Here is a 72,089-nt window from a genome sequence, read left to right on the forward strand (position 1 = left end):
CTATGCCACTGCATTTAAAGTGGCTTAAAAACAAACGGTGTCATTTAGTAAACTTTGATTTTTTTATTTTTTTTATTTTTAAAATTTATTAATGAAAATTTGATTTATTTAAATTAGTTTATAATTGAAGATTTATTATTATCCAAAAGGTTGTTAATAATAATGTGTTAAAATTTATTTGTTGATAAATAATTTAGATTTTGGGGTGTTAATTATTAACTATTTTATTTAAAATATATTTCTGTCAGTTATAATTTAGAATTTGTACTATTTTTTTAATAGTTGTAATGGCTTAGATCTTATCTTAAATTAATTTGTATATTTGACATTTAAAATTTAATTGGAATAAATAAATTTATTAGTCGAAAGTTATTATTTAATTATAATTGAAATTTATTAAATTAACGTTAAAAGCGATTGACCCCTTCGTATATAGTAATTAAGTTTTAAATGAAGTGGTAATTAACCCTTTAGGGAAATTTATAAAGAACCTAGCTCATGTTAAGGGACCCTCATTGGAATTTTAAATAAGGGATTAAGTCATAAATTCTTCAATCAATACCTTTACTTATTTTATTTTATTTGAAATTATTATCTTCCTAACATTGGGTAAAAGAGCCCTTTGGGTTTCAAAAGAGTAAATTTTGCAACAGGCAAATAGTCCACTAATGCACCCTTTTACCATAATATTGTAGTAAAACCTCTATTGAATAAAATATTTTGAATTATGAAAGCATTTGTGATGCACCTTGGGAAGCTTTGCCCTAGTTAATGGAATTGATTTCTCTTCATTAAGAATCACTAGCTAACCTCGAATAAATTTTGATAAATAGATTCCTTCAAGATAATCAATATATGTCAATTTAAGTCTCTTACTTATGAGTTAAAAATAAAAATAAAAAAATATAAAAAATATAAAATGGCTTGTATATTTCAAATTGATGGAAACATCAAAGGTTAAAGATTTACCTACCATGTAAGTGTGTTTGGACTAATAATTACCCTTTTATTTGCATAGTCTAAAAATAGAAAATAATGTTTAGTTAATAGTTCTTCCTCAATTCATGTAGTTGACTATTTGACTGTTCTTTATTATATTTTAAAATATAGTATACAAGGCTAAGACAGTACCTTCTAGCTACAAAGAACCTTAGGACTAGAAAAAGAGAAGGCACAATTATATTATAAGTAACTATAGATGAATTTAATTAAAGTTTAGAAAATTTACGTGAATTTCTTCATACAACTTAAGAGGGGTAAAATCTATTTTAGATGAACTTTGTATTAATTAGGATGTAAAGAAAAAATAAATAAATAAATAAATAATTTAGCAATGAAAAATAAAAATAAAAAATTGTATATCTTTTCACGAGATGTTATCTTGAGTAATCTTAATCTTAGTACTCATCCTTTGTGAATGTTTAATGAAACTTATCCTTGATGATGAAGTAAGTTATAATTGGATTCCCACCTTAATATGAGTTTCAAGAAATCTATCCTATGACCACTTAGAGAATTAAATTGAAGTAAAGAAATTGAAAATTATAAGGTTATTATTTTTGTAGAAAATATCTAAGGGTAAAACGTTACTTCAAGTGGAATAATTAGTTAGTTATCTCTTATAATATTGCAAAGGAATTGACACTGGTTGTAAAACAACTAGAAGAAGATTGATTCGAATTTTCTCAGGGTCTCTATTTTTATGTTAGTTGATTAGCAAGTATTAGACTCTCTTCTAATCTTATTTTCAAACAATTAGTGATTAAAACATTGCGGTTATTAAAGCTTATCATTAATAGTTCTTTTCCTTTTCCTTCAAGCAAGTGAATATTAAACTTATTATTCAAAGTATTATTATTAGATAATTTAATCTTATTTAAGCAAATTAGTGCCTTTCAAGCATTAAGATTCATATTTAAAGTAAGGTTATCATTTCTGGGAGATAATTAAAGACAAAATTTATGTTGCTTCAAGTGGAAGAATTAGATGGTTATCAATAATGTGGTTACTTTCAATCTTATTAATATTAAGTTTTTTCTTCATTCAAGTAAGTGTTAAAATTCATTTCTAAGGCCTTCTACCTAGGCATTGGATTTTCTTTAAGCAATTTAGTACCTTCCAAGAAGTTTTTCATAAGTTATAATTTTACAAGTTTTCAAGCAAAAATTCTTTGTATACTATAGTTTTTTTTCATGATTGTATTAGTATATTGCTTTACATAAGATTCATGATTTCAAAATTTGAATTCTTAGTTAGACAACTAAACAAGAGGAGAGGAAACCAAAACCTTAGCAGTGTTCAGTATCTATGGTGCCTCTGGGTCACGCTTACAGGTAATGTCGTCATGTTAAACTACTGCACTTAACGCCTAATAAAGTTGCACTAAGAGCGTCTGTGGCATCGTCCCTATAAATCGTCAGGGAGAAATAAAGGGTCATATGGAAGTTAAAAATTCAAGGGGCGGGTAATCCCCCTTGGATCGATAATCTAAAAAGATAATTTTTTAAATGAATTTACATCCGCTTAGTTAAACCTTAGAAAACCCATTAGTGTTTGGTGGTGTGTGATAATTTGGAATTTATCTACCTTGATGATTTTTTTAAAGTATGATAACAGATTAAGGGTGACGTATTTAATAGGAAATAGGACCTAGTTGTTTTAGGCCACAAGCATGAGGCCACCTTGAGCCTTTTGCTATAGAGCTACCATCGTGGGTAGCAACCGCAGAGAAACTATCTGGGACATTGACCCTAGAAAAGGGTTGTGTACCCACCAAAGAGTTTACATTAAACCATAGTTAGAAACCAGAACTACATACTTTACGCCTTGATCCCGTGCCGAAACGGGTATGTAGGCAGTCTAGGGATGGATTTGTCCCTTGTACTCAGGCGTTTGGGGATGGGGATTAGGATTTGGTTATGGGTGAGTAATTGGTTCTTGAAGTTCCGTGGTCTTTTAATCAAATGGTGCAACTAATAATTGAAAGGTTAAAATTAATTCGATGCATACTCAGAAGGAATCTTGTATGGATTCGCTTGACTTCCCGAGGCTTTAGGCCATATTCTGAGGCGGAACTCAAGCTTGTTTATGTAATTATTTTAATACTCCTAAGGACGGTGACCTCAGTGCACTCCTAGTAGGGGAGTGTAGTCTTTATAGAGTGGCTCAGGACCCGGATGGTCCCGATGAGTCTAAAGTCTCTGGCCAGAGCATATCCTATTCTTATGAATAGATGCCTACTCTGTTTGGGTAGATGCCTATCCCGGATGGATTGATGCCTAACCCGTATGGTTAGATGCCCATCCCGGTTGGATGGATGCCTATCTCGTTTGGATAGATGTACCTGAGTATGTTATTGAATAAAAAATAAATAAGAATAAGTAAGAGTAAGAAATCAATATTTTTATGTATAAAAAAAAAATTAGTTGAGTTTTTGGATTAAGTTAAGTAGGTTATTACAAAGTTCTTGTACACTCTCCTTCCTCTAAATACTTATGAGGTTCTTGCAAACCATGAAGAGGACTAGAGGAGGGATAGTATGTTGTAGAACTTATATAAACATCTGTTTTGAACACTGACTTTAACAGTTTCTCCTCAAAACAATCTATATAAAATTACTAATTTTGTTTAAAAGTCAAATAGTTATGAAGTGCCTCTTTATTATTGTTAATGAAATTTATCTCTTGAAATGTCCAAGATCTTATTGGCCTCCTTAGAATATATTTAGTGTGAGATGTTCATCAAAAGTAGTTTGCTTTAAATGTTCTTTATTTATATCAACTCTATATTACTTGGTTTTTTCTTTAAATAGTTTGTCATGTTATTTGGCTACCACTACATGTTTTTTTTTGTGTAAAATCATGATGTTGGTTGTAGTTTTGTTGTCACCTTTCTCTCTCACAAATGACATCTACATGTTTTCACCACTGTATGACACCACTATCCATTTTATTTGGATGTTCTTTAATGAGAGCTATTTATGTTCCATTTTATACCATATTTTAACCTTCACATATGCCTTCATATTCATTTCCATATTCTAGTTCTATACTATTTTCCCATTCTATGTTGCATATGATCCAATATATGTAAGTAATAATGAATTTAGTTATTAGATAAAATATGTAAATAAATAAATATGATTGTATTTATACAACATGTTGATTGTGAGTTTCAGAACTTCCCGTCATAATGTACAAAACCTTCCTGTCACTTTCTGGACAGGAACTTCTATATTTTACCTTTTGACCAACAACTTAATCTTTCCAAAATATGATATCAGCTTGTTCATTACCTACTGACTGTGTACCAGGTTTGAATCAGCATGAGAACCCATGAATGGATATTTTTATTTGTTGTCAGTTTTTACTCATTGTTATAACAAAACAAATTGTGATTGTATGGCTCTCTTTTAATCATCACCTTAGCATTATGATGTTGAATGAATTTGTGGTAACTGATTTGTTTTATGGAGGAAATCAAAATCTATCAACTTCTATTCTTCTCCTTAGTTGTAACTGAAGTTGTTATATTGTGTGATCAACACATACGATTTTGTGTGAGTCATTATATTATTGGTTTGTTGGCCACAAACCAAAACAAGAACCCATATGTAGTTGTTAAGCTGCATATGCATAAGTACCATAATGAGCTATTTGATAGATAGATAGATAGATAGATAGATTGATTTCGATGAGCAAATTATTGTATGCAGACTTCTGTATCATTTTCTGATAATAAAAACCAACGTTTGTTATGATAAAACTAGTGTAGGAAAGCAATTTCATTTTATCACCTTGAAAACAAAGGAGGCAGGGACCACTCTTGGGACCTCGTGTAACTTTTGTTAGTTTAGCAGTGTGTTCATTTATATTCTTTTTCATTATTTGCAAGTGTAGTTTGTAGTTTATTTAAATTTGGTGTAGATGCTATAAGTTTTTGTTGTTCCTCTCACCAGGAAGTGATAGTTCCTATAGCTAGAGTTATTTTTCTTTGTTGTAAGTTTACTACTACAAGTTGCATTCCATCCCCACTCAACTTGCTACCTATAGCCCATGTGAGCCTATGATCCCTAGAGTTACATTTCGACCAAGTTGAACATAGTTTATTTTGTAGCCTAGTGTTGGCCTATTACTGTTAAATATAATTAATCATCATTTGATGTTCTAAATATTTATGGTTTTATTGATACTATTAAGAGATGATTCATTATTTACTAACACTTTGGTTAGTGTGAAGATTCTAATAAGGTGGAAATGGTGTATGATAAATATGGGAAGCTACCCTTATGTTGGATTTTTGTTGAGCTAGAGGCATGACATAATATATGCAATAAATTGGGCCTTTTAAATACCAAATTTGGTCATTTTCATAATCATCCCATTGGCTAATGTTGAATGATATTTACATTAGTTCAAATATAGTCTTAAAATTATTAGATCATTTAACATGATTTATCATAGTCCCTTTCTTCATTTGCTATCCATTTCTTACTCTTGGAGTGCCTTTGCTAGATGCTTGATTGTCAAATAACACTCCCATTAAATTAAAATTTTAATGGAAAGTTATAATACCTTAGATTTGTAGAGCTCAATTTTTTTCATACTTCTATAGTTTTTCATTAGCCCTTGCTAGCCCAAATTGGGGAATGTACATAATATAGAGGCTCAACCGACTCAACCAACTAGCTATATTTCTTGGTAAAACAGAGAAATTAAATCACTTCAAATTTATGATGTCATGCATACAAGGACACAACCTTAGAGATTTGTAGGGATTTTTCAACTCTTGAAGACAACCCATTTTTTCTTGCTTTGTTTCAAGATCATCAATGGTCTTCTTTCCATCTTAAACTTGTTTTCTTCGATAATCAATATATTGTTTTTCTTTCTTGTTCTTTCCTCTAATTTTATCTAGATCAACAAGAGTAACTCTTAATTATCCTTCAAAATTCACAATTTCCTTAGTATCCCAATCGTGTTGTTCCCTAGTATTCAAATTCAAACATTTTGTGTAAATCTTGAATCTACCTCAACTATTAGATTGTTTCCTCAAGAAGTTTTCTTTGATACCTATTGTTGAAAACTTTGAGATGTTGAGAGGGTGGGGTGAATCAAAAAATATTAAAAATTAACCAATTTAACCAATCAATTATCATTCATTTCATTTACCACATGTGTAGAAGTAAAGAATTGAAAAACATAATAGAAATCACACATGAACATAAAGATTTTGCATGAAAAGCCCAATGAGGGGAAAATCATGGTGAGAACTATTCCCCTATATGAGAAATAGTTTATAATATTTTAGGCTCAAGGCCAAGGAGCTCACCCGTCCCTTGATGCGGACTTGCAAGATTGAGGTGCACAACCTCAGGGCAAGATAAAAAAATATTTGTGAACTTTGAAGATCACTCCTTCAGGTCAAGATACATTATATATGAAAGAGGAACATCAATATGATTTAACTATAGGAAACCACATCCACTTATATGCTAATTATAGTTCACTATTAAAATACATACGAAATGGCCTTCATTATTGCTCTACTGTACTTACGAACCTTTTTACAAATTCACATATACTTTGCACAACATACACCACTCATACCTACATCTCTGAAATGATTTCATCATTTATATACCATTCATAGTCAAAATAACATCAATTAGGTTGGTCTAATTACATGTAATACACATACAATCAAAATAGTTGGCCCAAAAATAATCTTAAAGGAAATGTGAGAACCAAAATGAAATGTGTGAGGCATCACACCATGTTGACACACCTTCCAAATCATTAAAAATTATCTCCTATAATTTTGCATGCTACCAAATGGACCAAAAGATCATAGGTCAACTCCAAATGATAAAACAATTAAGGCACACAAACTCAAATCACTCAAATTAGAATGCAAACCATGAAAAGAATGTGTAGATGCTCAACATAGCATCACCCGATATCAAAAAGAATTGTTATCAAACGACATCACCTAAATTGCTAAAGAAAAAGGAATGCAACACATTCGTGTACACTGCCACTCTCTCACTATACAAACCTAAATTTGAATCAACATAATTCCAACTGTAGACCAAATGAGAATTTAAAGACTATAATTTGTACCCACCAACATTGTTCTCAAACCAACTGTAATGGATAGAATTTGACACCTTGGGAAAGACAAATCCCCAAGGACAAATTATGCATCTGATTATCTCTTTGAACAGGTGCGGCGCTGAGCCAGGGGATAAATGAAATGCTCTAGGTCTATCAGAGATCCGAGATGAAATTTTGGCGAGCTCTGTAAGATTCTGTAACCGAGACAATAGTGTGGACCCTAGACTACAGTGTGGAATGCAGACTACAGTGTGACACGCTAGTGTCCTAAGTGAACAAAATACAGAGGTAGGTAAAGATGTCTGGTTCTTACTAATAGGACATAAAACAACGATATAAATAATAAAACTACCAACTATATAACAAACTAACTAATTACAAATAAATAAATGCAGAATGTACAAGATATGAATAAGATGAACTGTGAATTGCTTAAACAAAAATAGAAAACAAAAAAGATAAAGTAGATAAAGAACCTGAGAATCTCTCAGGTTTAGGACACCAATGCATTGCGTTATCGTCCATTCGTCCATAAAACATTGAATCCCAAAATTCAAGCGTTGGGTCGAGCTGTACCTACGCACACTGAGAAGTGGGAAAATGTTGGGGCTGTATAGGGGCCTGCCTCAATTAGACCCCCGTTTAGGTGTTTCCACTGCCACAGACATCCAAATTGGTATAGATTGGAAAAATAGATAACTTAAAATAATATGGTAAATTGGTAAATAGATGCAAAAAGAAATCTAATTCCCATTACATGCAACTAGATATTAGAATATTGGTAAATACACTTATTAATGCAAAGGACTCATTGCATAAAAGTGAAATAGAGAGAGTAAGTTTGGCAATCAAACCCTCCTTGATATTTGGTACCGCGAGCGTGATGAAGCCCACTTGATAGATGAATTGGTAGAAAGCCACAACTAAGTCGGGAAGTTTGATGTTGGTATTGAGAGCTTGTCTTTGATGTTGATGTTGCTTGAGAGAGATTGAGAGAGCTTGAGTGAGCTTGAGTGAGCTTGAGAGAGCACAAAGATCAAGAGCCAAGAACCCAAAGTAGGAAACCCCCCAAATGAGTTGGAAAGGGCTTTTTAATTCAAAACAAGCACAGAGAGCTATTACAGCACAATGTGGGCCAAAGGACATGTGTCGACGCACATTCGAGTCACCAACACTTTAAAAAATCTGATTGTTTTCCAGGACGTTAGCACGACATGCGGATGTCCCCATGTCGTGCTTCCATCTTTTGTGAATAGTCCCCAAAGGGTTGACAGGGTTGAACAAAGATCCTTGGAATGAAATCCCTATGATGACAAATCTTACAATTTCAATCATAGGGTCGTCATAAGTGCCTTAGGTGTCATGCACAAGTGTCATAAATGCATCGGGTTCAATTTAGGACACTACACCAAGTAATGAAAAATATGCACCATAATGTGGACCAAAAAGTAAATGAAATTAGACAAATTGTTCACTGAATCAGTCACACTTAGCCAACACCAACTGGGGGCCATTAAGATAATTTTTAAAGCTCCAATCTAAAATTGCTACATCAATCTCGAACCATCCAAATAATAACTTACTAGCTAAACATGCATTTGGACAAGAGATGCTAACAAGTTTGATACCATCACACACATCTAGAACAAGGCTATCAATAAGTTTGACATTAATGACAACTCGGGCTCATATTTGCAACAAAAGGAAAAAACATAAGAGTACAAAATATAACTAACTCAAATGATTTATATAGAACATCAACTAATTTCATTACACATGGAATATTACTAAATGCAACATAATATACTATAAGAATTTTGCTCTTAATCATAATAGCACTTACAAATGATAAAATTGTTGTTGCTTCTTTCCAAGAGCAAATAGAGCCATTGCTCTTATAATATATAGAGAAATAAAACTAGACCTCCCGTTGCTTAAAAAGAAAAGCTATTGCTTGTTTCTACTTTGTATATCTTTATTGCCCATACACACATATATAATGTTATTCATAAGTGAAAGTCATTATTTGTGTGCATTATTGAGCCTGGGTTGCATATGGGCTTTTTTCAAAAATAAATATGACTCACAAATGGGCGGCTGCAATATATTAATAAGATGAGATGGGGCAGAGAAGATAAGCCTCATAAATAAAAGTCTTCAAATATTTAATGTTGCGGTCGCACCTTGTCTAATTGTAATGAATGCGATAATAACTCTAGTTGGGTATTACTGTTTCCAACACTTTGGATATTAAATCTGTGTTGTAATTTAAAATATGCTTTTGTCATGACTATAAGACCAAGTATATAGAAAAGTAAACAATCATGGTTAATTGGATTGCTTTGTTCTTTCAAAAATTTCTTGACAAGACATATCTAAATGAAAGCAAATAGAGTTTGAGAAACCTCATTGAGATCTAGGGGAAAGGACCCAGTAGTTGTGCACCCTAACTTCGCGCTTTTCAAAAGTCGACATAACAATGTCAAAAATGTCTAAATTTTTTATAGCACCTTCTATGACGAGTTAACTACTTATAACTAAGGTTTCGGGTCGTCATCATCATTTTTGATATCTTTTTTAAACGCATTTATAAAAAGTGTTCAAAATGACCATTTTTGAACCCCCTACCAATCATAGTGAATTAGCACACTCAGTCTTTAGTTACCTTTGACCTAATAGTTGAACATATTGTCACCTAAAAAATTCACCCCCTAACACATATGAAAACAATTAACATTATATAGTTGTACATTATGTTATTAATAATTAAATAAAATTAAATCATATCCATTTTTTACTCATCGAATAGTCAAACAATTTCTATTAAATAAGTGAATGAATAAAAACTAAAAACTAAATAAAACTAACCTAATACCTACTCAACCCTAATCTTTTCTATCCTCCACAGCCTTCCCCAAACGCTGCATCTTCTGCCGCCACAGGAGCTACCATGAACAGAGACGTGGCAACCAGAACGACCAGGCCAGGGCATCCATAGATGTGGCCACCAGAGCGACCAGGGCATGACATTCAGAGACGTGGCCTGGGAAAGACGTGGTATGTTGTTTTACAACCGTATGTCATTTTGACTATTTTTTACATGATATCCTTCTCTGCTTTTTAATTTTGACTGTATTTTACGATTTGCAGCTTTCTCCTCGGCATTCCACATACAATGTCGGCAGCATGGCTCGTATGGTGGTATGGCTCGTATGGTTGTATGGATCCCTATAGTTTGCAACTGTGTCTGTTGACACAAGAAATGAAATGGTTTGCAACCCTTTCGAGCAGGTAAGGTCTTTATAGATCTTACGGGGCAACGACCCATGTTTGAATTCGAACATTTGTGCAATCTTTTTCATCTTTACCTATCATTTTCCTCTGCATAAGGCTATTTACCTAGCAAAAAGCTTTGGCTAGGGTTACAAATTTCTTGATGTTTATTTTTGTCTCCTTTTATGCATTCTTCTTGCTATTTACTTGCCAAAAATCTTTGGCTAGGGTTACAAATTTTCTATTTACCCTGGTCTTGGGTAAGAACTAAGAACAGCTCTGGTCATTAAAAATGAGAAAATTCCGGTCCCTGATTTCTGTTCCCCGTTTTGTATTTTGGGTAGAAAAGTTTTGTTCATTAAGGATACCCAAATCCCGTTTCCCGATTTGTACCCTCCGTTGGGCATCATCAAATTCTTTTTAGTGCCTTGTATATTAAATCTCTTTGTGGATGTTTTCTTCACTTTTAAAGCAAATGGACACTTTTGTATTGTTTTAGTGGTTGCGTGACGTTATGTACAATTGTTTGGACAAATATCTTTCCCCATCTAACATGATATTATAAAGGACTGGACAAGACCGTTTTAAGGTCCACTGCGTCCCACAATTGGAGTAAGTGGATGAAAAAACAAAGTTTGGTAGATAAATAGATGTGTCCACTGTTGAACTACTGAGAGCCATATGTTTTTAAAATGATTGCAGTATCTAACCAAAGTAAGTTCCATCTTACTACTCTGGCAGGGGTCTAACTACATTTGGAAGAAGACAATCATCAACCATTTCAGTCAAAAATTTTATGACTTCCTGCATGTTACCTCCTTCAAAGTTCTGCTCAATCATTACTGTTCGTGAAACAGCATCAGGAGCCAAACACCCTTTTATGACTCCCCGCAAAAGCTGACTTGATTCCTTAATCATTCCCTCATTGCAAAGGCTTTTAATAAGAACATTAATGGTAAGAATGTTAGGTATTAAACCCAGCTGCACCATTTCATTGTACATCCCAAAAGCCTTTTGAATATTTCCATCTTTACAATGTCCATGGATCAGTACACTGTATGCAACATCATTAGGAGTTGAGTTTTTCTCTAGCATTGCTTCAAATACTTTTTCTGCTTCAATCATTTTGCCTTTCATGCATAATCCTTTAATAAGAGCCACATTGCTCTCCAAATTCTCATCCACGCAATATTCCACCAAAGTATCATAAGTGATTTCATCAGGAATCATATCATCATACATCATTCTGAACAAGAGTCGATTTGCTTCCTTTGTCCTAGATTGTTGACGAAGTCCATGAATGAGTGCACTGTAACTGACTACATCTGGTGGCAGGCCTTTCTGTATCATTTCATTATGTAACTGAAATGCCTTCTGTATGTTTCCTTCTCTACAGTGTCCATTGATCAATGTAGTGTAAGTAAACCGATCAGGATTCAAGCCCATTAGTAACATTTTTTCAAATAACATGCAGGCATCTTCTAGTCTTCCTTCCTTACAGAAACCTTGAATGAGAGAAGAGTAGGTAATTACATTTGGAACAAGGCCTTTTCCAACAAGCTCATCTAGTAAACTTTATGCCTCTTGCATATTGCCTCCCTTGCAGTATCCATCAATTAGCATACTATAAGTTACCATGTCAGGAACCAAGCCCTTCTCTAAAATGTCACATAAAACATTTTGTGCTGCCCTTATATTGCGTTCCAAACAGAATCCATTGATAACAGAATTAAATGTCACTTTATCAGGAGTTAAACCCTTCTTTTTCATTTCAACTAGAAGCTGACCTATTTCAATTGAAAATATACCCGAAGTTCAACATGATGTGCTTAATTGAAATATGAACCCTGCAAGAATATGGACATGAATAACATAAGTCCCATTACAATGCCTAAACGTTGTTGCTATTCCCAAAGATTCGTCAGTGCCAGTAGACATAGGGAAATAATTAAGTGCTAAAAGGCCCTCAAAAAATTGAGGATTCCAAAGGAAAGAAGACATCTTCCAATCTGTCTTAAAGTGTATTGGTTTATATTGATATTCTATAATTCATTTGAACTTTTCAGGTATAAAACAGTCAATAACATAAAAGAAGCAAAGCTTCAAAGAAACAATATTGAAATAATGCATGAGTGTTTACACTAAAACAAGTGCTTCTCTGTTACATTCTTAACCATCCTTTAATAGGCTTTTGTTTGCATCAAAACAAAAGCCTACACAGAGGAATTCAGAAACAATGCAATAATCTCAATGGACTGTGGAAATCTATTCTCTTTCATCCTTTAATAAACAAAATAACATGTTTAGGAAAGAAAGGCTGATATGTATCTTTGAATGCCCATCCATGCTGTGATATCTTGCCCATGCTCAATTAAGTGACATGTATGTCATCTACTAGATCTTCACAGGGGTCTTGATCTCAAGAAAAGATGTTGCACTAGCAGTAGGAAATAGAAATCACAGGGTACATAGGGACGATACCAATGTTTGATTCATGTAGAAAAGTTTGTCTCAAGGGTAAGAAACATAACTTGCTTGTAATTAATGTCTCTGCTAATAAGTTTGGCTCTTCTTTGACAAAGCCTTGCCTCTTTTTAATGTAAATTGTGTAGTTTAGAGGCTCTCAACATAGAATTTGTATGTTATTTTAGACCTCTAGTAGTAATTATTACTTTATAATATTTGAAGCATCGAATCAATGATATCGTGGTAAAATATTCTAATTTTTCTCTTTTAAATGGGGAAGCTTTGTCCATCATGGTATTGGGTTCTTTGGCTCTTGTATTTGCTAATGATCAAGTCATTTTTGATAATCGAAGTTTGCTGCTCTTTGTGCTTGCTTATAATTTTGTCAAGGGATCTAAGTGATCTATTTTGGTGCATCAATTTTTCTTTTTTTTTCCTTACTTTGCTCTTTCTTACCCCTTTTTCTTGATATCAAATCACTAGAATAGATAAGTGTTGAGCTCAACAAAAGTACTTCCACAAAACCGTGTTATGTGCTTAAAATTTCTACACTTGTAGCATGTAATGTTACAATCCATTAGATGGGCAAATGATTATAGTTTCTTTTGGATAGACTAGTATTATTGTTTGTACAGATTTTGCAATCTACTACTTTTCGACCAAAATGATTGCATGGAAAACAATAGCCATAAAATGAAAGATGGAACTTGGTTATATGTGGTTGTCTTTGATGAAACGACTTTCTGAAGTTCTCCTTGTTTGCTGTTGGTAGTGGGTTGTTCAAATTTGTAGCAACTTGCTGATATATATATATATATACACACGTACATGTATATATATATGTACTTCTATATATATATGTACATGTATATATATATGTATATAGTTGTAAGTATATATATATATATATATATATATATATATATATATATATATATATATATTTGTATGTATATGTATATGTATATATTTATGTATGCATTTGTATGTATATATCTATCTGAATGCCCTACCCTGGTTGCTTTGGTTGCCACGTCTCTGTTCATGGTGACAAAGGTGACAAAGTAGCTCCTGTGGCGGCAGAGGATGCATGCTCTTGAAATGCAAACAATGGCAACAGCGTTTGGGGAAGGCTATGGAGGATAGAAAAGATTAGGGTTGAGTAGGTATTAGGTTAGTTTTATTTAGTTTTTAGTTTTTATTCATTCACTTATTTAATAGAAATTGTTTGACTATTCGATGAGTAAAAAATGGATATGATTTAATTTTATTTAATTATTAATAACATAATGTACAATCATATAATGTTAATGGTTTTCATATGTGTTAGGGGGTGAATTTTTTAGGTGACAATATGTTCAACTAGGTCAAAGGTAACAAAAGATTGGGTGTGCTAATTCACTATGATTGGTAGGGGGTATGTGCACGTGCATGCGTATGTGTATGTATACACATCCATACATATGTACATACATACACTCATACATACGTAATGCAAATGCTTTCCATAATATTTGTTGCATTGTTAGTATCCATAAACATACACATACACATACATATATACATACATACACTCATGCATACGTAATGCAAATACTTGACATAACATTAGTTGTAGTTTTAGTATCCATAATAGCAATGCACTCATTGCACTGATATGCAGATATTACAAGATGGTGTTGGACCAATTCATTGTATTGATATATAGGTAGATAGATATTACAAAATGGATCCATATCAATTGATATTACAGAATGGCACCAGATATTGCAAAATGTCCCCAGCTTATATGCACTGCAAAATGGCCAGCCTACACACTACACAATGTCTACTTTGACTCCTACACATATTCATTCTATTGATATATAGATAGAAATTACAAAATTACTCCACATCAATAGATATTATAAAGTAGCACCACATTCGCTATATTGACATAAAGATATTGCAGAATCTCCCCAGCTTATATGCACCGCAAAATGGCCAACCTACAAAACAAGACTTGCAATGCAATCCAAAATTCTGAATTCAAGCATGCAGCATTGATTAGTTTCATCAGTTCACCATAAAGCCAGGGAAGGGTTCTGGCTCCTCCACAGGCCTTCTTGTTATCATTTTTTCTACAACAGCTGCATCTGGCTCCTCCATAGGACTCCTTGTCATTGTTTTTTCAGCAATAGCTGCATCAACCTATGGTGTAATAGGACTTATACTACCAAATATATTTTCATCTAGCAGTCCACCAAATTGGAATTGTTTGATAGGAGAGTGAGGGGGGCTATGACTAGTTGGAACATGGATGTTGTTAAGGGCGGCATACGCTGGGGTTAGAATATTGTACATATCTCTCAAAATCTGATGATGGCCAGGTAGGGGAGTTGATGGAGTACTATTGTGCCTTGCCCTGATTGCAGTATGTTCTAAATTGTTATGGTAACCAGCTTGGAGGTTACTAAGAGCAACATATGCAAGTGTTAAGATATTGTACATGTCTTGTAAAATTTGATGATGCTGAGGCAATGGTGTTGATGGAGTACTCCTCTCCCCTACAATAATTGCAACATCCTCGTTCACTTGCTCTTTTGCTGGTTTCTTTTGCTTGCTCATCTGCTTTTGTTTCTTTTTCAACTCCCTCTCCTTTTGTTGTTGTGCCCTTTCTTCTTCCTTCCTCTGCTTTATTATTTGTCTTTCAAGCTTTTCCTCGTCTTTCCTCTTTCTCCTTGCAATTTGTTCAAGTTTCCTTGCCTCTTTTTGTTTTTTCTTCCTTACTTTCAACTCTTCAATTTCAGCTTTTCTTGCTTCTTTTTTCTGTTCCCGAATTATGTATTCATCAGAAGTAAGGATTTGAGATTTACTGCCCAATTTAAGTGCATTATTGTTAGAAAGAAGACTAGACCTATTTCTCACCCTTTCAATGGGTAACTTCAGAAATTTTTTTAAAGAGCCTTGACTGCATAAGATTTCTTCAGCTTCGTCTTCTATCTCAAATGCTGTAGTTCTCTTCAAAGAACCTTGATTGTGTCCATCTTGCTCATCTTCTGCAACTTCATTTTTTTCTAAATTTGAATTCTCCCAATCCATTGTATCAGCATAATAATGAATGACCTCAGAGCTAAGCATTGGAGGTGAAGGCATGGATAAAGAAACTTCTTCATTTTCCATGTCAATCTGTATTCCTAAATGTTCTGCTCCTTCTTTAATCCAATTAGGTTGTTCAAACTGTGATGGTAAACTGAAGTCTTCATGTATGCCATTTTCATATTGTGTTTGGCTGATATGACTTGGTGAGCATGTGCTTTCAGTTGGTTCTTCTGTTTGTTGTGCTTCCAATTCTTTCATTTGTTTCACACATTGTTCCAAACACTCTTCCACTTGTGCCTCTCCATAGCTAGCTAATCTTAAGATGCTAGCAATGCCTACAACATCACTATCATCTTGTAAATTGAATGCATCACTTGGTCTCATGTCATTACAAAGAGCATCTTTATTTAAAGGCCATATTTTGGTCCTTCGGAAACCAGCTATGATGTTTTCACATGTCAGGGCAAGTTTGAATGCTTTACTTGCAAGTTCTGCCAATTCAGTTCTCCTTATTTCTATGTGTGGATGTTTGGCCATCCATTTTGACCTTTCAGATTTGAAATGTGCCTTGAATGGAGAGAACACACTCACATCTAGAGGTTGCAATTTGTGGCTAGTGTGGGCAGGCAATGTTAGAAGATCAATACCAAGAGATCTTGCTTCATGGATTGTGGTCAAAGCAACATGGCTTCGATGACCATCAAATATAAGGAGATGTCTGTTTGTGGGTGAAACTCCACCCAGAACAGATCTGGAAAAGTGATATAGCCAATTTAAAAATAATTCTTTTGTCATCCAAGCATGTGGTTGTGCAGCCATACATGCTCCCGGTTCACAGTTGGCAATGTAGTTTTTAAGCTGTCTTTTGGCCTTGAAAAGATAAAATCATGGAATGCTATGACCTGCTACATTAACACAACATAAAATTGTTATCCACTCTCTGCTCTTTGATAAAATTTGTGGGACACTTCTACTACCCAACTTTGCAATTACTCGCATCCCGCAGTTCCTGCCTGCTTGCACACCTGTTTCATCATAATTCCATATTTTTGTTGGTCCGTATTCAGAAGCATTGTACAATTTCTCCAGGTTGTCATAAAAATTTGTCACAATACTTGGTCGTAGCATTACTGCTCTATCCCTGTCCAGACCCTCTGCAGTCCTTATTGTCAAATCTCGATGGCGTTTGCGGAAACCTGTCCACCATGATCTGCCTGGGAAACCATTCTTGAATGGATTTGGCCTTGTTTCACATATATGAGCTACATGTGACTTTAGCTGAATGATCTCTAATCCATGACCAAGTTGCGCCATATCTTTGCACCAGTCAACAATTTCTAGCTCTTCTTCCAACGAAAGAATCGTTGGTGGACCTCTTCTTTTTGTTGTTGTCAGCCCTGAAAGCCAAAATGTTAAAGTGCTCATAGGAATTCCCCACTTTTTTCCAACTACTCTGATGGAATATGAATTGTCTTCAACATCTTTCATAGCACATTCCATGTCTTCTTCTGTCCACTAACCGTTATAACTGGATTTTTTATCTACATGATGTTGAGAAGACTGTAAAGGAGTGTTTGTTCTTTCTACATTTTCATCTGCAGTATTACAAGTTATGTCATCTTGAGGTGGACTAATTGCAGTGTCGCCATCTTTATCCTTCACCAAATGGAATTTAACACCATGTGGGTAACGGTTCCTCAACATTTGGGTTGTTCTTTTGCTTCATCTCTTTCCTGTTGTCTTTCCTTTTGCCTTTCCTGTTGTCATAGTGCCTGAACAACAATAACATCAACTATTAAGTATATACACATCTATCTGTATGTGTGTGTGTGTGTGTGTGTGTGTGTGTGTGTGTGTGTGTGTGTGTGTGTGTGTATATATATGTATGTATGTATGTATGCAGATATATGTATGTATGTATGCAGATATATATATATGTATGCATGGAGATATATATATTTTGTAACTAAAAATAATGTGTATATATATATGTACAACAGGTGAACTATGGAATATAAGCTTCTGGAGCAATATTGTCTTTGGCAGCAATTTGAACTTTTACTGGAATGGATGGTTTTGGGAGTAAATAACATCAAACATTAAGTATATACACATCTGTATGTATGTGTATACACACACACACACACAAATATATATATATATAGGTGAACTATGGAATATATGCAGATATATGTATGTATGCAGATATATATATGTTGTAACTAAGAATAATGTGTATATATATATGTACAACAGCTGAACTATGGAATATAAGCTTCTGGAGCAATATTGTCTTTGGCAACAATTTGAACTTTTACTGGAATGGATGGTTTTGGGAGTAAATAACATCAAACATTAAGTATATACACATCTGTATGTATGTATGCAGATATATACACATCTGTATGTATGTGTGCAGATATATATATATATATATATATATATGTGAACTATGGAATATATGCAAATATATATATATAATAATATATATGTATACTATGAAACTAAACAGTAGTAAGAACAAGTCAACTGAAGAGTAATGAAATAGATATATGAGGATTGATTATATATATATATAAACTAAATAGTAGTAAAAACAAGTCAACTGAACAGTAATGAACACAAATTACCTAGAATTTATGCTAGCACAGTGCCAGCCAAATAGTAGTGAAAACAAAATACCTAAAATTTACACAGTCAAAAATTATATAAACAAACAAAACACCTTCAATTTATGATAACATAGACTAAACAGTAGTGAAAATGAAAACAAAATACAGTAGTGAAAACAAAGTACCTGGATTTTATGACAACACAAAGTCAAAAATTACATAAACAAACAAAATACCTTCAATTTATGACAACACAGAGAACTAAACTAAGCTAAACATTAGTGAAAACAAAATACATGAAATGATAGACAACTAAACTACATAAAATGATAGACAATTAAACTAAACAGTTAGTGAAAACCTTCAATTTATGTTGGCACACGATCATATATTATATGCACACAAACAAAATACCTTCAATTTATGACAGCATAGACAATTAAACTAAACAATAGTGAAAACAAAATACATGAAATGTATGACAACACACGATCATATATTATGTGCATAGAGTCAGTCTGCAACAAGAAGTAATGTATGCAAGAATGTGAGTGTACCTGGAATTTATGCTAGCACAGTGCCAACCAAACAGTAGTGAAAACAAAATACCTATATTTTATGACAACACACAGTCAGAAATTATATAAACAAACAAAAACAAAATACCTGTATTTTATGAGAACACACAATCAGAAATTATATAAACAAACAAAAAACCTACAATTTATGACAACACAGTCAACTAAACTAAACAATAATGAAAACAAAATACCTGAAATCTATGACAGCACACGATCAAATATTATGTGCATAGAGTCAGTTTGCAACAAGAAGTAATGTATGCAAGAAATCTTGATTATTTATTGAACGAAGGAGGAATGTGAATCAGTCTGCAACAAGAAGTAATGTATGTATGCAATGAACAAAGGTCTACAACAAGAAGTAATGTATGTATGCACTGAACAAAGGTCTGCAACAAGAAGTAATGTATGTATGCACTGAACAAAGGAGGAATGTGAAGGTTTTACAACAGCGCAGGGAGAATGTAATTGTAAAAACTCTCCTTCATCGTATGCTACATTAATATGACATTTTCCCTCCTTTTTTTTAATCTTATTTGATTTGTTTGATCTGTGGCTATTTTTTGATCTTGCTTGATCTATGGCCATTTTATGATCTTGCTTGATCCGTGGGTATGGATTTCTGCATTTCTATTGGATAAGAGTACATGAGGTGGATTTATGGGAGGTAAATTTAAATTTTTTTTGCATTAATTGTTTGTTTTCAATTGAATGGAGAGCCTCACAATTGCTCTATTTAATGTTTCAGGTACCAGATTTGGTGGTTGCAAACTAGAATATGAACATTTATATTCAGGAGATGGCTATTAGAGGATGACAAGTTGAACAATTGTGAATGAGTGATGGGACTGTTTTGCCTCACAAGTTGGTCAACCATATATCAGTGATTTGACACTTTATCATGTAAAATTGTACAAATTGTAATATAATATTTTATATTTGTTTTATAAAATTGTACAAATATAAATATAATCATTTTACAACTATATTTTATATCACATCAAAAGTGTGCTGAGTTGTAGGAATGTTGTTTTAATTTATTTAATATGAAACATGTATTGAATGTTTTTTGTTTAATAGTTGCATGAAATTTAGTAAATCAATGATACATGCCATAATAATTCAAACTGATTTGATGTATTGCAATTATTGATATATAAAGACACAAAAAAGGATATTTTTTTTTTTCAAAGAATAGTTTTTATTTGTATAATTATTGGAACAAAAGGTATCAACAACCCTCACAATAATTGGTACATGCTCAACTATTGGGTCATTTCCCCTAGCTTATACAGGGAAGCAATTAGTTTGTGGAAAAATGTTTTTGATTAAAATTTCTAGATTTATGATCATGTCAATGGGAGTCTATGGTAATTGTTTGGTATTTTATTTTTAAACAATAGATGTTTTTATGGTTTATAAAAAAATAGGAATACACGTATATTTAAAAAAATGATGAATATAAAATTACACTTCAACGATTGAGCCAATCGAACTTGATATTCATAAATTACACTTCAACCATTGAGCCAATCGAACTTGATATTCATAACTTTTTCCTTATCAATTTTAGTAATCTAGTCCATTAGTTCTAATTATGTTTGGATGATTTCATGAAACTTGATATTCATAACTTTTACTTATTAATTCTAAGAGTCTAGCCTATTAGTTTCAGTTCTGTCTAAATGATCTCTAAATTCTTGGTGGTGTTTTAAAAAAAAAAAGAATGACACAAAAACTCTCTTTGAACAAACCATGAAATGAATATTTATACAAATTTAATTTTCATTTTCTTAAATTAAAATTATTCTCATCGACATTAAAGATATCAACCAACTAATTACAATGCCCTTTCTTGTTATTGCCCTAGAACTCGGAAAGCTTGAAATTTGGTGTCATTGGGCCTTTTAGATCTACTCCCTTTAATTGTCATATATTTTTTCTTGAGAGATTGGTCTTACCTCCCATTCAAGTGTACCTTTAGTTTAAATCAAAACTGTTTATCAAAAGTCTAATTGAACTGGTCTTAATAAATTTTGTATTGGCGACTTCCTATAACTTTCCTCAACATCAATGAAATGAGGTGATATTGGTAGTGGCGACAATATTGTCCCACAAGAGCCCTTCAACAGTAGAGATATTTCCAAATACGTTTTAACTTGAAAGGGAAAATTGTGAATAAGTTACTAGAGAAGGACCCACTACTAGTATGAACTGTATATCGAATCAAAATTCCACATTTTGGACAAAGTGTGATGGAAAAAATTTTACTCGCTATGGATTTCGTTTACTCGTACACCCATTACTCACAATTGTCTCTTTTATTGTTATCAGATCGTTTACTCGTACACCCATTACTCACAATTGTCTCTTTTATTGTTATCTGATTTCTGATATTCCCTTACTCGAATATGTGATTAGTTTATGCCCTTTACCTCAGGGTTGTTTGCTAAATGGGTAAGCCTAACTTTCGCCAAACAATTGCTATGTTTTGTATGGTCAGTGCAATGAGTACCCTGTCTATCTCCATTTTGATGGTCCAGTCGGCAGGCGTGAACTTCAGCTTTCCTGAATTCAACAGATGCAATACAAGCGACATTCTTTGTGTTTTAGACGCTACAATATCAGCGCATGGATTCCATCTTACAAATAGTTCAAGTGCTTCCTATAAATTGACCAACAGAACTGCAGGTAGAGTTACAGTCATTAGGTTTCCACAGTTCATGATAGTAGATGCGAATTAGAGCTTTTGGATTTTACTGTGTTATTTTTTTTTTCAGGTAGAGTTGTTTACAATCAGACCATTCGGCTTTCTTCTCTAGCCAGCTTTACGACGCACGTGCAGTTTGTTATGAAATATTATAAAATGAACCCCCATGATCATGGAGGTCATGGAATCGCTTTCTTAATGGCATCAAAAGAAATCGCGACTCAGGGGAGAAGTTGCTCCTACGCTGGGCTTCCAGGAAATGGATCATATCTCTCAGCGGACGCATTCGCTGTTGAATTTAGTAGCCGTACTTCCCGAGTCAACACAAAAGTTGGTAATGCTCGCCCTATAGGTTACAGTTCTACCCAGTTAAATAAAAATTTAAATGATGGTACTTTGTGGAATGCACGTATAGATTATGACGGTATAAGAAAATACCTGCAAATATTCTTGTCCAATGCCTCCAATAGCTCAGTGTCCCAAACAGATCCGGTTTTAGCGCATTCTTTTGATTGCTCAAAGTATCTTCCTGATAACCTTGTAGTAGCGATTTCTGCTTCTGCTCATAAATCCTTTGAGACACACACAATCCTTTCATGGAGCTTCAATACTAAGATAAAATCTAAGAAATCTTCCATGAAAAGAATAATTGTGACGACCGTAGTGACTTCTTTTACTTTAGTAGTAGTAATAGTTATGTGCGTCTTGTTTTCCATTGCCAAAAAGAAGAGGAGATTGGGAAGTGTGAACAAACAAACAGGTGAAGATAATGAAATAGAGATTGACATGCTTGTAGACAAGGGTCCACGTAGGTATAAGTTGGAGGATCTCAAGGCTGGAACCAACAATTTCAGTGAAACTTTAAAGCTGGGGCAGGGAGGATTCGGTGGTGTGTACAAAGGCGTTATAGGAGAAGCAAATGAAGTTGTAGCTGTCAAGCGCATCTCACAAGGGTCAAGACAGGGGTTAAAAGAATTCATCTCTGAAATAAGCGTTGTTAGTCGAGTAAGACATCGAAACCTGGTTCAGCTTTTGGGATGGTGTCATGAGAAAGGCGAATTACTTTTGGTTTACGAGTATATGTCCAATAGAAGCCTAGACAAACACCTTTTCATCAAAGGAGACATTCCCCCACTGCAGTGGAGTCACAGGTATCGAATAGCTTTGGAAATAGCTTCTGGACTGCTATATCTCCATGAAGAAAGGGCTCACTGTATTGTACACAGAGATGTAAAATCCAGCAACGTTATGCTTGACTGCGATTTCAATGCAAAGCTTGGGGATTTCGGTTTGGCGCGCATGTTGGAGCACAATCGTTTGTCTCAAACCACAATGGCAGCTGGAACCCTCGGTTACCTAGCTCCTGAGTGTGTGATCACAGGAAGAACAAGCCCTGAATCAGATGTTTACGGCTTCGGTGCTGTGGCCATAGAAATCGCTACAGGAAGGAGAGCAGTAGATTTGAGATTGCAAGAACATAATATGAAGCTTGTGGAGTGGGTATGGGATCTATATGGTCAAGACAAAATTTTGGATGCTGCAGATGAGAAGTTAAATGGGGAGTTTGAGAAGGCAGAAATGGAACAATTGACAGCGATAGGGTTGTGGTGGTCTCATCCAGATCCAACTGCAAGACCCAAAATGACGCAAGTGGTAAAGTTGCTGAAGATGGAAGGTCAAATGCCTAATCTTCCTCGAGAAATACCTGTACCAAGGTATGCTGCATTTCATGGAGCCAACCTTTCAGTTCCTTCTTCATTTATAACGGAGACTTCCAATGCACTCCCATCTCTTGCTTCCACATCTCAATCAGGTAAATCATCTCAAGTCTCCTCTTGAGAATTTTCAAGCACAACTCCCCTCGTTGTGCATTTATAAAAGGAAGCACAGGAGCTGTCTATCACTACTCAACCTTTACAATCTTCTACTCTCGATTTGAAGCAAACAATGAAATCTCGAGCAATTGGATTGCCAGTTGCTATGTCAGTTTCTCCTTTATTATTTGCTCTCCCAGACATATTTTTTAATTGAAGAAAATATGTTTCAGAAAAGCTACTTGGAATATCCTGTAATCTCTCTGTTCTTGAAACTCGTGTTGTATTGGTAAAATTTATTAGATGTGATCCATTTCGCCTGTTAAATCCGGTCTTGTCTTTATTTGCTGCAAAGTCCTTATACTGCTGGTATAGCCAGCCTGTTCATCGAATTGGCTCAAAGTTTCCTTTCAAACCTTTTTATTTTGCAATATATTGCGCATGATTTATTTAGACAGCTACTCTATTAAGAGTTCCTCTTGTTTTTGGTTTGAAAAGAAATCTTAGTTACTTGTTTTGTGTGTCTGTAAAAGAGAGAAACAGAGCTGTCTTTGTGTGTGAACAAGTCTACTATTCTAAGGGTTTTTTAAGCTCAACTATTGTGAAACAGATGACAGTGTTACAGAAAAAGAGCAGTGTCTTGTTAACTTCACATATACTAGCACTTGCATCCAACGAGGTGCAAGGGTTATGTCGATAGTCAGATATAGTTTGGTTAATTTATTTGGATGTTAGATAACTGAAGTTTTAACTTCTCATGAATGAAGATTGTTGTTTATTTATTTAAAGTAATGATATAGTAAATAGACTATAAATTATCTTCATCAGAGAGAAGTCAAAACTTCAGTATAGCATCCTATGTCATATATTGTGAGTGTCAATGAGATCACAAAGTCTAACGGCTTGTACAGTCCACTTAGTCATAATTCCAGAATATGTAAATATAGATCACTTAAATCGAGTCCACTTTCTTCCAGATATTAATTAAACAAAGCAACAGGTAACCAAGACCAGCACTTCTATGGTCAAGAGATGAGTCAGCCCCAGACTTGTTGCTCGATCTAGACTTGGTGAAAATATCTCCAGATCGTTGGTGCCAAGTTGTAAGAGACCCTGTAATATAACATCAGGTAGGAGATCAGTTATACAACGTCCATCTCACCAGCACCGAACAAATAGCAGTATGAAACCAATTGCCCAATTCTTCCCAACTTCAAGAGGGGCTAGTTGACATAGATTTCGGTATTCAGGCATTGCATCATGTCCAAATTTATCTTAGGATTTGGGCAAGTTTTTTGCTGCTTTCTTGTTCCTATTCTCCTTTCAATTTCTTGCAATTTAATAAGCCAATCTGAGAGCTTCTGAATTAAATTGTAAGTTTTGCTGCTCAGTTAAAAGAAATGAGCTAAAATGAATAGAGTAAATGAATCTTGGATGTCGTAGGACAAGGCAAATTAGAGATTCAATGGAAGCTATGAAACAGGGTATGGGCATCCTGTTGATGTGTATTTTGTACACGACCAAACACAGAATAAAATACCTAAACGTACCTTATCCTCTCTTGAATAAAGCCTCTGAATGCTGAAGATGTCGCGGAAAAGGATCAATCAGGATGGCTTCAAGGTTCTTCGTTGTAGGATCTCTACGTGTGGATAAGCACCAGTGGTCGTTGTATATGTTGTTTCTTCAAGGGGCCTTACGTACTTTCCGAGAAAGCTTGTCTGTATTACTCTCTTTTTGACTGCAGGAACAGGATCTTCCTAACACTAACAGATTCTCAAAAAAATAGCAAAAGATCAAGGTTTCAAGGGATGAATGCTAATCTAATCCTAAGAATGACTGAATGTAGGCTAGACTTGGTAAGATTCTACCAATTTCAGTATTGCCAAGAAATTACAACTCTACTGGAATTGATGTGATCTTCTAAAGTGATTCAGTGATTTTCAAATCATCAAGGATATAGATACTGTCATAGAGATACATATCAATATTTCAACAATGATTGAATTTTTTAAGCAATCTCAATATCTCCAGTTGACCACACAAGGCGTCCTTACAATCAGCAAGAAGCTAGTGGTTTGGAACATGAATCTCACCAAAGATCAGGCACAACACTTAGTCCTTCAAACTTAAACTTAAATACTACTTCGACTGAGAATGATTCAAGAAGATAAACAATCATGAAGATAGCCACAAGTATTGCAATAAAACACCATAACTTCAATATTTTATTGATCTCAAAGCTAAATGGACAACAATTGTTCAAAATTCTTTCTTCACTACTCAATCTTGCAACACAATAACTTTCTTCTCTCTAAGCTCTCTCTCTTCTCTAATTTCTAACTATCCTTAAAATGAAAATGAGTGAGGGTATATATAGCATCCTCAAATACAATGAATGGCCCAGATCGAAAGAAGATCAATGGCTGAGATTTTGACACCTAAACCCTAATTAGGGTTTGTTACAAAAAAGGTCCCCATTTAGATGAACATTATTAAATGCATAGCCAAATATTTAATTGGCACAAATATCGAGGAAACATAGACCAATAGGAATTAAGCTGCCACATCATCCTATAACAACTTTTCATCTAAAATTTTGTTCCCTTTCATATGCTCTTTTTTAGCATATCCAACGAATCTGGACACAATTCCCTCAATTTCAGCAATGGGAATCTCGGGAAGATTCTTCATTCGTTCTTCCAAGTGAAGGACTTGATCAAAAGCAGTGAGAAGAGCTGTCTCCCATCCAGATTCAAGTTCTTTGATCTTCTCAATTAGGAACATGGTAGTGAACATCTGATCTCGTTGCTCATCTGTGATGATGTTCCCCTCTTTGCAAAAGATGACCTTGATTCTCTCCTCCAACTCTTGGATGTCCACATCTGTCTCAATCTCGATCCGCCTGCCAAGAATGGTACACAATACTTCAAACACCCTATCTTGAATTGGATGGATGATACCTTTAACTTGATTGCATTTGGTGTTGATGTCCTAAAAAAGGACCTCTTTCATCTGGAGCAGAGCTGACCACTGTAGGAGGTTTTGGGTTCCTCCATCCATTATCTTTTCTTGTGCGAGGATCCGTCTTGGTGTTTGCCTTATTACTTGTAGAACAGGAATGATAACATCTCTAGTGTGAGTGAAAGCGGTTACAGTTATCATTAAATTATGGATAACCTCAAGGACCTAGATAGCTCGATGAACTGTCTTCATCATTCTTGTTGCAAATTCAACGGCTACTGTGTGGGATTTATCAATCCAAGAGCTCATAAGCTAAACCAAGCTCTTGACCCTTTATGCCTCGCCAACAGATTCAAGAGGGAGTGCCTGTAAAGGAGATACTGCTGGATCCTGACGTCTCAAGGGCTGATTGAGATGACTAAAATAGCCTCTCCAAGCACCGACCTCTCTCTCAAGCTTCTTATTCTTTTCCATTTCTTCTTTAAGTTTGTCTTTAAGTGTTTCAAATGAATCGGTTGCCTCTTCCATTGCTTGTTCGGTGGTAAGTGGACCAAGCTCAAATGTTTCTAAGTCATACTCATCTGCAAGAATCTCACCCTCATATTTGTCCACTACTGGTGTAGCTATTTGCAATTTCCTGGATCCTGTCTCATCTCGAATTACCTTGGACATTTTTGTGGCCTTCCTCTTTTCTATCACCTCTTGAGAACTCCCTATAAGGCTTTCTAAATCAAATACATCTTCTTCCTCTTCAACCACAACTACCCTTGTCAGTCTCTCTTTTAACCAATCCGGAATGGCGGATCTTGTTTCCTTTACTTGTATTTCTTTAAGCAGTGGTCCATCCTCTCGAAAAGGAGATGTCGCTTCATCATCATTCTTCTCTTCATGTAGCTCATTAGCATCAACTTGGGGAGATTGACTCGACGACTGCTGAGGTGTCTATCCCTTCTCTTGCTTGTCATTTTGTACCATGGATTCCATAGACTCATCGATTTCATATACCATCTTCTCCTGATTTGCCTTCTTTTCATGTCGAGAAGATGTGCTTGGTGTGTGATCGGGGTTTGCCTTCTGCTTCTTCTTGGTGGATTCTCTTTTCTCAGGTCTTTCTTTCCTCTTTGAGCCTTTGGAATGAGAAGTATTCTCACTCACGCTTGCTTCGCCTTCTTCTGGTCTTGCCTCCAAAGTGAATGTCATTGATACATTCTGCTCTTTCAACTTCTGGTGCTGTACATCCACCCATCTGCGAGTGCATGATAAAACAGGAGCCATCAAAACTCTCAAGTCTAAAACCTCGGGCTCATTCCAATCTATCTTCACTGCTTTGTCTTCCTTCTCATAAGATGACTGGAGGTATCTACCATTATCCTAGGCTTGGTCAGCTACTCTATAAACTTTGCATTTCCTGATGAGATCTAAGGGTAGCTGGGAATGCATCTTTCTCTTAACTTCTAAATCACTTGGGAGATTCATCCAAAAGTCTTCTACCTGAAACTCATGCTTGTACTTCTTGCCGACTATCTCCTCCATATAACCATGAGGATCAAAATTCTCCCGCGAGGCAAAGAATGAGAATGAGTATAAAGATAATTCCTCTCTGCATCCTCCGAGGCTTGAGTGTTAGGACACACCTCAACTGAATTCCCCAATATGATGGGGCACGGGAATTCCATTTCCATGCTTGTGTCTGGATGCCTTCACATAAGCTGCCAACTATCTAGTCACCTCAAGTAGCACTATCTTGTCTGTTGGATATCTCGGCAACATGTAGGGAGGTGAAGGACACCCTTGAATTCTGATGCATGTGAACTTTTGAAATTGGATGAACCAGGTGCCATACTTCTTTACAAGGTCTTGTGCATCCAGAGATAGTCGATTATGAATCCCACCTTGCAATATCTTAGTAATGTTCATCGTGAAGGTGTCATTGACTAACTTGTAGTCACTTCTAGGCGGATGATGTAGATGAACATAAGAATCACAAACTCTCATTTCTTCGGGTCCTCTTCCAATCACTCCTCGGTGAGGTAGCCCTACATACTCGAAACTCTTGATTAAGGCATATATAACATATGAGCTCATGTGGAATGATTTGGTGGGTCTTAGCCTTCTCAACTGCACGTCCAAACAATTGCTAATAATTCTGGCCCAATGAAGCATTCCTTTTCCTTGGACTATCACTTGAATGAAGAAGAACATCCACTTTTCGAAGAAGAAGGCTTGAGGGGCCCCTGTAACTCGATTGAGCAAAGTTATCAAATCTCTGTACTCCTCCTGGAAATCGATCCTATGTGGCATATTGGGAATCTTGTTCAGGTGAGGCCGACTTTTGAGCAACCAATTCTTATTGATGAGATTCAGACAAGTATCGAGATCATCTTCATAGATTGACCTGGCTCCTTCTAAGCTTTTGTAAATCATGTCCTTATAGTCTGGCAGATGAAGAGCTTCGCTTATGGCTTCCTCTGAAAGGTAAGCCAAGATGTTCTTGTCCTTGGATACGATCGTCCTTGATTGTGAGTCATAATGGCGGGCACACTTGATCATCAGCTCATGACATTTGATGGCAGGAGGGAAACCTGCAGCCTTGATGATGCCACTTTCAATTATCCTCTTCGCAACAGGTGATGGCTTGCCAATGTAGGGGACCTCTCGAAACTTCTTCACGTTGAAGTTGCCTAAGTTGGTGTCTCCGATATTACTCCATTTGGACACGATCCTGGTCTCCAATTCGTCATTCTTCTGATCTTCTTTGATGAGAGCCGGGCAACTAGTAGATAATCCGGCCTTTGGAGTTGCCATCTTGACACCTACACAACATTTCAAAAGGACTCCTTCATTTCATGATAAATCTAGAATCCTTCATTTCTCAATTAATAAATCAAAAATTCTCAAGTTTTAGACCCTTTCAAAAAAAATGCTATTAAAACAAGCCTTGACAAGGAATATCAAAACGAGTCCATACCTTCTCTTGAGTACTAAACTCTAAGACCTTTGAAAATGATGCAAGAAAAATGGATTTTGCTAGGCAAGGTTTAAATCATAGCCCTTTCTTGGATGAATTACGCCTCCCTTAGCCTCCAAAAGAGCTTCACCCCACTTAGCCTTCAACACTTAGCAAAATTTCGCCTCCAATTTGCTGGATTTCGCTCCTCAATTTGCTCTTCAATTTCGCACTTAGAAGGAATGAATGAATGATTTGAAATGTGAAGCAACACTCCTTCATTATATAGAGCGCTCACCCTACTCCCTTCAAGGCCGACTTGGCAAAAAAGGGGTAAAAAATAAATAAAATCTCTAAAAAAGGGTGGCCGACTTGCCTATAAAGGCAAAACAATTCCCTTGAGCGCTCTTTTAAATTAAAAAAAAATTAATTTTAATCCTCCAAGGTAAAATTTTGATTATTTCAAGGCTTAAAATTAATTTATTAAATGCAAAATGCTTTTAAATTAATGCAAATTTAAATTTAATTTTCCAAATGTCTCAAATTTAGCAATTTTGGTGATTTAGTGCAAACTGGAGAATATCAATTTTTTGATCAAGGTCTCAATGAAGCTTGCTAATGATTTCGCCCTGGACCTCCTGAGAGGGTCAGGAGCGATTTTCTCATTTTAGGTTATAATCCACCTTAGCTTGATTGTTGAACTCTCAACGCAATTTCCAAGATCCATTTCCTTGCACCACTGAGTTACTTCATCAAAATTCTTGAAGGAAATAAAGCTCTTAGAGGAATTTCGCCCTAGACCCTCTAGAAGGGTCAGGAGCGACTTTCATAATTTGGCTCAAAATTGACATTTTTCAGAGTTCAAAATCTCTTCAAGGCATCTCAAATAGATCTTCTGACTGAATTCCAGACTTAGTTCTATCCAACTTAGGAGAAAAAGTGTGATTTTGGTGTTTTTCGCCTTGGACCCTCTCCAAGGGCTAGAAGCGATTTTTTCTCCTTAGGCTTACTCCTTCATCAACTTCTCTCGAATCTTTCATTCACCGCTAGGTAATGTCCTTCCTCATCCACTCATTCAAGCTTGTTTTGTTTTTGTAGGGCAAAGTGGAGGTTTTTCAAATTTTCGCCCTAGGCCTTCTGCAAGGGTCAGGAGCGACTTTTCTTCTTCTGGCCTAGAATCATCAAGTTTTGAAGCAAACCACTACTCATCATGATCTTAAAGGGCATCTTTACCTTAGTGCATCCTTGCCTTAGCAAAATCTTCAAAGAAATAGGTATTTTTGTGATTTTTGCCCTGAGCCTTCTGCAAGGGTCAGGAGCGACTTTTGAATTTTAAGTATATTCCTTCATTCTTTTGACTTCAAATCACCTCTAAGGCATAACACATCGCGTCCTTCTCCTATCCAAGGAAGATATAGCAAGATTTTGTCTTAATTCTACAAAAAAAGGAGAGAACCTTGGAAATTCGCTCTAGACCCTCTCCAAGGGTCAGGAGCGATTTTGATAATTGCCTTCAAAACTTTCATTCTCAACAATCCTTCTTCACTTCAAGGCAATTCAAACATCATTTCAAACTCGTGCCTAGGCTTAGCTTTGCTCAAACTTTGGAGGAAAAAATAGGTTTTAGAATTTTTGCCTTGGACCCTCGGGAAGGGTCAGGAGCGATTTTTCCCTTTTGGGCTTGGTTGCTTCTTGTTGGCCATCCAAATTATCTTCAAAGGGTAAAACATGCCTTTTCACATCCACTCCAACCATAAAAATCATTTTGACCTTGCAAGAAAAAGGTGTTTTTGAGAATTTTGCTTTGGACCTCCTAAGAGGGTCAGGATCGAATTTTGCAATTTTGACCAAAATGTTTCACTTTTCACCTTGAAACCTCTTTGCCAAGTAATATTTCATCTTGTACTATGCTATGAATAGGATTTCATGTCCAAGAAAACTCAAAAAAATGCTCTTGAAAGGAATTTCGCCCTAGACCCTCAGCAAGGGTCAGGAGCGAATTTGCCTTTCTTGGGCAAAACTCCTTCATTCCTTCATCTTCAAACAAGTTTGGGGGCTTCATCATGCTCATTTCGCCATTCGCTCATGTCTTAAACACCTCAATTTGACCAAACAAGGCCAAAGATGACTCCAATAGAAATTTTCGCCCTGGACCTCCTGAGAGGGTTAGGAGCAAATTTCTCAATTCATGCTTGTCTCATCATCACTTCAAGTTGATTTCTCCTCTCCAAGGAAGAAAACACTATTCCTCTCTCATCCATACCCAAGCTCGACTTGATTTTGCTAGGAAAACAGGTGATTGAAGGAATTTCGCCCTGGACCTTCAGCAAAGGTTAGGAGCGAAATTTAGGTTTTCAACAAAGTCCTTCATCTTTTCAAGTTGAAACTTTCTCAGGTGGGTAAAGGGAGTTGCTCCTGTTCCATTCATGTTCAAAACTTGATCTTCTTTCACTGAAAAATAAGGAAAATTCAAAATTTCGCCCTGGGCCCTTAGCAAGGGTCAGGGACGAATTTGCCTTTGTTGCCCAAAATTCATCAATTTTCATGCTTTCAAACCCTCAATTGCATCAAGTGACGTCCAATCTTCTCTCCGGGAGACCCTGCACAAAACAAGTTAGCCAAAATTAGTGACAAATAAACTTAAACAAAATTTTCACCCTAGACCCTTAGGGAGGGTCAGGAGCAAATTCTTCATTTCAGGCTAAACTGCTCAAATTTTAAGTTTCAAACCACTTCTCAAGGCAAAGCTAGGTCATTTTCAAGGCCAGGAACCAGTTAGCAAGTCCACTCAAAACAAGAAATTGTGTTTAGAATGAAGTTCGCCCTGGACCCTCAGCAAGGATCAGGAGTGAATACCCTATTTCAGGCATCATCTTGCTTTCCAAAATTTGATCAAAAACCTCTCCAGGCGAGAACATATAAATTCATCTCAAAACATGTTAAAACTTGGTCAAATTTATGAAGGAAATCCAGTCTGCAAAGAATTTCGCCCTGGACCCTCTCCAAGGGTCAGGAGCGAATTTGACATTTTCAGGCTCTTGATCCATCTCATTCCCTATTTAACTTAGCCCACTAGACTCACTTTCTTCAATGGCCATGCTCAACTGACTCAAACCTGGAAACAAACAAGACTTTACCCCAAAAACCTTCTTTCAATAAAGACCTAACCAGAGACCTATCTAATTCCCCTGATAGTTATATTTCATTCTAACAATTTCAATTCTTCAGGGAGACAAACAATTTTCCAAAATTTGACTGGACTTAGCTTGAACAATACCAAAAAGAACCCCTAAGGATTAGCCCTAATCCAGCTAGCTCAGACAGACCACTCACTCACCCAAAATCCTAAAAGCAGAGAGAAAAACAAGCAAAGAGAAGGCAAACCAAAAAGACAGAAGAGGGGGTCCCCATTCTAATGGGGCGATGTGTGAAAAGATCACAACACATCCATCAAAGCATAGACAAAAGCTTTAGAAACTTTCTAGCAGAGTAAAGCCAGATTCAACAACCGTTGCAAGCAGAGTCCCTGCATGTGATAAAATAGGAGCTTTGGAACAGGGTATGGACATTCATAAAAGCATAATAAAGATGGATTTCTGAATATAAATATTCACACAATTTACTTCAAATAATTTGGACACTGTGACATTATTATACACTATGATAACCTGACAAGGAAAGCTTTGATTTAACCATCTCCATGTAACCTATATGAAAAACAACTGAGTACCTCTTGTTGCAGTGAGGATAAACCTGATTTTTGAAAACAATAAAATGGTTTTCCAATACCATGAAGCAATCTTTCAGTGGCTGGCCAGTCATAAAAGCTAGTTTCCATATATTTTGAGTTAGCATTGGATTTAGCTCCAGCCTTCATATATTAGAAGTTGGTAAGTTCAGAAAGAATGAAATCAGAGAACTTTAAGATAAAACAGAACTCATCTTATGATTATAGATGATAAGCAAAGAGTTTTGAGGATCACCCCTCTCCATGTGAAAAAATAAGGACGAGAGCTTCCAGCGACAGAGATGTGGATAAAGCAAAGCTCTAACCCAAGAGGGAAAAGTTAATCGTTACGTAAAAGAAGCAAAGGCAAAAAGAGATTCATGATGTTCAAAAAGGGAAGACCAACGGAGCAAGTAATTTCCAGGATTTTCCCACAGCAAGGTTATGGTGAAGCATAATTTGATAGCATTCCTAAAGAAACGATGCTAGGAGAGATTTTAAAGGGCCGCCGAAAGAACAAATAGAGAGATTCTTGAAATTCTTATAATAAACCTTGTCTAAAACACAAATAATGTCACAAAATTTAATGTCTTCAGTCTCAGCATTAAACAAAGAGGACCAGATGACTCAATTTATTATTAATTTGTTACCCGGAAGAAATGGAACGAATTCTACCTAGAAGTTTTAGTATGTCGGAATAAATGAAACCTTTCTTGGGAATTTGAAGGAAGTAAGTATCCTTCATGTAAAAAGGAAATTTGAACAGAGCCACAGATCTTATTAATGTTGGGCATGGGAACGTGAATAAGTAGGAAAACTTTTAAAAAATTACAATTATATGGATTAAGATAGACATTTAATTTCTATAAAAACTTAAATGAATCAAAATTGGTAGAGCCGTCGGGTGGGTGGGCAGCATTTCAGAAGCTTGTTGTGTGCTGCCCTGGCTTTTGGCACGTTGGGGTTTTATCAGCTGGAATTATCACCTCGAGAAGCCATCGAGTGATGAAGGAACCAACGAAATCCATGCTCACTGGACTCCATTTTATGATCTGTATATTTATACTGATTTTCAGGCCGAGACAGGGTTTGCTCAAAACCCTAGCGAAGAGGAGGTTTCACAAAGTAATGTGGAGGAAGCTCCAGTTGGAGAAAATGAGCATGTACTGGAGGTGGAACACTGTCATTTTGGCAGCATAATGATTCAAAAAGGAACTCACTGAAACCATGGATTTTCATATGCTTCCAAAATGTGGCTTAAACAAGGCACGTGAACTGTTTGACAAAATGCCTCAAAGAGATGTTGTCTCATCGAATCCAATGATCATAAGATTTGTAGAAAATGGATGTGTTGAAAAGGCTTTTTAAAATTTCAAACAAATGCAATTGGCAGGTATAAAGCCAAATTTCTTAGCGGTGTCCTCCCTGCCTGTGCCAAAATGGGAACTCTGGAATAGGGTATGGAAATACATCAAAGCATAATAGTAGGTGGATTTTTGTCAGATGTTTAAATTTGGAAATGCTCTGTTGACATGCATGCAAAATGTCGAATCATAGACAGCGTACCTGAAATTGTTTGGCATCTATGCAGAAGCGGTCAGTTGAGTGAGGCTCAAATAGTGAGTAGGTTGATGAAAGAGTAGAACTAAAAGATAACTGGATGTAGTTGGATCGAAGGCCATAAAATAGTGCATGCTTTTTGTGTAGGAGACAGATCACATTGAGAAACAATCCAATGATGTTTTCGAACTGCTATCCCGTAGGGCATTGAAGGATGCCAATGGCAGTGCGGTAGAGGATGGCAGTGGAAGATGTCGATGGAGGCTGCCAACTGAGAAAAAAACCTTCCATCAATTTTCCCGGCGAGTTCTGAAAAATGCCCACTTCATTTCTTGGCCATATCGAGCAAGAAAAATTAATTGCAAATGTAAATTAAAAATACAAACAGTCACTGGTCAAGATGCAGACCACCTTGTATAAGCTGTGTCTGATATGGATAAGTCATTTAAATGGTGAATGGACAAGAAAATGTGTGGGCTCTTCATTGCTGAATTATAAGAGAATTCAAAACTTCTAGTAGTGAGGACTGTTCTATATATGGCTTAGCAACTAATAACTTGGATGAAACCTATCATAAAACTAATGACCTATATGAAATTTGTGATAAAACTAGTAACATGGAGGTAAACGGTGATATATGAATATAATTCTAAATTGATAGGATATGATTATTCATATATACATATTAAGTATAATTATGTAATGATTGGGATAAGACATTAGAGTATGAAGTATATGATAACAATTATCTAGATTGTAATATATTGACTATGATCTTGGCTTTACTAGGGTTTGTGTCTTTTAATTATCTTTTGTCATCCTTATGAAAAAACAAAGCTTTCATATATGGAAATTTTAATACTTGCATATTTATTATGGGATTTTAGTTAGTCCATTTTATGTCCTCAAATTGTTTCAACACAATACTTCATATTGGTGTTGATAGTTTGATGAATTTTCATAATGGAAACTCCAAACATGTAGACATGGAAGTTTCTTTTCAATGTTTTTCATAAGGTGGACACTTTGATTCCCCAATAAAGGAGGTTTTTCCCATCCCTAAGTTTGATAATTGTAGAGTAGAAAATTGCATGCCCCTTTGCAATTCCACCTACACTTTTGTAGCCACTTTAGTGTCCACTCCCCCTAGCATTTGAGTAGGCTCATTTTAGCCCTTGCATCAACCTTTTCCCTCTCAGGATGCCCAAGACCCCCTTTAAGCAGCTATCCTTCAACTTATGTTTCATGTTAGTTGCATGTTTCTCTTGCCTCGTCATTTTTTAGCGTGATTCGTATGGACACTAATGCACCAAGGGAACGTTAGCATAACGTGCATTAGTCCCACAACATCTTAACATTCAAATGTCAGTTCTACATAATTTGACACTTGTCACCTATCTTAGTCGATGGAAATGACTTGGAATCTTCTAGACGACTCAACAACCCTCTTTTCCCTCCTCTTCTCTCTATCTAAATCGATCTTTTCTCTCCTTTCAATCTCTCTAGTTCCTCTATGCATCCTCTCTTCATTCTCTTAATTCTTATCTCTCTCTAGTTCCTCCATACAATCTCTCTAGTTCTCTTCACTCTTACAGCTTTCTCTTGCTCTCTCTCGCTTGCTACAACAGTCCTTAGTTTGCTATAGCACTCTCAAGCTCTCACAATAATCTTTTGCAACTCTCTTGGCTTTCTCAAGCCTCTTTGGTAATATCTTTCTCTCATTCTATCTATCTCATCTTTGAGAATCTTCAGATTTATCACATCTCCTATCTATTTGATCATTTTATCATTCTAGCTATTTATCTTTTGATCTATCTATCTATCTGGGTTGTTCGTGGAGGTGGAAACACCAAAGCAGGGGTCTGATTGAGGCAGGCCTCTAAACACAACCCCCAACAATTTTTCCCTCTTTTGTATATGTCTATAGGTTTCTTGAAGGCATTTGACCACACGAGGGTTTGCTCTTTCTTTATTTATTCCATTTATATTGATTTTCATTTACATGTATTATCTTCTATTCACTGCCATGTTTCTAACTTCTAGTTTTTGCACGTTAATCAAAACATAGAGTCAAGTTTTCATGTTTCTAAGTCTCTTCTGTTAGCTGTATGTACGAGACTACAACATGTCATGCAAACGTCCACGCACCACACTTGTATCCTTGAACGAGATGCTCAAACTTAAGATATAATACACCTTGTTTCTACTCTTTCAATTTCTCTAATTAGATATTTTCACCAGTTTCACTAGTTGGAGATATCTGAATGTATGTTGTGAAATTGGCTCTCAAGGGAATATAGTTCTTCCCTTTGTAGGGTCACCTTTGCACTATTACATTTTGGTGAACTTGATGTGAACCCTTCTTCTGTAATATTTTTAGAGTATTCTTCATCATTCCTTTAGTCATTCAATAAATGATATGTCGGTCTTTGATCAACACATTTATGCATTTTTTCTTTCATATAGTTTATTATTTTCAAAATGCATTTGTTATTTCTTTTATTAGTTTGTGATGTTGTCTTGGCTTTGTCTATGCCACTCTATGTCTCTGATCCCTCTTATAAAAATTCTTCTATCTTAGAAGATATTTTATTGCAAGAGTATGAAATCATTGATACATTTCTTAGTGTTAATCTACCTTCTCTTCATTCCAATGCACTCTCCTCAAGAGTTGATGCAATAGTGGATGACGAATCGTGTGTTACATCTAATCTCCCATAGGTTGATGTCAAGCAAGTTCCTTCAACTAATCCTTCTACAAGTTGTAGTGATTCTGTGAATATCATTGTTGTCTCTCCTACCCCTAAAAGGCCTAAGAGACCAATCATTTGTGTGACTGTAGCTAGTCCTTCTCCAAAGAAGGTAATTTCTATTCATGGTGTTCCTTTTAAAAGTGACTCACTAGATCTTTTTAAGACATATGCATAGTCTAAGGCTCTTTCTCATAGAATGGTAGCCAACACTTATAACACTCATAGAAATAAGAAAAATGTTGATCACCCTAATATTTCTTTACCAACTTCTCAACTAGATCTTCCTCAAGCACCTAAGCCTTCAGTTAAGAAATCTAGTGATTACGTTCTTATTGAACAACTTCATGTTACTTTTGCTAAGATATCACTTTGTGATTTGCTTCAAACTGGTTTAGTTTATCAAGGTATGCTAGAGGAAGCTCTTCAGAAGATCACATTGCCTTCGTCTGTTGGGCCTTCGAATGTAAATGCATTGATGGATCATATTCGTGCAGATTCGTCGAATATTACATTCTATCCACATGAACTCCCACCTTTAGAAGTAATAAATCAACTGGATCCATTAATGATAAGATCATTTATGTTAACAGTATCAGCATTAGATGGACTCTCATTGATATTGTGATGTAGAGGTATGGTTCAAACAACTTGAAAATTTTCCAAGTTGCTCACTTGCTCAAACAAGCAACAAAACCCTTCATTCAAGGATTCACTCCAACCAAGCCTCACACCTTTATGAGAATCAATTCAACATCCCAAGTCACCTATTTTCATCCCCATAACCCCACAATGGGACAGTGTGCAAGGTTATCAATATTTGGTTTCAAACCCCATAAGCAAAAGTGCTCAAAATGGCTCAAATTGCTCACAACCCCTCCAAATGGTTTTATAGGCCAACAAAGGCTCAATACAGGTTTTATAGGTTCCTACAAACTCAAATGATGCCAAACAACCCTCTGATTTGGTTGTTCAAGTCCCAAAAGTCACAAAGTGCAAATTGGCTTCTTAGACCTATTAGCCTTCAAAACTCACTTTTTGGCTTCCCACCCAAAAAATAAAAAGGATAGGCTAATATTGTTTGATTTTATTGAACACAAACCTGGGGCAACACTTTTTACCAAAGGAAAAGTTCTGGAACCTCTTACAAGTATCTTTTCTAATAAACCCCCATCTAGGCTAATAAGGGCTAGTTTAAGCACTTAACAAAGGAACTACCCCCCAAACTTGCAAGTCCACCAAACCAACTATTGGATCACCTTGGGGTATCCAAATCATAACAAAATACCAAGTTATAGCTTCTATTTTGCATTAAAACTAAAGTTATGGGGATTGTTCATGAATTTTGTTCAATTCCCACAGCGAGTCACATGGAGATGCCTGGCCAAACTCACAAAAATATTACCCAAACTGCTTCCTCCACTTTTGAAACCTTTTGAATCTTAAATTAAACTCCCAAATCCTCCATTTCACCAAGTTTTATAATTTTCCCATGGTGAATTTGGAAGAAATGGGAAATTGAAGTTGAAGCCCTAGGGAAGGGCACTTTCATGGGTTGTTTGGATCTGTTACAACTTTTTTCTCTCAATACTCCACCTCCAGACCTCTGGTTGGATTCAAAAGAAATGTAACTCAACCCTCTAAACTTCCATGGATATATTTTTTACTTTAGAGGCTGGACAGGGCCGTACCAAGCGTGATAACAACAAATTTTCTGGAAAAATGCAGAATTTTATTGATTTCCAATATCAAGTTTACAAATTCCACCCACAACAACCCCCACACGAGTTTTTTGAGGCATTTTATTTTTTTCCCAACATGTACAAACTGATTGGAGGTGGTTATGAACATTGGGCAACCAATTACAACAACTTTTTGAAAAGTTGCTTTACAAATTGACAACTTTTGTCATTTTTTGACAATTTTTGCATTTTGTCATTCAAACTAATTTTATCATCAACCTAGGGACCTAAACACATTTAAATGGATCTTAATAGATCAAAACAACCCTGACTTCCTAATTTTACTCATCCTAAGCCCTTTTGGCCATAGTTGACCAGAGGGTTTATAATCCACCCTAGGCCACTAGGCCTTACAAAATAGACATTTAGGATCTTATTACAAAAAAAAAATAAACAAAGGATTCTTTGATCCTTCCCAACACCTTTCTATCAAAAAAAAGAAATTTTCAATCAAGAAATTATGAAATTGAGGCTTGTGCCCCTGCACCATACTCCCAGGGTGGGCTGATCTCATTTCCACGTGAGATAGGTTGGTCCAATGAAGTGTCATGGTTCAGAATTTCTGCCTCATCCATCCATACTGCCTCTTCAACAGGGTGTCCTACCCATTTCATAAGGTATTGTTTGTATTCTTTATTTCTGGTCTTCTTGATGACCCTTTCATCAATGATCTTTTTAGGCTTCTTTGGTGCATGAGGAGGTATATTAGCAATGTCCTCTTGAATCTCTTCCACATGAAAGTCTGTACCTGTAGCAAAATGCCCTTTATAGGGTTTTAGATCACATACATTAAAGATAGGAGAAATACCAAGGTTAGAGGGAAGAGATATCTCATAGGCATTCAACCCATGTTTCTTCAAAACCTTGCAAGGACCCACTTTCTTTATGAGTAACTTTGTATGCTTCCCCTTTGGTAATCTTTCTTTTCTCAGGTACACCCACACCATATCACCAATCTAAAATTGTACATCCCTCCTCTTCTTAACAACAAGTTCCTTGTACTTTTGTGAACTATTTTGGAGGGCTAGCCTTACTTGATCATGCACTTCCTTCATACTATCAACAAAATGTTCACCATGAGCACTTGTTTGCCCATCATGTGGAAGGTCTCTCAACTCCAAGATGCCTCTTGGATTCTGCCCATACACAATCTGAAATGGACTCCTTCCTGTACTCCTATTCACATAATCATTGAATGCAAATTCGGCTTCTGGAAGTACAACATCCCACTTCTCTCCATATTACTTTGTCAAGCATCTCAATAGGTTTCCCAAGGACCTATTCTCAACTTCAGCTTGCCCATCTATTTGTGGATGGTAGGCTGAACTAAAGTTCAAGTTTGTTCCCAACCTCTTCCATAAGATTCTCCAAAAATGGCCAATGAATTTCACATCCCTATCAGACACAATTGTTAGAGGAAGTCCATGTATCCTTACAATCTCTTTGAAAAATAAATTTGCTACATAGGTTGCATCACTTGTACTCTTACATGACAAGAAATGTGCCATCTTACTGAACCTATCTACAACAACAAAGATGTTATCAAAGCCTTTTTGAGTCCTAGGCAATCCCATTACAGAATACATACAACAACTTTCCCAAGGCCTTGTAGGTATGGGTAATGGTTGATACAAACCTGCATTGGTGGAAGTACCTTTAGCCTTTTGACAAATAGTGCATGTTTCAACAAATCTTCTCACATCACTTTGCATCTTAGGCCAATAGTAGTGTTTTCTTACCTGCTCAAGGGTTTTATCCAACCCAAAATATCCACTCATGCTTCCACAATGCTTTTCTTTCACAATATTCTCCCTCATTGAACACCTAGGAATGCATAGTTGATGTCCTTTGAACAATAAACCATCTTGGATCAAGTAATTAGCATATTCAACATGGTATGCTTTGGAAAAATCAGAACAAACTTTATAAATTTCATGAAAGTCTTCATCACCTTCATACATACCTTTCAAGGAGTCAATCCCCACACTTTGCAACTTCACCTCTTGCATTGTCAAGGATCTTCTACTCAAGGCATCTACCACCTTGTTTGCAACTCCCTTTTTGTGTTTGATTATAAAGGTATATGCTTGGATAGATTCTACCCATTTCATATGCTTGTGACTCAACTTCTCCTAGCTATTCAAGAAGTTAAGTGCCTGATTGTCAGTAAAAATAGCAAATTCTTTTGGAAGGAGATAATGCCTCCACTTTTTCAAGGCTTGAACTAAGGCATACATTTCCAAATCATAAGAGGAATACTTCCTCTTTTCCTCATTGAGTTTCTCACTAAAAAATGCAATGGGCCTACCCTCTTGGCTCAAAACAACCCCTATAGCAGCATTAGATGCATCACACTCAATTGTAAAAACATTTTGGAAATATGGAAAAGCAAGTACAAGTTGTTTTGCTACCTTTTGTTTGAGACTTTGAAAATCCTCCTCAACCTCTTTGGTCCATACAAACTTGCACTTCTGCCCCCCTTTGATTTTTTCCAGGATAGGTGCACAAACTTGGCTAAAACCTCTTATAAACTTCCTATAAAAGGAAGTCAAGCCATGGAATCTTCTAACTTCAGTCATTGACCTTGGAGAAGGCCAATTAAAGATGCTCTCCACCTTCTCAATATCCATCTTGATGCTTCCACCTGAAACTATTAAACCAAAATACACCAATTCTTCCTGCATAAAAAGACACTTGTCCACATTGATTAGGAGCTTTTCTTCCTGCAATCTCTTAAGGACCAAATTCAAATGCTACATATGTTCATCTCTATTCTTACTGAAAATAAGAATGTCATCCAAGTAAACAATAACAAATTTATCAAGGAAAGGTTTTAGAACTTCATTCATGAGTCTCATGAATGTACCAGGTGCATTGGACAAGCCAAATGGCATCACTCTCCACTCATAAAGGCCTTCATTAGTCTTAAAGGTTGTCTTCCATTCATCTCCAACCCTTATTCTGATTTGATGTTACCCACTTTTCAAATCCACCTTTGAATACCACCTTGCACCCCTAGATGATCCAACAAGTCCTCAATCCTAGGCATAGGGAACCTATACCTAATAGTGATCATGTTAATGGCCCTTGAGTCCATACATAACCTCCATGTACCTTCTTTCTTAGGTGCTAGCACAGCTGGAACAACACATGTACTCAAACTTTTAGAAATCAAACCCTTATCTAAGAGTTCCTGGATTTGTCTTGCCATTTCCTCATTCTGTTGGGGTGTTAACTTATAGGAAACCTTATTTGGGAGTGTATCCCCTGGGATTAGATCAATATTATGACTAATCTCTCTAATTGGAGGTAGGGTATCAGGCATCTCTTTGGTTACAATGTCCTTATAGGTCTCAAGAAAATATGCCACCTCTTTTGGTCCTATCCTCCTAGGTTCTTCCTTTTTCTTGTGCAACTTTCTTTCTTCATGTTTTGACAATACAACGAAAGCATAACAAGGAGTATCCTCCTCCTTCAAACATTCTAAAAACTCTTTCTCTCCTACAAACAAAAACTTAGAGTCTTTTGGTTCCTCACCATTATCAGGTAGGGGTAGTGTGAGATTTTTCCAAGATCAAGAGGCAATGGGAAGCACAAATAAGAGAGACAAAATAGATGATAGGAATAAACTGTATTCTATCAAGATGCAAAATATGATCAACTGGATCATTACAAGATATAGATTGATTGCCCGTACAAACAATGTAGATATGTGAGCACACAAACATGACATGTGGCTCAATAAGAAACAAGGGTAGGTAGGAAATAGGTGTGGGTAGGTAGGAGAAACAATATAATATTCCACATGAGGTGGAATGTAACAACAAGATAAGATCAACACCATAAAAGGTTGAAATTATCCTACACACACTATCCCAATGTTGGCACAAGCACCCAAGTGTCTCATACCCAAACTACTATGAAATGCATTTCCTAAGTAAACTTAAGTAAACTGTAATAATATCCACGATGAATAATTATTTACACCAACACCCCCCCTTAAGTGCAACTTAGGGGAATGCACTTAAGTCTACAATGCAACTAAGCAATGCAAGATGGGTCTTGACTACTAGGCCATGTTAGGTACCCATGTACAAATGCAAATGTAATCTCCCATAAACGGAGAAAGAGAGAAAAACCCAATGGGAAAAAGCCCTCCCCCAAAAGAGAGATGATGAAAGCACACAATGCTCTCAATGATGAATGAGAAGAACAAAACTGTGTCCCCCCCATAAGAGAGAAGAAGAGACCATGAAGCCCCTCTCAATGTCGAATCTCCTACAAAGATGGTCCAATGATGATGACCAAAATACCTCCTCATAAGGAAGAAAGAGAGTCAATGTTGCACCAATAATGTCAAAGTGTGACAAAATCAGGTACCAAGTCGATGACGATGAATCACTCGTTGCAACAAAATGAAGATCATGCATGGACACAACCTGCTATGAGCATCATCTGGATACTCAGAACTAGCAGAAATACCAGTACAATCCAAGTCTCATGGGAGCCATGCACAAATGTGTACAATCTAAGTCTCAACTGGAGCCATGCACCAAGTCTCACAAGATATTCTTAATCTACGTGTACAAGAGGATTACATCAAATAGTCAACAATGACAAGATACAAAGAGGTGTGACACTTTATGATAGTGCGAGTACAACATTGCTTATGCAAGAGCATACAACATGATAGTGCAAATCTGGAAACATGAAGATGATGCCACCAAGAAGCCTAGTAGAATATTGTAGAAAAAGACGTCTCCAATTGGGATGTGGCCAAGAGATATAAAGGAGCAAATCAACCCCCCCCCCCGCTTGACTGCTGGTTGGAAGCATTGCAAGACAGGTGTGAAGTGACAAGAAAAAAATTTGTTCCCAATTTGACTTATTAAACGATGTTTGTGTTTTTAAAAGATTTTAAAAATCTAAATAAAAACAATCCATTAAAGCCCATGCAAAAAAAAAAATGAAATGAAAAAAAAACTTTAATAAAAATTTATTAAAGAGAAAAAAAACTTTATAAAAAACTTTTTTTTTTTGTTATGAAAAAAAACTTATTAAAGTGAATTAAAAAAAAAAAAAAATTTAATTATTAAAAAACTTATTTTTAAAAAAAAAAGAAAAAAGAATTTTTTTTTGATTTATTAAAAAAATAAAAAAAAACTATTTACACCCCCCCCATATAGGGAGGGGCCTGTAGGTACACTGCGGGATCACCACAGTGACTGCGGTCAACCTGCAGGTACATCGCGGGGCCGTAGATGGCATGCTGGTGCAGGGGCACTAGGCATGAAGACAACTTGGAGGACACCATGGAAGCATGACAAGGAGGTGTATGGGTCTAATAGACTCAATTATGATGTCTTGAAGCCAATTATGGCATTTTATTGTAATGATCCTAATGTAATGATTAATTGTCCTAATGGACCTAATAAGGCCATAGGACCAAATATAGGATTTCATGGGTATAGAATTGGTAAGGGTCTCAAAGGTGTTTAGAACTATTTGATAAATCATTTTTATCCTTTAGAAGTCATTAGGTTGGGGTAGAAGTCCATTTCATAAGAGTTTTAAATTCAAAAATTTGAAAATAGTGGCTAGTGTCATTTTGGGGGGAAAAGCTAAAAACTTGTTTGTTAAGCATTTTAATCATGAATAACTGATGGATTTTGGTTTGGGAAGTTGGGGGCAGGTATTATAAAACCTTGGAATTCCATTTTGGTGTGGTTGGATGCTACAGTACGGATGTTGTACGGATTTAACAGAAAAAGTGAATAAAACCTTCATTTTCTTGCAATTTTTTGTGTTTTGTTGCTTGAAAGTGATTGATCTTTCATGGTATAAGCCTTGGGCAGTCATTAAACATTGTAATAAGTGATTTGGAATGATTTTGTAGTAGGTTTTGCTCAGATTTTGTCATTTGTGCTGATTGTCCTAAAATTTTCTGAGTTGTATCATTGGCATTGAAGACCCAAAATGCAATTTGGAGCCCTTCTATGGATGTAAGGTCCTGTTTTTCATAGAGGAGGCTCTATCTAACATGTACATTATGATCCTAACTAAAACATTTGCAAGAAGTGTGTTTTAACAGGTGTACACCATGAGTTTGATGAGGGAGAAGTGAGTAGGAAGCATAACAAACTTATAGCAGCAGAAGATCTACCTCTTGGAGAGGGTAGTTTGATGATTGAAGTTGGTTAATATGACCAAGGAGATGGTGTAGGGACTTTTAATGAGCCCTGGAAGTGAATGGAAAGGTCTTAATTAGAAAATCCTCGGTTTTGGAGCCTAATGGTGAGGGTTTTGGGGTTTGCACATTAAAAGAGAACAGAGAACCAATTTTATTGGATATTACTTAGTTTTGAGGCATAACTAAAGACTGTTGAGAGTTTCAATATTGGGGAAGAATTATTTCTTACACTTGCTTTGTAAAACTTGAGTTTTTGGCAAGCAAATTTGTCCCAATCTTAGGACAGCAAAGGCACGGTCCAAAACAACCTACCCTCAATCTTTGATATGTTGTATTAAGCCGAAAAGGGTGTCTGAAAATATATTTTGTTTTTGGAGTTATTTGAGAAAAGTTGGAGAAAACAATTTATTTCAGCCTAAGGTGGCCTAATTGAGGCTCTAGGGCTAGTAGCAGACATAGTGGGGTTTAAGAGCATGGTGAAGACTTGAACCTTTGAAACTAGTTGAATCTTGTTGGATTGGGTTGGAATAGGTGTTTAACAACCTTAGGAGTCATTGTGGAGAGTGGATTGAGATTTGCCCTTTTAAAACCATTAAGGTGCCTTGGAAACACTAGGTAACTGCAAGGAGTGTGAAACATTTAAAAGCATATTTTCTTGAAATCACCTAAAACCCCTGACCCTCTGCATCAGATTGGTATCAGAGCAGTGAGTAGATCTCTTTGGGAAGGTTTTGACAAGATGGCACCGAAGAATCAAATGGCTAGGGAAATTGAAGAGTTAAAGGAAGCCCTTGAAAGAGAGAAGAGGGAAAAGAGAGAACTTGAAGCAGCAAGAGAAAGAGAGAGAAGGGAGAGAGTGCAACTATCTGCAAGGATAGAAGCCTTAGAGAAGGAAAGAGAACAACCTAGGGTGGATGAAAACAATGAGCATCTTGACTCACATAATGAAGGAAGTGGGCATGAAGAGCATAGGGAAGAGATAGTAGACCCTGAGGAGAAGAGGTTGGTAAGACTACTAAAGGCAGTACAAGGTGGAGTAATGAAAGGACATGTTGATTTACCTATTTACCAGGGAAGAATGGATAGTGAGGAAGTGCTAGGGTGGATAGAGGCCTTAGAAAACTACTTTGAGTTGGAAGACACGGATGATGACAAGAAGGTGAAATTTGCAAAGGCAAAGTTGAGGGGAACAACATTAACATGGTGGAGTGGTAAGCAAGCTGAGAGGATAGCAAGAGGATTGAATAAGATTACAAGTTGGGAAAGGATGAAAGTAACGATGAAGGCACAATTTCTACCATCTGATTTTGCTATACAAACAAAGAGGATGAGACAAAACTTGAAACAAAGAGACATGGATGTGATGACATGCACAGAGCAATTTCATAAACTGAGCATTAGAGGAGGAGTAGAGGATGAAGATGAAAAGGTAGCAAGGTATTTGAATGGGCTGAGATATAATTTGCAGGATGAGATTGGGTTGAATGTTCCACAAACATTGGGAGATTGTTTTCAACTTGCAATAAGGGCTGAGGAGAAGTTGAAGAGAAAACAAGAGAGACAAGGAGGCACAAGAGGTAGAGGATCCATGAGAGGAAGAGGAGGAAGGTCTACAAATGAATCACAAGGACAAGACAATAAGGACAAAGAGTCTACATCACAACAAAGAGGTGGTTATAGTTATAGAGGAGGAGGTAGATTTGGTAGTGGAAGAGGATCACATGTATTCACAGGTAGATGTTTCCATTGTAATGAAGTTGGACACCAATCTTTCAAATGTCCTAAATGGGATGAAGTTGATAGAGGCAAAGATAGAAGAGTACACTTAGCATATGAAGAAAAAGACAAGCATGAAGACCAAGAACCATTGAAAGTCTATCCTATAACAGAGGGAGACTTTCTTATGATCAGAAGAGGTACATTGCAGCAACAAACATCAGATCAGGTATCCATCTTCAGGACACAATGCTTGAGTAAGGATAAGATATGTAAGTTGATCATTGATTCTGGCTCACATGATAATCTTGTTTCATTTGATATGGTTTCTAAGTTGGGATTGCAAACATTTGATCATCCTAATCCTTATAATGCCACTTGGGTTAGTCAAGAGCAGCATGTAATGATTAGTCAGAGGGCTTATGTTGATTTCTCAATTGGTCCATATCATGATCAGGTTTTGTGTGATGTTATACCTATGACTTGTGGACATATAATTTTGGGTAGACCATGACAATACTTGAGGAGGACAATCCATGATGGATATACAAATACATACTTGGTGCATAAGGGTAGTAAGAGATATTGTTTAACACCTTTGCCTTGTAGGGAGAAGTATGAGCATAATATAATTTGTTTTGGAGACAAAATCAGGTTGTGTGAGCAGGGTAAAGAGGACAATGATACCGGTTGGAAGAACAAAACAAAGTTGCAGCAAAATAGCAGTCTTAAGGAGCAGCATGGTTGTAGTTTCAATAGCATAAGAGTTGGGGGTATTGATTGCCCGGTGATTGAGAAGAGAGATGTGGTTAAACCTCTGAGTTTGCAGATGATATCAGATCAGAACAGTGATAAGAAGAGGCAAGAAGAGGTGAAGACACAAGGTCCTAGACAAGGGACTCAAAATCAGCTTTTTGATACTAATGTTTTTGGTAAAGTGAATGCAGGTTGTAGCAGGAGGAAGATTACCTTTGGAGAGTACCTTTTCCCTATTGAAAATCAGAAGACATCATCATTAGGTGGTTGGCACAAGACTAGTCACTCTTGGGACAAGAGTTCTTTGTTTGGTGGGGAGTATGGTGTAGGGGCACTAGGCATGAAGACAACTTGGAGGACACCATGGAAGCATGACAAGGAGGTGTATGGGTCTAATAGACTCAATTATGATGTCTTGAAGCCAATTATGGCATTTTATTGTAATGATCCTAATGTAATGATTAATTGTCCTAATGGACCTAATAAGGCCATAGGACCAAATATAGGATTTCATGGGTATAGAATTGGTAAGGGTCTCAAAGGTGTTTAGAACTATTTGATAAATCATTTTTATCCTTTAGAAGTCATTAGGTTGGGGTAGAAGTCCATTTCATAAGAGTTTTAAATTCAAAAATTTGAAAATAGTGGCTAGTGTCATTTTGGGGGGAAAAGCTAAAAACTTGTTTGTTAAGCATTTTAATCATGAATAACTGATGGATTTTGGTTTGGGAAGTTAGGGGAAGGTATTATAAAACCTTGGAATTCCATTTTGGTGTGGTTGGATGCTACAGTACGGATGTTGTACGGATTTAACAGAAAAAGTGAATAAAACCTTCATTTTCTTGCAATTTTTTGTGTTTTGTTGCTTGAAAGTGATTGATCTTTCATGGTATAAGCCTTGGGCAGTCATTAAACATTTTAATAAGTGATTTGGAATGATTTTGTAGCAGGTTTTGCTCAGATTTTGTCATTTGTACTGACTGTCTTAAAATTTTCTGAGTTGTATCATTGGCATTGAAGGCCCAAAATGCAATTTGGAGCCCTTCTATGGATGTAAGGTCCTGTTTTTCATAGAGGAGGCTCTATCTAACATGTACATTATGATCCTAACCAAAACATTTGCAGGAAGTGTGTTTTAACAGGTGTACACCATGAGTTTGATGAGGGAGAAGTGAGTAGGAAGCATAGCAAACTTATAGTAGCAGAAGATCTACCTCTTGGAGAGGGTAGTTTGATGATTGAAGTTGGTTAATATGACCAAGGAGATGGTGTAGGGACTTTTAATGAGCCCTGGAAGTGAATGGAAAGGTCTTAATTAGAAAATCCTCGGTTTTGGAGCCTAATGGTGAGGGTTTTGGGGTTTGCACATTAAAAGAGAACATAGAACCAATTTTATTGGATATTACTTAGTTTTGAGGCATAACTAAACACTGTTGAGAGTTTCAATATTGGGGAAGAATTATTTCTTACACTTGCTTTGTAAAACTTGGGTTTTTGGCAAGCAAATTTGTCCCAAACTTAGGACAGCAAAGGCACGGTCCAAAACAACCTACCCTCAATCTTTGATATGTTGTATTAAGCCGAAAAGGGTGTCTGAAAATATATTTTGTTTTTGGAGTTATTTGGGAAAAGTTGGATAAAACAATTTATTTCAGCCTAAGGTGGCCTAATTGAGGCTCTAGGGCTAGTAGCAGACATAGTGGGGTTTAAGAGCATGGTGAAGACTTGAACCTTTGAAACTAGTTGAATCTTGTTGGATTGGGTTGGAATAGGTGTTTAACAACCTTAGGAGTCATTGTGGAGAGTGGATTGAGATTTGCCCTTTTAAAACCATTAAGATGCCTTGGAAACACTAGGTAACTGCAAGGAGTGTGAAGCATTTAAAAGCATATTTTCTTGAAATCACCTAAAACCCCTGACCCTCTGCATCACGTGCGGTACCCGTAGGAACACTTGCGGTTACCCGCAGTGCCTGCGGGCCTATACGGACCCCCCTTCCCCCAAAAGAGTTTTTTTTTTCGAATTTTTAAAATCAATCAAACAAATTCCCACCCCCCCCCTGATAGAAATAAAAAATTTTTAATGAAAAATTCTCGAAAAAATAAAATAAAATTTCAGACCTATACCTACAAGTCCGTACGACGGGTTAGGAGGGGAGATTTTCAACTCGGGGTAACGAAGGCCGATTTCGACAAAATGACAATCGATCTTGGGGTTTTTGGGCCTTTTGAGTGCAATGGCGACGACAGATTTGACCAAAAATGCTCCAAAATTGCAGATCGGTGTCGGGACAAATCACCACCCTCCACCTTCAAATGGCTCTAGATTTGGCCTCGGATGTCGGATTTGGATGAAAAAAAAGGTGATTCTTAATTGCTCAAACCTCCTCAATCCAATGGTGACCTCAGATTTGACCCAACAAGCTCCAATAAAGACCTGCAATAGAAAGCTCCAAAATGCAAAACCCCAAATTTCTCTCAATTGGCAGACCAATGGCACTCTAATGGCTCTGATACCATGTGAGATTTTTCCAAGATAAAGAGGCAATGGAAAACACAAATAAGAGAGACAAAATAGATGATAGGAATAAACTGTATTCTATCAAGATGCAAAATATGATCAAATGGATCATTACAAGATATAGATTGATTGCCCGTACAAACAATGTAGATGAGCCTGTTTATATAGGCAAGGCTAGGGATATGTGAGCACACAAACATGACATGTGGCTCAATAAGAAAAAAAGGTAGGTAGGAAATAGGTGTGGGTAGGTAGGAGAAACAATATAATATTCCACATGAGGTGGAATGTAACAACAAGATAAGATCGACACCATAAAAGGTTGAAATTATCCTACACACACTATCCCAATGTTGGCACAAACACCCAAGTGTCTCATACCCAAAATACTATGAAATGCATTTCCTAAGTAAACTTAAGTAATCCATGATGAATAATTATTTACACCAATAGGTAGTAATGCTACCTTCTCACCTTTGTACCGGATGGTGTATGTGTTCTTCTCTCCATCATGACATGACTTCATGTCATATTGCCATGGCCTTCCCAACAAAAAATGGAATGCATCCATGGGTACTATGTCACAAAGTACCTTGTCCTTGTACTTGCCAATAGAAAACTCCACCCATGCTTGTTCTTCAATGATGGTTTGCTGCCCCTTTGTGAGCCATGATACCTTGTAGGGTCTTGGATGCTTAATCCTCTTCAATTTTAGTTTCTCTACTGCCTCAATGGACAACAAATTATGAGTAGAACCTAAATCAATTACCACACCACATACTTTGTCACCACTTCTACAAGTAGTTCTGAAAAGTGTCTTCCTTTGAGGTGGCTCTGGTGGACTAGGTGCTTTGATCAATGTCCTTCTCATCATCATGATCTCTCCTTGTTCAGGCTGCACAAAGGATCCATGAGAATGAACACTATGTGTGTCCTCATCTCTCACCAAATTTTCTCTCCTTTCACCTTGTTTGTTTGCCTTGGATGCAACATGCCCCATTTAATGGCATCTATAACACTTTATGCCTTCTAGGCCTCTTCCTCCACCTCTTCCTCTAAAGTTTTCTCTTTTTCCTCTGAAAGATCCTCTAGAGCCGCCTTCCCCTTGCTCATTCCCTTGACTTGATTCACCAAGGTCTTTGGAACCTTGTCCTCTTCCTTGAGACATATTTCTGCCCCTATTTCCAAAGTCCTTTTGTCCCTAGTATATGTTATGCCAGGGTTGTTATCATACAATCTTCTCTTGGGTAGACCTTGGATTCATTATTTAGGAGTGGTTAGTTCTACTCTTCATGGTTCTATTAAGTTTGTTGCTAACAATCAGACAGTACAATCAAGGCCGATCCTCATGCTATGCAGTTATGTCAAATTGTAGCAGCTGGTCATGCCTCGGTTACACCTACCTTTCAAAACTATATTCCATATTTATCTTCTAATATGCCAACAACTATTCCCATGGACTCTACTAAAGAGAAAACCCATGAGACGGTTGTCCCTAATGAAATTCCTAAAATAGAAAGTCCTTAGTCTACTCTTTCTCAGTGAAATGCATTTCTTGGTGATGATTGGGGTTCCTTAGACTTTACAAGCTCCTTTATTGGAGAATATAAATTCAACCGTATCCACCTTAACTTCCCAAAAGTATCATTTGCACCCGCTATCAAAGATGATTATTCTTTGTATCATGGGATCATGTGAACACTATCAGCGACACCATTAATAGTGATCCTCCTCCTTTGGAGGAGTTGCAATCATGTTATGGTCCAAGGTTCAATGTTGCTTCCAAGTATGGATACAAAGGAAATGGTCCTGGGTGCATGGGTCAAGGAGTTAAGGTCCCTTTGGAATTGAAATTACACTCTTTTATAGTGGGTTTAGGTTACAAAGCTTCTACATTGTCTTCATCCCCTTCATTCTCTGATGTTCCTATTTCGTCTTCTTCTTGTGAGCAGTCAAACTCCTCTCCACAAGAGAAAGGGTTGCTTCTTGCTCCTCATCCTTTATTTGATCAAGAGTTTATTTTGTTGTGGCTTCATAAATCCCACTTGATTGCTCTTCCTCCTCCTACACATAAGAAGTTTCACAAGGATAATAAAGTAAAACATTCTTTCTATGCATATTATCAAGTGCTTGGTCATTCCACTAGTGAATGTAAGGCCTTGAGGAATAAGCTACAACAACTCTATCAATCAAGTGACATTAATTCTTTACGTATTGATGCACCTTCTTCTTTCCCATAGGGGCTTCACTTACTGAACCCGGGTTATAGCACATGCTTCATAGAATACTAAAGAATCCCCCTATTCTCAAAAAAATTGCCCTAAACTCTTTCTTTGTCACCCCCTCCCAATACATGACTCGAATTAAAATCCCTCCTATTTTTACCAAATATCATATTTTTCATAGTCGGAATTTAAAACCCCCCTATTTTCACCGATAGGCAATATATTGCAGCCTAATTTTTGGAAAATTAAACCCCCCAATATGAATACATGTGATATAATATTACCTAGTATCAAGGTTTACCTCTATCTTGTTCTTTTACACATTATATTCTTATCCTATCTCTTTCTCACCAATAGGTGCATGTCTATCTCTCGCCCATTGCGATGACTATCTTTTTGTCGTCTAATATGGTGAGTATCTATCTCCACCCTTTGTGGCTCTTATGAAAATCGATCTTATCTATAGAAGCATCCCTCCACAATAAGGTTGGTTCTATATAACATCTGTTTATCTCTATCGGTAGTGGCTTTGCTTCGTAGAAAGGTTGGTTCTAGTTATCTTTTGATAGTGGTTTTCCTTCATAGCAAGGTTGGTCCTATATAGCATCTATTTATCTCTCTCAGTAGTTGATTTCCTTCATAGGAAGGTTGGTTCTACTTATCTTTTGGTAGTGGCCTTCCTTCATTGTGAGGTTGGTGGTACTAATCTTTAATCACCTAGAATAACACAACTTGCTAGACTGTGATCTATCTTTTTAATCATTACCATCTGCATGATCACTAGCTATAGAGAAAGCTAGTGCCTGGGTTAGTACTATCTCTTAGACATTGGTTGCTTCTATAACTTTTGGGTGCATTATTCCTTAAGGCAATTGATCCTTGCATTCTTCTCTCCTTTTTTATAATTCCTCTACGTGTTTCCTTGTATTTTGGGGACAATGCATAGTATTCATAAAATCTTTTATATCGAGGTCTCTTTCACTTTAATGACTCAAAACTTTTAGTTTTCTTATTAAGTTCTTTCATGTGTGTGCTATCCACTATCTTATCTATATATCTATATGTTTATCATTCAATCAAACCCCTTCGTCTTGGAAATTTTCACTTTCTAACATTGTCTTATGTAGATTTTTTTTGTGGGTAAGTGCACCAAGATGGTGAACAAAAAGGGGGGTATAAGTGACCACTTTTTTTCTTCTTTAGAAAATAGGTAAACTTGAACTTCAAAGAGATATTTGAAGGTCATGCACTAAAAAGTAGGAGTTGAGAAAATAATAAGAATTGTAGTACTCTAAATCTAGTTTCTAAACTACTAAAGTTTTTTAAAATTGGATAAAATTAAGAGGGTCAAACCTTTCATGCATGAAAAATTGTTCCTGATTTTTTCAGAAAAATATAACATAGCTGTTTTTGTGCACTACACAAAATATATAGTTAGATTTATAGTTTGAAAAACCCTTTGGTATGATGATAGGTAAAAGTAAGATCTAGAAGTTGTGTACTTTTTATAATTTTCCGTTCAATATTTTTTTTTTATGATTTTTTGAAGTAACTGCATCTTGAAAATTTGGTACCTGTTCGTGCACTGGGCATAACTTGCATCAAAATATTCGAAAAATGAAAACTTCTTTTTTTAAAAGTGTATAAAATCTAGTGTAGAACAATAATATGTAATTTATTTTGAATCTGGTCAAATATATCAAAATTTATTAAAAACATGGTAGACATATGTCTGTGAGGACTATCAAGGCACTAGTAAAGAAAACTAAAGTTTACTATGCTAATGTTGTCCAAAAATAGAAAAAATTATACAGTTAGAAAACTGAGAAGATGTGTGAGATTATGGTGGTAATTTTAGAGAGACCCACATGATCATTTATAAACCTGATGATGAGAAAGTCGAGAAATCATGTTGGAAGATGAAAAAATGTGTAAAGGGACAAAAATGGGGGGAAAATGGGTTTGCAAACCTTAGGGTCATTTTCCAACCCTCATACCAAGCCAAAACTAGCATAGGTTTTGAAAAACTAAAATTACTATTCACAGTTCTTCATAGCCCGCATGGGTTTTGAAAAACAAAAAGTACTATTTACAGTTCTTCATAACTCGCATGGGTTTTCAAAAACAAAAGTACTATTCATAGTTCTACATAACCCATACGGGTTATGTAGAACTAAAACCATTATTTTGTATTTCACAAAACCCATACGGGTTATGAAGATATAATAATGTATGCTTGTAAACTTAGCATTTACTACACATATGTACATACATACATATATAATATGTGTTTATGTATGTATATATGCATATCTATAGTTATATAGATATATTTATATATGTTTGTATACATGCATGTCTCCCTTCTTTTCCTCTCTCTCTCTCATCTTCCTTCCCCGTCATTGTATTTGTCTATTCTGAGCCCTAATTATCTTCCTTGAGTTCTATCTCATCTCTCTATGCCAAGTCTCTCACCCTTTTCTCTTTCTTGTTCTCTCTACCTCATGTCTCTCTCTCTCTCTCTCTCGCGTTATCCTATCCTATTCTCACCTCTCCCCCTTCTCTCTCTTTCTCTCCCCCTCCCTCTCCTTCTCCCCACTCTCCCTCTCCCTCTCGTTATCTTATCCTATTCCCTCTCTCCCCCCCCTCCCTCTCTCTCTCTCTATCCTATTCTCCCCATCTCCACCCTCCCTCTCCCTCTCTCCCCTCTCTCTCCCCCTCTCTCTCCCCCCCTCTCCTTATCATATTCTCTCTCTTACCCCCCCCTCTCTCTCTCTCTCTCTCTCTCTCCCCCCCTCTCCTTTTCCCAATCTCCCCCCCCTCTCTCTCTCTCTCTCTCTCTCTCCCTCCTTTTCCCAATCTCCCTCTCTCCCCATCTCCCCCTCTCCTTTTACTGATCTCCCTCTCTCTCCCTCTCCCTCTCCCCCTCTCCTTTTCCCAATCTCCCCCTCTCTCTCGCTCTCCCCCTATCCTTTTCCTAATCTCCATCTCTCCCTCTCCCTCCATCCCCCTCTCCTTACCTCCCTCTCTCTCCCCCTCTGCTTTTCCAAATCTCCCTCTCTCTCTCTCCCTCTCCCTCTCCCCCTCTCCTTTTCCCAATTTCCTTCTCTCTCCCTCTCCCTCATCTGCCTCTCCTTATCCTACTCTCTCTCTTCCTATCCCTCTCTTCATATCCCCTTCTCTCTCTATCTCTAACTCTCTCTCCATCTCCCCCTCTCCTTTTTCCAATCTCCCTCCCTCCCCCTCTCCTTATCCTAATCTCTCTCTCTCTCTCTCTCTCTCTCTCTCTTCCTATCTTTATCTCTCTCCCTCTCTTCCTATCCCCTTCTCTTTCTATCTCTAACTCTCTCCCCTTCTCCTTTTCCCAATCTCTCTCTCTCTCTCTCTCTCTCTCTCTCTCTCCTTTTCTCAATCTCCCTCCCTCCCCCCCTCTCTCTCTCTCTCCCCCTCTCCTTTTCCCAATCTCCCTCTCTCTCCCTCTAATTATCCTATTCTCTCTCTCTCCCCTTATCCTATTCTCTCCATCTCTTCCTATCCCCTATTCTCTCTCTTACCCCTCTCTCCCTACTCTCTCTCTCTCTCTCTCCCTCTCTCCCTCTTCTTTTCCCAATCTCCCTCTCTCTCCCTCTTCCCCCTGCTTTTCTGAATCTCCCTCTCTCTCCCTCTCCCTGTCCCCCTGTCCCTCCATCCCCCTTTCCTTATCCTATTCTCTCTCTCTCTCTCTCTCTCCCTCTCTCCCTCTCTCCCTATCCCTATCTTTGTCCCTCTCTTCCTATCCCCTTCTCTCTCTATCTCTAACTCTCTCTCCCTCTCCCCCTCTCCTTTTCCCAATTTCCCTCCCTTCCCCCCTCCTTATCCTATTCTCTCTCTCTCTCTCTCTCTCTCTCTCTCTCTCCCCCTCACTCTCCTTTTCGTAATCTCCCTCTCTCTCCCTCTCCCCCTCTCCTTTTCCCAATCTCCCTCTCTCTCCCTCTCCCTCCATCTGTGTGTGTGTGTGTGTGTGTGTACCTCTATCCTATTCTCCCCATCTTCGCCCTCCCTCTGCCTCTCTCTCAATCTCCTCTCTCTCCCTCCCCCTCTCCTTATCCTATTCTCTCCTTTTCCTCCTATCTCCTACTCTCTCTCTCTCTCCCTCTCTCTCTCTCCCCCCTCTCCCCCTCTCCTTTTGCCAATCTCCCTCCCTCCCCCTCTCCTTATCCTATTCTCTCTCTCTCATTATCCTATTATCTCCCTCTTCCTATCCCCTATTCTCTCTCTTACCCCTTCCCCCCCCTCTCTCTCTCTCTCTCTCTCTCCTTTTCCTAATCGCCTTCTCTCTCCCTCTCCTTTTCCCAATCTCCCTCTCTTTCCCTCTCCCTCTCCCTCTCCCTCTCCCCCTCCCCCTCCCCCTCTCCTTTTCCCAAGATCCCTCTCTCCCCCTCTCCCCCTCTCCTTTTCCTAATCTCCCTCTCCCTCCATCCACCTCTGCTTATCCTACTCTCTCTCTCTCTCTCTCTCTCTCTCTCTCTCTCTCTCTCTTTCTTTCCCTATCTCTCCCTATCTTCCTATCCCCTTCTCTCTCTATCTCTAACTCTCTCTCCCTCCCCCTCTCCTTATCCTATTCTATCCCTCTCTTCTTACTCCCTACTCTCTCTCTCTTCCTCTCCCTCTCTTAATCCTATTCTCACCCTCTCTCTCTCTCTCTCTCTCTCTCTCTCTCTCTCTCTCTCCACTTCCTATTGGGTTCCTAGTTCTATATAACCTGTATGGGCTATGCAAAACTAAGACAAAAACTTCTAGTTTTGCATAACCCGCGGGTTTCTAAAAAGTATAATGACGGGTTTTGAGGAACTTTTAATTTTTTATTATAAAATACAATGTTCCTCAAAACCAGTACGGGTTTTGAGGAACTTTTGATTTTTGATTATTATTGTTTTTGGCTAGTTTTTGAATTTCCAGAACACGCATGGGTTATGAAAAATTTCATTTTTTTTTGCATGTAGCCACTTTTTTGTTCACCATCTTGGCACACTTATGCTTGTCTAATGCATTTATTTTTTAGGTCTTCAGGTTGGGGGCATGCTTCCTTGGCTCGAAGATTTTTCTTTCTTCCTCTATAGTATCCTTTTCATATCATGATGTTATTTTATTCTTAGTATATTTCCTTTAGCATGCATATTAATGTTGATTCATAAGCTCACCAAAGTAGGGGCAAAATGTAGAGTACAAATTGCGTGCCCCTTTGCAATTTCACCTACACTTTTGTAGCCACTTTAGTATCAATTCCCCTATCATTTGAGTAGGCTCATTTCAGCCCTTTCATCAACCTTTTCCTCTCAGAGTGCTCAGGACCCCCTTTCAGCAGCTATCCTTCAAATTTTGTTTCATGTTAGCCACGTGTTTCTCTTACTGCTCATAATTTTCAAGTTTGATTCATCTATAAACTAATGCGTTGTGTGGATGTTAGCTTGTCGTGCATTAGTCCCATGACATTTCAATGTTCAAATGTTGATTTTATGCAATTCGACACTTGTCACCTATTTTGGTCGATGGAAATAGCTTGGAATCCTCTAGATGGTTTGACAACCCTCTTTTCACTCCTCTTCTCTCTTTTTAAATCAATCTTTTCTCTCTTTTCAATCTCTCTGGTTCCTCTATGCATCCTATCTTGGTTCTCTTGGCTCTTATCTCTCTCTAGTTCCTCCATACAATCTCTTTGCTTCTCTTGGCTTTCATAGCTTTCTCTTGCTCTCTCTTGCTTGCTATAGCAGTCCTTAGTTTGCTACAACACTCTCAATTTCTCACAATGATCTTTTGTAACTCTCTTGGCTTTCTCAAATCTCTTTGGTAATATCTTCCTATCATTCTATATATCTCATCTTTGAGAATCATGGGATTTATCACATCCCCTATCTTTTTGATCATTTAATCACTCTAGCTATTTATCTTTTGATTTATCTATATCTATTTGGGTTGTCTATGGAGGTGGAAACACCAAAGCGGGGTTCTGACTGAGGTAGGCCTCTAAACACAACCCCCAACAATTTTCCCTCTTTTGTATGTGTGTAGGTTTCTTGAAGGAATACAACCACAAGAGGGTTTTCTCTTTCTCTATTTATTTCATTCATATTCATTTCCATTTATATTTATTATCTTCTATTCATTGCCATGTTTCTAACTTTTGGGTTTTGCAAGTTAATCAAAACACAAAGTCAAGTTTTCATGTTTCTAAGTCTTAGATGATCAGTTTTAGATAGAATACTCCCTATGTCTACTTGTTCAATTTCTCTATTTAGATATCTTCACCATTTTTACTAGTTGGTGATATCTAAATGTATGGTGTGATTTTGGCTCTCAAGGGAATGTAGTTCTTCCCTTTGCAGGGTCACTTTTGCACATTCATGATAATATATGTAAGTGGCTACAACATTTTACTTTTATAGAGTAGTTTTTTCAATTATTTCCCCTTGAAGCACTCTCTATAATTAATTAAACAAGAATTGGAACCCACATGGGGTTTGCCTTGAAACTATCCAAAAACTCAATAAAGGGTTCTTTCTTTCTCACTTTGTGAAGCCCAACAATGTTGAGATAATTTTCACGGATGGTTTGGGGTATGTCCATATATCACTATTTTATTATCAGCCCTTGATGGAAGATTTCATTGTCTCATATGAGAAGACACTTCATGTACAAATTTGGCCTAAGTTCATTGGTTTATGACTTCCTTGCTAGGAATTTTAATTGTCATTACTACTTTTGTTGGTAGAGTAATTTATGTTGAGCTTGATAAGTTCTAAAAGTTTTTGTAAAGAAGTTAAGTAGCTAAACAACTTCCTACACTAGCCTTGAGAGGAGGGTAATGGAAAAAAATTTACACATCCTTACAATAGTTACAAAAACTTAAGAAAAATAAAATAGCATGTATACCACAACACAACAATTTACGTGGGAAAACCATTTCAGTAGAATAACACTACACTCTAAAACTAGCCCAATATATTATGCATAAACTAATAGTGGATTACAATATACTTGTAGAGAAATATTTTTAGAAGAGTATCACCAACCAAAGATTCAGAGGTAACTCAATAGCTATAAGAATCTTACACACAACCTCCATCTGACATGCATCATATATAGGAGATACAATATATGAAACCATCAAATGATATTACAAAACCATGAGCTAAAACCACCCAATAAGGTTACACCCATCTTATCTTTAATCCTAAATATTCTATGATTTGTCAAAATACATAACAACATGTGTATCTCCCTTTTACAACTCATTTATGTGTTTGAAACATTTTTTAATTTTCTACTTTAGGAGACCCAACTTTCAGAAGCCATAACTTTTGAACCAGGTGTCTGATTGACAAACCATTTAAAGAGACAAAAAGCTTGTGACATGATCATCAAGCAGTAACTTGGAGCACTAATTAAAGACACTTTTGGGTTGCTTTAGAGAATCTAAAGCCCTTAAAATTGATTTTGAAACTTTCATTCACAACTTTAAAAATGTAAATTGTAATAGCTTCAAATCTAGACATGATATTGCAACAAATTTTTTTTGGCATGCTTCTCTAGATAAGTCAAAGCTTTGGGGAAATGAATCCACCAATCTATGCTCAAATGAAAAGTTAATAAAAATAGTAATGTTATGTATATATAAGGTTGAGACACCATTTTCCCAATAGTTTCATCCACAAATGTGTGTCCATGTTAAGATCAAATTGACAAAGGATTGAAATTTTTTAATGAAAATTCAGATGGGACATCCTAATTAAATCTAGCTTGATATATACCTCAATCTATCTAATACCTATTTTAGGTACCAATACACTAAATGTGGAAGATTAATGATTGCCCTTTTCTGGGTCCCTGTATCAAATAATCTCCTCAATTTGTTGAGGTTCCTTCTTTGAAAAATTAGTTGAAATGGACAATTATTTCACATCATAAAAGAGTAAATGCTATCTCTATCAGCACCTAAACTACTAGAGAGTCATCCTCTAGGAGATTTCCTTGGTTGTCCCATCTAACATCATTTTTATCTTCACAGCTATAAGTTCTTGTTCACTCTCCCCCCTCTAAATATCTATAGGGCTCTTGCAAATCACCTAAAGTACTAGAGGAAGGATAGTATGTTGTATAAAATACATAAATGTCAACTTTGGACATCCACTTTGATAGTTTCTCCTCAAAAGAGTCTATGCAAAATCAATATTTTTCTTTTAAGATTCAAATAGTTATGAAATGCCTCTTTATTCTTGTTAATGAAATTTCTCCCTTGAAATGTCCAAGATCTTACTAACCTCCTTAGAATATGTTTAGTGTGAGATGTTGATCAAAAGTAGTTGTCTTTAAATGTTCTTTATTTATATGAACTCTATATTACTCAATTTTTTCTTAAATAGTTTGCCATGATATTTGGATATTACAATCAAAATAACATCAATTAGGTCATCTTAATTAGATGTCACATATAAGATTAAAATAGTCAGCCCAAAACTAATCTTCAAGGCCATGCAAAATGCAAAATGAAATGTGTGAGGCATCACACCATGTTGACACACCTTCCAAATCATTTCAAATAACTCCTATAATTCCACAAACTAAGTTGCATGGACCAAAAGATAATAGGTTAGCTCCAAATGATAAAACATTTAAGGCACACCAACTCAACTTACTCAAATTACAATGTAGACCATGAAAAATGCATGCAAATGTTAAACATAGTATCACCTTAAATCAACAAATCCATATCATCGAATTGCATCACTAAATAGCTGAAGGAAGAGGAATGCAATGAATTATTGTACACTGACACTCTCTCACTATACAAACTTGAATTCAGATCAGCATAAATCCAGTTGTAGACCAAATGAGTATTTGAAAACTATAATTTGCATCCACCAACATTGTGCTCCAACCATAAGAACTAATGAAATATATGTCCCAAAAACTAAACGAGATCAGACAGATTGTTCACCAGAATAGTCACACTTAACCAACACCAATTGTAGACCATTAAATCATTTCCAACTATCTAGAAAATATGTATTACAACTCGATATACCATCTAAAATTACTACAATCACTCTTCAACCATCCACATAACCACTAGACTAATTCACTATTACTACACTAACTAAACATGTATCCAAACTAAAGAGATGTCAACACGTTTGTTAACAAAACACACATCCAGAACAAGGCTATCAACAAGTTTGACATCAATGACAACTTGAATTCATATTTGCAATAGAAGAAAAAAAATATATAAGAGAGATAGCTAATACAAAAATAATTGACTCAAATGATTAATATAGAACATTAGCTATTTCCATTGCACATGGAATATTACTCAATGCAACATAATCGAATATAAGACTTGTGCTCTTAAATAGAAAAACACTTACAAAAGATAAAATTGTTGTTGCTTCTTTCCAAGAGAAAATTGTCCTATTGCTCTTACAATAATCAGAGAAATAAAATCAAACCCACTACTGTGTTCAAAGGAAAAGTTGTTGTTTCTTTCTACTTTGTATCTCTTCATTGCCCACACACACATATATAATGTTATTCATAAGTCAAAGTCATTATTCGTGTGCATTATTTTGCATGGGTTGCCTATGAGCTTCTGTCAGAAATTAATATGATTCACAAATGGGTGATTGTAGCATATTAATAAAATGAGCTTTGAAAAAGGAGTTAGAGAAGATAAGGTTCATAAATAAAAGTCTTCAAATATTTAAAGTTGCAATTGCACCTTGTCTGATTGTAATGAATGCAATAATAATTGTAGTTGAAATTACTTGTTCCAACACTTAGGATATGAAATTTGTGCTATAATTTAAAATATGCTTTTGTCATTAACTATAAGATCAAGTATATATAAAAGTAAAAATCTTGGTCAATCGAATTGCTTTGTTCATGTCTATAGTCTTTTCTTCAAAATTTAATTTGTAGGACATATTTGAACTAAAGCAAATAGTGTTTGAAAAACCCCATTGAGATTTGGGTTATACATGGAAGCAATTGTCTTGTGGATAGATGATTTTGATTAAAATTTCTACTGGCGTAAATTGTTGTGGATAGATATTTTAAATTAAAATTTCTCTCTCTATGAACATGTTCATGGGAATCTATGGTAATTTTTAATAAATAGATGTTCTTATGATTTATAAAAAAAATAACAATATACATATTTAAAAATTGGACGAATATAAAATCACACTTCAACCATGGAGCGGATAAAACTTGATATTGATAGCTTTCTTCTTATTAATTTCAAGAGTCTAGTACATTAGATCTAGTTATATTTGGATGATTTCCTAAAACTTAATATTCATAACTTTTTGCTATTAATTTCAAGATTATAGTCCATTGATTTTAGTTACGTTTGGATGATATCCTGAAACTTCCAACACCTTATTCCTCATGACATCTACAAAAAGAAAAGGACACAAAAACTCGCTTTAGACAATCTATGAAATGAACATTTATACATATTTAATTCTCATTGCTCTTAACTTAATATTATTCTCGTCCACATAAAAAATATCAACCAACTAATTACAATGCCCTCTCTTGTTGTTGTCGTGGAACTTATCATTGTCCTAAAACTCCGAAAGCTTGCAATTTTGCTTCAAAATTTCATTGAACTGGTCTTAATGAATTTTGAATCAATGACTTCCGATAACTTTCCTCAACATCAATGAAAGGATGTGATATTGGTAGTGGCTACAAGGGCCCTTCAACAGTAGAAATATTTTCCAATACCTTTTGACTTAGAAGGGAAAGTTCTGAATAAGTTACTTGAGATGGACCCAATACAATTATGAACTGTATATCGAATCAAAATTCCATGTTTCGGACAGTGTGAGACGGAAAACTTTTGACTCGCTAAGGATTTCGTTTACTCGCACACCCATTACTCACAATTATCTCTATCATTGTTATCTGAATTCTGATCTTTCACCAACAATTCCCCTTAGTATATGTGATTAGTTTATGCCCTTTACACCAGAGTTGTTTGTTAAATGGGTAAACCTAGCTTTTGCCAAACAATTGCTATATTTTTTATGGTCTGTGCAATGAGTAGTCTGTCTATCTCTGTTTCGATCGTCCATTCGGCAGACCTGAATTTCAGCTTTCCTGAATTCACCAGATGCAATACAAGCGACATTCTCTGTGTTTTAGACGCCACAATATCAGAGCATGAAATCCATCTTACAAATAGTTCAAGTGCTTCCTACAAATTGACCGACAGGACAGCAGGCAGAGTTGTTTACAACCAGACCATTCAGATGTCTTCTCTTGCCAGTTTTACAACGCAGATGCAGTTTGTTATGAATTATTATGGAGGCCATGGAATCGCTTTCTTAATGACATCAAAAGAAATCGCGATTCAGCGGACAAGTTGCTCCCACGCTGGTCTTCCAGGAAATGGATCAGATCTCTCAGCTGACGCATTCGCTGTTGAATTTAGTAGTGAATCATCCCATGTCCACACAAAAGTTGGTAATGCTCGCCCTATAGATTACAATACTACCGAGTTAAACGAAATTTTAAATGATGGTACTTTGTGGAATGCACGTATAGATTATGACGGTATAAGAAAATACCTGCAAATATTCTTGTCCAATGCCTCCAATAGCTCAATGTCCCAAACAGATCCGGTTCTAGCGCATCCTTTTGATTGCTCAAAGTATCTTCCTGATAACCTTGTAGTAGGGATTTCTGCTTCTGCTCATGACTCCTTTGAGACGCACACAATCCTTTCATGGAGCTTCAATACCAAGGCAAAATCGAAGAAATCTTCCATGAAAATAATAATTGTGACGACTGTAGTGACTTCTTTTTGTTTAGTAGTAGTAATAGTTATGTGCAGCTTATTTTCCATTGCCAAAAAGAAGAGGAGATTGGGAAGTAGAAGAGAACAAACATGTGAAGATAATGAAATAGAGATTGGCATGCTTGTAGACAAGGGTCCATGTAGATATAAGCTGGAGGATCTCAAGGCCGCAACCAACAATTTCAGTGAAAGTGTAAAGCTTGGAGAAGGAGGATTTGGAGATGTGTACAAAGCAGTTTTAGAAGAAACAAATGAAGTGGTAGCTGTAAAGCGAATCTCACAAAGGTCGAGACAAGGAATGAAAGAGTTCATCTCAGAAATAAGTATTGTCAGTCGAGTAAGACATCGAAATCTCGTTCAACTTTTGGGATGGTGCCACGAGAAAGGAGAATTGCTTTTGGTATATGAATACATGTCCAATGGAAGCCTTGACAAATATCTTTTTGTAGATTCTCATCCACTGCAGTGGAGTTACAGGTATCGAATAGCTCTGGAAATAGCTTATGGACTATTGTATCTCCATGAAGGATGGGACCAATGTATTGTACACAGAGATGTAAAATCCAGCAATGTTATGCTTGATTGCAACTTCAATGCAAAGCTTGGGGATTTTGGTTTGGCACGCATGTTTGAGCACAATCGTCTATCTCAGACCACAATAGCGGCTGGAACCTTGGGTTACCTCGCTCCTGAGTGTGTAATGACTGGAAGAACAAGTCCTGAATCAGATGTTTATAGCTTTGGAGCCGTGGCCTTGGAAATCGCTACAGGAAGGAAAGCGTTAGATGTGAGTTTGCTAGAGCATAATATGAGACTTGTGGAGTGGGTATGGGATCTTTATGGGCAAGGAAAAGTTTTGGAAGCCGCAGACGGGAGGTTTGATGGAGAGTTTGAGAAGACAGAAATGGAACAATTGATGGGGATAGGGCTGTGGTGCTCTCATCCAGATCCAGCTGAAAGGCCCAAAATAACTCAAGTGGTGAAGTTGCTGAAGCTGGAAGATCAAGTGCCTCAGCTCCCTCCAGCATTACCTGTACCAACATATGCTGTGGTTCAAGGAGCCAAGCTCCCAGTGGCTTCTTCACTTACAACTGGTCTTTCTCAGGCATTCCCATATTTTGCTTCAACCCCTTCTCATTCGATGGAATCTTCAACCTCTGTATCAGCGGGCGCTCCAGGTACTACGTCTCAAGTCTCCTCCTCTTCATATTCAAGTGCGCTTCCCATGGAATAGCTCTCTATCACTCCCGAACTTGCTCACTGATTTACTTTGGATATGAAGACTGTATGATATTTTATCTCCACCCAATTTGCTCAATCATTTAATTTGGATTTGAAATCTTTGTTTTTAATTAAAATATGCTATTGCCATTAACTATAAGACCAAGTGTATAGAAGAGTAAAAACATTTGGTCAATGGGTTTAGTTTCTTCATATGTATAGTTTCTCCTACATACTCATCTTTGCAGGGCATATCTAAACAAAAGCAAATATAGTTTGAAAAACCTCATTGAAATCTAACTTATACAGGCCAGCAATTGGCACGTGGATAGACCTTTTCGATTATAATTCCCACTGTTGTAATTTATTTGTCCAAGTTAATGCCATGAGTGTTTGATACTTCTTTGTTGATTAGTATTTGGTTGATGATCATTGCTACTACAGTTGGTTTAATTATATTCTCTCCATTAAATAAATATGGATTTGATGATTCTTAATGTACGGTGACTTGAGAATTATTTATTTATCACAGTGATCTAGGCAGTCAATCATGAGATACTACTGCATGCTAGATTAAATTTCATAACCTCGCATTAGATTATTAAAATCTCTAATTAATTTAAATATCATGATGTACAATTTGTAATTACGTTTAATTACAGTATGAACTAGCCCCAGGGAATGTATATTTTTCATAGCGCATATCAGAGCTTCGACTGTCATGGCTTTTTGATATCTATGAACATGTTCATGGGAGTCTGCGGTTATTATTTTCTTTTTTAATAAGAATCAACCTGGGTCAAACCGACTCTTGATTCGTAACTTTTTGAATATTAATTTTAAGAGTCTAGTTATTGCACTATCAAATTAACAGAAAAATAGTAAATGGGAAACACATAAATATATTATTTGCACAGTTAAAAAACACAGCAGCTGAGCAACACTTAGAAATTATATTATCAGCACATAAACACAGCAGTTTGCTGTAATATTCTTACACACGAAATGGAAGGGAGGCTGCAGTATTTATGGACTTAATGCAGACCTCTAGAAGATTCTGGATTAGTCTACAAAAGCTACGGTGAAGAGAAATCTAAAAGGTAGAAGTTTTTGTGCTGGTTGAAGAATTTTGGAATGTATAATAAAGGTTCACCAACACAGTATTGTAGTTTCTATAAAATAAACATTATTCCAACACTCTCCTATAATGTTTATTTGTAGAGGATAGGAACTTCTTTTAGCTGTAACAAATCTCTAAGTTTAACAATTATTTGTAGAGGATAGGAACTTCTTTTAGCTGTAACAAATCAAGTTTAACAAATTTGACAATAGGCAATGTTTTTCTGAATATGTCAGCAATTTGATCCTCTGTTCCACAAAATTGTAACTTTACCACTTGACTTTCAATCAAGTCACAAACAAAATGATAATGTATTTCTATATACTTAGATCTGGCATAATATACATGATTTTTGGCTAGCTTAATAGTGCTTTGATTATCACAAAATATAATAGTAGGAGAATCTTGTGGATGGTGTGTTTATTGAAGTAGTCTTCTAAGCCACATTGCTTCTTAAGATTCTTTTGATGAACCGATATATTCAGCCTTTGTTGATGAGAGTGACACAGTTAATTGATTTTTGCTACTCCAAGAAACTGGTCCTGATCCAAGATGAAAAATGTATCCCAATGTTGATTTTTCAATCATCAATGTCACTATAGGTGTTCTCACCCTACCCAAAAGCCAATCTATAGAGCATTCTCCATAGCTGATGAAGATTCAATACATGAAATTGTATTGAGTTAAGAGGTGAGTACATATGTACAAGCTGCCTTGCTTAAATAGGCAAGAGTAGGGTGGAATAGTGGACAAGGTTTAGACGTGTGTCTCAACCTGGAGAAGTTAGAGTCCTAATATGACTCTACCATTATCCATCTACCTAATAAATGTTGTTACCTAAGTAAACTTAAGTAAACTATAAATAGTGAAAACTATTTACTCCATCAGTCACTTGCATAATCAGAATCTATATACCCAACTAGAGTAGACTCTCCTCCATACTTGTATTCAACGCCAAGCTAATAAGTGCCCTTAATATATTTTAATATTCTTTTAGTTGCTTTCTAATGTTCAATGTGTGGATTTGCCATGTACCTAGATACAATACCAACTGCATATGCAATATTTGGTCTAGTTATACTAAGATACAAAAGACTCCCAACAAGTTGTTTATACAATTTTCTCTCCACCTTTTATTGAGTAGAGGTAGCGCTCAATTTTAATCCTATTTCACATGATGTGTTAGATGATTTACAATCACTCATATTAAATTTCCTTAATACATCAAGAGCATATTTTGTTTGAGAAAGAATGATTCTGCCTTCTTCTTGCAAAACTTGCATGGCCAAGAAATAGCGCATTTATCCTAAATCAGTTATTTCAAAAGATTGCTTGAGTTGATTCTTGATACTTTCAATACACTTTGTGTGATCCCTTGTAATGATCAAATCATCTACATATAGTACAATAATAACAATTTGACTATCAATATGCTTTTAGATACACATCTAGATCAACTTTTCTTCTTTTAAATCCCTCTCCTATAAAGTATTCATTTATTTTGGTGTACCATGCACTTGGAGCTTGTTTAAAACCATACAATCATTTTTTTAATCTACAAACTAAATGTTCTTCAACAACTTTAACAAATATTGGTGACTGTTGCATATAAATTTATTCTTTTAAATCACCATGTAGAAATGCACTTTTTACGTCCATTTTGAAATATTTTCCAACCAAATTTTGCAATTAAAGAAATTATTGTACAAATAGAAGTCATTTTAGCAATTGGAGCAAAGGTTTCAATATAGTCAATACCTTTTGTTTATGAGAAACCTTTAGCCACTAGCATTGCCTTGTGTTTTTCAATAGCTCCATCTAATTTAAACCTTGTTTTGTAGGTCCACTTGCATCCAACCACATTTTTTTCTTTTGGAAGTGTTGTCGATTCCCATGTTCCATTTTTCATCAAAGAGTTGTACTCATCTTGCATAGCTACTTCCCATTCATCTTTTCCTTATGCTTCTTCATATTTTCTTGTAGTGTCAGCTTGCATCCCCTTAGTCATAAGAGCATAGTTAGCAAAAAAGGTCTCAAGGCCTTCTTGGTATATTTCATGAATGCTTCTAGTCTTGTGTTTTCATCATTGCTTTTACTTGATTCTTCAACTTGTGTTTCTTCTCCTCTTATAAAGGTTGGCACATTTTCATTTGAATCATTATAATGATTAGATTTATCTTCTTCAATCAAAATTAGAAAGGAGGATTATGCAAGAGAATTATCACTTTCAATATTTTCATCAAACCAAACATTCCTTTTGATATGGATTTTCCTCGTTTTAGGATTATATAACCTATATCCCTTTGACTCCTCACTATACCTCACCATTATGTACTTCTCACTTTTTTTCTCTAACTTGTTCCTTTTTTCATCAAGAATGTGAGCATAAGAATTACATCCAAAATTTTGAAAATAAGATGTAGGCTTTCTAAGACTCCTTGCCTCTTCTAGTGTTATGTTCATAACTTCTTTTGTAGGTGTTCTATTCAAAATATATATAGTAGTGTGAATTGCTTCAGCTGAAAATTTAACTTCAATGCTTCTAGAATGCAACATGCATCAAGCCATTTCTGTTATAGTTCTAGTCTTTCTTTGTACAGCTCAATTTTGTTGGGGTGAGTAAGAAATAATTGATCAATTCTTAATACCGTGTTGTTTACAAAATTCTATAAGAGATTTGTTCATATATTTAGTACCTCTATCTATTCTTATTATTTTGAGAGATCTTCCACTTTATTTTTTAGTCAAAACTTTTAACTCTTTAAATTTATGAAATACTTCATCTTTCTTTTTTAGAAAGTATACCCAAAAACTTCTAGTATGGTTGTCTATAAAGGTGAGAACATACCTTGATCCTCCAAGTGAAGGTGTTCTAAAAGGATCAATTACATCACAATGAATCAAATGTAAAGTATTTTTTTCCCTCAATGATTTTCCTTGTGGGAAACTTTCCACATGTTGTTTTCCTATTACAAATCCTTCACATACCTTATGTCTTGGTGAGAATTTTGGAAGCCCATGTACGATATGTAGTTTCTCCTTAATCTTGAGGCTTTGATAGTTGACATGTCCCAAATGCTCATGCCATAATCTACTCATATCATTGTATTGGACAATGGCGCACATATGCTCAACTCCACATTTAGAAGTAAATTCCTGAAACTTATATAATCCATTCTCCATTTTACCAATTGTAGTCACTATAATTATCTTTCACATCTATGATTAAACATTTGTCATTGTAGAACTCTATTTTATACCTTTCATTTGCAATTTGAGATAGAGAAAGAAGATTTATTTTCTATTCAGAAAGTAGCTTCACATTTTTAAATACACCATTATCGACTTGAACATTTTGAGTTCTTTAAATTCTAAGGTGCTATTGTTTCCCAAGTATATTTTCTTTGCACTACTTTCATTTAATGATTCAAATTGTTGCTTATTTTAAGACATGTGTTGTGTAGTGCTAGAGTCAATAACCTAATCATCCTAAAAAAAAATATTTGCTTTAAATGCAACACAAAGAGCATTACTTTAAGAATCAAAATATTTTGAGAAATTATTTTTCTTCCTTTCTACATCTCTATTTCTTTTGTATCATTCATTCGCTTTGTGAGCTAGCTTACCACAATAATTATATTTCTAGTTACTTTGTTATAATCCTTAGATGGATAGTTTTTATTTTCATGCTTCCAATTCCTTTCTTTAGGCTGATTATCTTGTGTCTTTTTGTAATATTATTTCCCCTTCAGTATGAATGCTTGAGGCTCATCACTAAATAATTCTCTTTCTTTAACTTTGACTTTTTTCTTCCTACACTAGCTTAGCACATAATTATTCATATTTTATATTTTTCAATTTATCAGTAGTATCTAACCCTCTTATGAACGATTGGTAAGATCCTAGAAGGCTTTGTAAGATTATTTGCACAAAATATTTATCATCTATATGCTTTCCAAGTGAGGCAAGTTCATTTTTCTTTTCTTTTAATTTACTTAGATGAGGGACTAAATCTCCTGAATTTGATAATTTCAAATTATATAATTCTATTGTGAGAATTAGAATCCAAACATCACACAAGAATTTTCATATGTGCTCTTCAAAATATCTCATACTTTGACCCCACTTCTCTCATTACAAACTCCTAGAAAACTTCATTTCAAAGTGTGAGTGTAACCAATGCTACTACCCTTTCGTCTCTTTTATCCCAGTCTTCTTGATCCTTTCCAAAGTTTGCTAGTCCTTTTTCACTTCCAATTACAATTCATAACAATTTTTTAAGTGTTAGAAAATCCTCCATACGAAACACCTAATCATAATATTTTTTTCTATTCAATTTAATTGTTGGTAAAAGAATACCAATAGAATCCATTATGTCAAATTCCCTCCTTTTTGGATGAAAATGAAACAAAATTCAAAAATTTTAATACCCAAATAAAAATCTCAAAAATTATTCTGTATTGATATTGTTTCCTTTATTGTAGTATTGTTCACTTACCTCAAGAAATAGCTAGTGCTGCTCACAACCAAATTGCAACATGTAGAATTAAAAATTCACACTACAAAATTCATATATCACTACCAATATTTAAACATACTATAATACTATATTGCATAAATAAAATAAGACTAAAAATAGAGAAAACGGGAAACACCTAAATATATTATTTGCACAATAAAAAAATAGAGTAGCTGAGCAACACTTAGAAATTATATTATCAACACATAAACATAGCAATTTGTTGTTATATTCTTACACACGAAATGAAAGGGAGGCTGCAGTATTTATAGACTTTATGCAGACCTCCAGAAGATTTTGGATTGGTTTACAAAGCTACGGTGAAGAGAAATGTAGAATGTAGAAGTTTCTTGTGCTGGCTGGAGAATTCTGTAACACTAGTCTATTAGTTTTACTTATGATTTCCTATAACTTTCAACAACTTATCCTTGGTGTCATTTACAAAAAGAATGTTAACACAAAAATTCACTTTAGACAAACTTTGGGATGGATATTCACTTTAGACAAACTTTGGGATGGATACTTGTATAGATTAATTTTTGTTATTCTTAAATTAATATTATTCGCATCCTCCTGGAGAGAGTAGACCAACTAAACCAACTAATTGTAATGGCCATCCCATTCCCATTTAGTCATGG

General features: G+C 36.0%; 3 protein-coding genes across 3 annotated transcripts; 2 read left to right on the forward strand and 1 right to left on the reverse strand.

Annotated features, from left to right (window-relative positions):
* Positions 1 to 11,117: 11,117 nt before the first annotated feature.
* LOC131042941 (pentatricopeptide repeat-containing protein At5g39710-like) lies at positions 11,118 to 11,834 on the reverse strand. Its single transcript, XM_057976280.2, has one exon. The coding sequence runs from the start codon at positions 11,832 to 11,834 to the stop codon at positions 11,118 to 11,120; it is 717 nt and encodes a 238-aa protein (XP_057832263.2).
* A 9,683-nt stretch (positions 11,835 to 21,517) lies between these two features.
* On the forward strand, positions 21,518 to 24,123 carry LOC131042926 (L-type lectin-domain containing receptor kinase IX.1-like). Its single transcript, XM_057976267.2, has 2 exons — positions 21,518 to 21,819; positions 21,909 to 24,123. The coding sequence occupies exons 1-2, from the start codon at positions 21,582 to 21,584 to the stop codon at positions 23,675 to 23,677; spliced, it is 2,007 nt and encodes a 668-aa protein (XP_057832250.2). The 5' UTR covers positions 21,518 to 21,581; the 3' UTR covers positions 23,678 to 24,123.
* Positions 24,124 to 63,830: 39,707 nt separating this feature from the next.
* LOC131042949 (L-type lectin-domain containing receptor kinase IX.1) lies at positions 63,831 to 65,825 on the forward strand. Its single transcript, XM_057976292.2, has one exon. The coding sequence runs from the start codon at positions 63,831 to 63,833 to the stop codon at positions 65,823 to 65,825; it is 1,995 nt and encodes a 664-aa protein (XP_057832275.2).
* The last annotated feature ends 6,264 nt before the right edge of the window (positions 65,826 to 72,089 follow it).

This window comes from Cryptomeria japonica, chromosome 5 (assembly GCF_030272615.1).
Source record: "Cryptomeria japonica chromosome 5, Sugi_1.0, whole genome shotgun sequence".
NCBI lineage: Eukaryota > Viridiplantae > Streptophyta > Pinopsida > Cupressales > Cupressaceae > Cryptomeria > Cryptomeria japonica.

What these genes read in the sequence shown, in the direction of transcription:
- LOC131042941 (XM_057976280.2), bottom strand. Translation starts at nt 11,834, where the DNA reads ATGGGCTTGAATCCTGATCGGTTTACTTACACTACATTGATCAATGGA.
- LOC131042926 (XM_057976267.2), top strand. Translation starts at nt 21,582, where the DNA reads ATGGGTAAGCCTAACTTTCGCCAAACAATTGCTATGTTTTGTATGGTC. An exon ending in ATTGACCAACAGAACTGCAG is followed by an intron (nt 21,820 to 21,908) that starts GTAGAGTTACAG and finishes TTTTTTTTTCAG; the next exon opens with GTAGAGTTGTTTACAATCAG.
- LOC131042949 (XM_057976292.2), top strand. Translation starts at nt 63,831, where the DNA reads ATGAGTAGTCTGTCTATCTCTGTTTCGATCGTCCATTCGGCAGACCTG.